The sequence below is a fragment of the Hyperoodon ampullatus genome, assembly GCF_949752795.1.
Source record: "Hyperoodon ampullatus genome assembly, chromosome: 3".
In the NCBI taxonomy this organism is placed as follows: domain Eukaryota; kingdom Metazoa; phylum Chordata; class Mammalia; order Artiodactyla; family Ziphiidae; genus Hyperoodon; species Hyperoodon ampullatus.
The window spans coordinates 94,481,543-94,538,481 of record NC_136916.1 but is presented as its reverse complement, the minus strand read 5'-3'; the positions used below and the strand labels follow the sequence as shown (position 1 = coordinate 94,538,481).

At 38.0% G+C, this 56,939-nt stretch overlaps 1 protein-coding gene across 1 annotated transcript; it reads right to left on the bottom strand.

Annotated features, from left to right (window-relative positions):
* Positions 1 to 3,159: 3,159 nt before the first annotated feature.
* ZNF106 (zinc finger protein 106) lies at positions 3,160 to 56,365 on the bottom strand (the record flags this gene model as incomplete). Its single annotated transcript, XM_079700611.1, has 22 exons — positions 54,615 to 56,365; positions 45,200 to 45,285; positions 41,295 to 41,356; positions 32,994 to 33,191; positions 27,530 to 29,710; positions 25,844 to 26,477; positions 24,614 to 24,683; positions 23,123 to 23,277; positions 22,979 to 23,039; positions 22,122 to 22,460; positions 19,365 to 20,145; positions 18,948 to 19,003; positions 17,936 to 18,081; positions 16,343 to 16,477; positions 11,470 to 11,586; positions 8,949 to 9,140; positions 8,073 to 8,135; positions 6,906 to 7,025; positions 6,313 to 6,384; positions 5,416 to 5,487; positions 3,656 to 3,802; positions 3,160 to 3,216 (listed from the first exon to the last, which is right to left on the bottom strand). The coding sequence occupies exons 1-22, from the start codon at positions 54,631 to 54,633 to the stop codon at positions 3,160 to 3,162; spliced, it is 5,763 nt and encodes a 1,920-aa protein (XP_079556737.1). The 5' UTR covers positions 54,634 to 56,365.
* Positions 56,366 to 56,939: the final 574 nt, after the last annotated feature.

Below are 56,939 nucleotides of genomic sequence, written 5' to 3'. Positions count from 1 at the left end.
AGGTCAGGAGCTAAACACTCAACTGCTAACTCTTCTGAGGCAGAAAAAAATTCTCCACAAAAGCAGGAGTGTAATAGCAATGACGTTCTCTCAAATTCAAGTAACATCAGGTCAAGATAACTTTGTATTGTGTTTAACTGCTTTCTACTGAGTAGAGCAGTATACCAAAATTTTGAACCTGATTAAAAACTTCAGGATAAAACTTGAAGTGACTGATATTTCATCAGAATAAACTGCCATTAAAACCCTAGCATATGCACACAACAGGATTTATGCTATGGTTTTCTTGTCTTCTAGCTGTTAGAAGTAAACACAAGTAATTAAAAACAACATTCTAAAAATGGCCTCCAATTCCTTATAAGAAATGAGTTGTGTTTTGTCAGGTTGTGTAACAATTTCCTTCCTCAACTAAGTACTAAATATCAGAGCCAACACAAATCCCTGAGCTATTGCTCTACTCTGAGGGGGAACAGAAGGCCAGAATCAGCCAAGACATTGTAGAAGACTTAAAACAACACTTTTGCATAACTTTCAAGACACTTAAAAGTAATAACATACAACCATAAGCAGCCAAGATGCTTATGGTGCCTTTATTTCTAAACAGATGGCTACAACAGTGCATTTAGGGCAATACACTAACCTGGTGTTAAACGAATTTTACGCATTCTTGAAACAAAAACATTATTGCCACGGCTTCAAAGAAAATTCTTGTGAAATGAGAAAAAGTATTACAAGTATAGGTGCCCACGCACATACACATGTACAAGGAACATCCACAACTGCACACATAAAGGCAGACAGACTGTGCACGATTCTATGAAAGTTAAGCTCAAATCAGTTTTTACTGATTCTATCAGTCTATTCATACCTACAACAGTTCCCCATGACTGCCCAACACCTCATATACCCCCTTCTAGCTGTACAGAGGCTCCACCACTCTCATCTTTTCAGACATGTCCTCAGGCAGGACAGAAGGGCACCTACGCAACAGAGTATGCAAGACTTCCTCAGCACACTGCCCAGCCAACGTGGAAATGTGGGTTCACTACAGCCCAAAGGAAAATGCCAGGTTTAGCAATAAATCCAAACGTACCTTCCTGGGAATCACCATTCCCAAACCCATAGAACAGCTTAGCTTCTCTGGTCACCTGTACAGGAAATGGGGTGACAGATGGGAATGCTTGCTCTCAGACAGAAACAGCACACATAAACTTTATGCAACAGCATCTTCTCTGTTCTCTCTCAAGTATCATGCAAATCTCAATAGTGTGGTCAACACAAGAGTTCTGCCATTCATAAGGCCAGAAGTAAATAGCTTGTGGAGCCATTCATTATCTAGATGTAGCTCCTAGATTAGTTCTTAATGTTTTTTTTTGGATCCAGTGAGAACCACTGGAGGCTTCCCTGGGGAAAAAAAAACACCTACTTAGTCTTACACACAATTCCAGGGGGTTTGGATACCCTCTTGAAACCTATCCATGAACCCCTGAGGAAGTCCCCCTGCCCCAGAGCCTGAGTGAAGACATGTGAGTAGAAGTGTGTGCGCTAAGATGGGTGGAGATAAACCTGGATGCTCTGCAGTCCTAGGAAAGAACAGGCATCACATCTGAAGCTTGGTATGTGGCGCTGGGCTCTTCTCCCTTTTCCTCTCTCTCTGTAGAATCTTTCAGTTTTGAGAACCTAGAAACAAAAGGCTGGAAAGCAACACCTCCATGGCTTCTCTTAAGAGTCCAGAGAAAATCCAAAAACAAAGCAGTCTCATGAAGGCTTTGTTCATTTGGCTGCTCTCAATGGACAGGTAGGGTCTTTCCCTTCATCCTATTCCACCCTTCCCAGCTAGTGGGGAGGTGAAGGCAAGACACTGGTCTTTAAGAAGCCTGCCTGAGGCCTTGAAAACTATATTCAGATGCTTTATCCTGACTCCCCCATTTGGGTACTGCGGGTGGGTGGAAAGTACCCTGTGAACCCAGAGGAAGTATATGATGGCTACTGTCAGTCTAGGCACAGCCAGAGAATACAAGAGTGGGGTTTGGCAATTAAGTAAATGAAAAGGTTTCAAACCCACAGCCCGCCTGGAGAGTCAGAAGCTGGAAAGAGAGATAAAGGTTATACCTCCAGTTCGAACAGCCTGCCAATACCTGCAGTGAGTGCCCAGGTCTAACAGTGAGATTTCCAAGTAGACATTAGGTCTATGCACTGCCTTGAACTGAGCACTCTATCAAAATCTGAAGAAGTTCAATAGGAAGTACTGTCTGAAAGGACTTGTCATTATGTGATTTGCTGCCTGAGTTCCTAAAATATAATCAGCAGAGCAGTTACTCTAACTGTTAAAAACCTATTGTGTGTCCCCTTAGCATTTAAAGCCAGCTCTGTCTATCTACGAAGAGCATACCGAAACACACTGTACATAATTGTTAAGAAAGGAAACTGGGCTTCCCTGGTGGCGCAGTGGTTGAGAGTCCGCCTGCCGATGCAGGGGACACGGGTTTATGCCCCAGTCTGGGAAGATCCCACATGCTGCGGAGCGGCTAGGCCCGTGAGCCATGGCCGCTGAGCCTGCGAATCCGGAGCCTGTGCTCCGCAACGGGAGAGGCCACAACAGTGAGAGGCCCGCATACCGCAAAAAAAGAAAAAGAAAGGAAACTATTTGCTTCCAATTTAAATATCCAGCTGTTACAATTAACTGATTGTAATAATTAAGGAGAAATTAAAACTGATCCTAAAAATCTAGCAGTGGACAAATTTGTACTTAAAAGCCTGCCTATAGGTTTAAACCATCATAAGAACAGAAACTAAAAATCACAGACTGAAATCAATAAAATATACATATGATTAGGGTCAAACCAGGTAGCCAATTAAGATCTGTATCTTTAATAAACATCTGGAGAACACCAGCAGCATAAATTACTATATGCCATGCTGTCCCAGAAGAGTATGGTTCCTTAAAAATCTGTTTAAATCTGACAAACCTCCAGCAAGAACTTAGAAGTGTAACCTATCATCCCATAGAGCTGCCCAGACTTATGTTAGTGGTAAGCCTGGCTAGTAACCACTCTCTCCTTCCCTGATTGACTAGGGAAGGGAAGACACTGGCCTGTGTAAGGGGCTGATGTGAAATTAGTTCAACTAAAGACTTCCCAACATGGGAGGCAAGAAACTTCATGAATCAATTTTGCTGTCATCCTCAGCATGTCGTTCAATGTGTCCTGCAGCATCCTAGGAATAAAGGGAAAAGGGCCCGTGAGAGAAAAGATGGTAGTAGGACAAGAGAAAGTCAAAGCCAGGGAGCTTCACAGGTACATTCTAAGATCCATACATGAAAGGCAGTTAGGACCCAGCACTCTAATTTACGTGGAACTGCGCACTTAAAGATGAGTTCTTAACAAGAGCACTGTAATAAACCTCTAGGTTCAGTTACTGGACTGGAAACATGTGAAAACATTCTCTTTAGGCTCTTTCTCAGAAACTACCTATTCTTCATTTGAAACCTCATTAAGCTATACACCAAATCCCTGGATAGTAATAAAAAGAAAAATCCCTACACTCTCCCTGTTTACTGCAATTCTGAACATTCTAATAAGGCAAAAAAGGTTTACTGAACCCTGCTCTGAGCAGTCAAATGACCCCAGGTTGACCTCAAATCCCACTGATGTACCTGTTTGGATCCTTTCCTAGCAGTAAAAAAAGCATCACAGTTCTTCCAGCGACATTTCAGAGTTTGAAAGTTCGGATTTGTATGGTCAGTCAGCAAATGTTGTTTTAAATGATCTATAACGCCAAATATCAGAGAGCAACCATGCCACTGGAGAGAAACAGAATGAAAGGGTAAGTTATAAAGAGCATAGGAAACATACAATGAGAATATTCCTCACTTGCATCCTGTAAGTAAGCCCCTATGCTTTAATTTATTCTTGGCTAGGAAATTCAACAAAGCCAGAGGCAACCAAATTAATCATCAATTTAATGAGAAACTTGAAAAGACTGGGAAGTCTTTTGACAGTGCAATATTTTGAGAAGGCAAAGCACTAAGGCAGTCATTACATCATTAGATAAGGAAGCTGTTAGCAAATACTGACAGACAAGTTACATAAAATTCAATTTAAACCATACTTATGCTTTATCTTGCCACCATAAAATGAGTTTCTTAGTCCATTTATTTAAGAAAGGCAAAGAGCTTTCCTGCAATACTTAAAGGGTTATTTTTAACAATTTTAAGAACTGTTGACTTGTAAACTTGAAAATATAAATGTCTGATAAAGAAAACTACATTTGTGGAAACACTTGTTGTAGAAAACTGCCAAGGAAGCCCGACTTTATTAACAATTTTTATTACTTGAATCAAGTCTTGTGATCACCTACTTTTTTTTTTTTACTGTATTATAAATGTGGCTATGTTTCAATTGTTAGTCAGAAAGCATAAAGACTCTTCGTCTTGGCTTTTTTTCCCTACAGGCTTGAAAGAAATCCTATGATTCTCATTCTAACATGTTCATTTCTAAAAAGTAATGGAAATTTGAGTTTTTCCTCTGTAAGCACTATTCCATCCCCCCGGCTTTAAAACCAGAAGGTATTTTCCTCATTTCTCTAAATAAGTTAAGTCTATTTGTATATTCTGGAGCCTGTTGTCCTAGATTTTGCTTGTCTTCACTGAGAAGACTAAAAATCAAAGATAGTGATGTGTAAAAAGCTGAAAAGTAATTAGGCCAGAGACAAACCCAAAATCAAATTTTAAAATGGAGAGCATCCAGTTCATTTCATCAATGCTGAAAAAGGAGGTCAGGGTTTAGGGAAAAAAAAATTCAGTGCCATCAACTTTTCTCTGGTCACAACTAACTATTAGAACTGATGAAACAAATTAAGGCTTATAAGAAACAGTGTGAAAGTTTTGAGGGTTAATCACGAGCTCCCATCCCAAAATAGAAACCACTCAATTTAGCCTAGTAAACTGAGGTTTAAAACTTCAAAAATGCAAATTTTTATCTGCCTATTCCTCAAAAACCAATGAGGAACAAACCAAACTATTAATACATGTAATGCCTGAGGAATGAGTAAAGTATTGTGGGCAGGTCATGAAAATAAGCACTTATACTTTTCTTTCACACACTTCTGTACTGTTGATGTTTTTGTAGGCATGTATCAATAGAGTAATAAAACAAAATAAAAAACACAAAAGAGATAAACTCTGAGTGGATACTTAAATATGCTTTATATCTAATCCTAAGATTAGACTTTTCATTACAGAAGTATGGAAGCATTTTATGTAGTTTTTTAAAAATAAGCTTATTTGTCCTATAGTGGAAGGCAAAAGCAGACGCTCAATATAAAAATGCTAAACCGATGATAATGAAAATCTATAAATTGGCCTGGGGTTGTGCAACATCTAAGTCTGGTGACAAGAACAGTTTCACTCCTTACCCAGCAGCGGTAATTCTGCATCAGATTCAGCCTCACGGCCTGAATACTGCCATCATAACAGCCAGTATAAATCTAGAGAAAAAGGTTTATCACATCAGACCAAAACAACACACAATAAAACGACTACAATCATCCTCAAAATAAGAGTCAAAAGTTACTGGTAGCAGCTACAACAACAAGAAAACATAAACCTAAACCCAAACCAGCCCCAGAGTACCATAATGGGAAAGTATTGTGCAGATCTTCTAGTCTGGACACTTTGAAGCTGTGCTCCTTAGAGAGCCACTCTTGGGATTGTGGCTGAGAGCAGAAGTGGCAGGGATCAGAGGCACCACTTATACTTTAACTGGTGTAGCTCTGGCTTCTACTGGGCATTGCATATTAGGCATCTGTATTTCATTGGAACAAAAGGTTCTACTGCTTAAAGTCTGAAAAACATCCATTCTGGTTCAACCTCAAAATTTAAAAATAAAATAAATCAAGGATTAGCAGGGTTACATGAGTTAGCTTCTACTTTTAGGTCTGCTATAACTATGCCACACTGGCCAAATCTCCTGACTCTATTCCAATGTACTGTCCAGATCATAATGTCTCTGAAAAAAGCACCACTCAATTTTATTTTTTTTTGGGAAACATCTTAAATTTACCTTCTATTTAATGGTGGTATTATATTTTTTATTGTAATTATTTTAGCTCTTAATAAAAAAAGGAATATTCAACAGCATTACTGGGTTTTCAATATTATAATACCAAGAGATAGAAAGACATTCAGTAATGAGGCATATCAAAAACAGATGTCCTTTTTGGAAGTGACAAGTAGTAACATTATTAATATTTTGTACAATTTTTAGTAAACACATTCAAAGACAAATATGTGGCATGGCAAATTATACTCACCATACTTTTGTGGATGGTCATACACATAATCATGTCTTTGTGTCCTCCATAAACTTGCAATCGATCATGCGACTTGGGTGGAGGGGGAAAAAAAAAAAAGAGAGAGAGAGAATTAAGGTTATTTATACCTTGTGTTTAACAGGCATAGTCCCTGAAGGCCTTTGAAAGGTTTAAAACTACACCTGAGGTACCAAGCTGAAGTACCAGTAGCATGTTAACAGAAACATAATCTAACAGCTCCTTCTCCTCAAGGGAAGAGCTGGTAACTAGAAAAAATAAAACCAATTTCTGTGTAGTGTCAAAGTCTCAAACCTGAAATTGCACACAAAGAGAATCAGACAGGTGTTACAGACTACAGCTGCTCTCCAGAAACCATTTAATTTTTAACACGTGTGAGCCTGACCAGGTATCTCAGAGTAGTGTTTCTGAAAGCGTCCTCCAAGGACCAGCTACTTCATAATTGTCTACAGCACTTGTGAAGAACGCAGATTCCTGAGTTCCACCCCAGCCTTTCCATATAGAAAAACCAACACCAAATCCAAACAGACAGTTTCCCCAAGTCATTCAAGCAAAATACTGGGTCTAAATTCTACCTGTAATTCATAGACACGAACAAATTTATCCAGGCAAGCAGTCACCATCACTTTTCCTAGGATATTCACCACAGTCACTGCATGATTGTGACCTTTATAGATCCTTACAAGCTCACCAGTCTGCATCAGAAGAGAGATAAGAGTCACCAGACTGACCTTCAAGATTCCTTCCGACTTTTGAGATTTATAATTCTGTAATTCTATAAGACATAATTCTGAGACTACTTGTACACACGTAGCTGTACTAATTTTAACAGATGAAATACTCCCACAAGCATTTGTTACTTATACAAAATGTATGCACTGTATCTTTTTTAAAATAAATTTATTTATTTATTTATTTTTGGCCGAGTTGGGTTTTTGTTGGTGCGTGCAGGCTTTCCCTAGTTGTGGCGAGTGGGGGCTACACTTCATTGAGGTGCGCAGGCTTCTCATTGCTGTGGCTTCTCTTGTTGAGGAGCACTGGCTCTAGGTGCGTGGGCTTCAGTAGTTGTGGCTCACGGGCTCTAGAGCGCAGGCTCAGTAGCTGTGGCGCACGGGCTTAGTTGCTCCACGACATGTGGGATCTTCCCGGGCCAGGGCTTGAACCCATGTCCCCTGCACTGGCAGGGGGATTCTTAACCATTGCGCCACCAGGGAAGCCCTGCACTATATCTTGGAGGAGAACCCCAAGTCACAGAAAGAGAAGGGCCACAGCTCTGTGTGTATATATTTTATAGCTTTTGAAGTATATTCACTTTTATCATTTCACTGGATCTGGACAACAAGTCCCTGAGGCTGGATAACCCCCAGGTTTACAGACTAAGAACTGAGCTTCAAAAGCAGCCTCTGTGACCTGAGCAGAGTCTCTTGGCTGTTTTTACTTGTGCTATTTTAAACTATGTATCATATCTACTTTCTTAGAGCCTCAGATGCTCAATTTATTTCATGTTTAAATGAGGCATTCAAACTAAACCTTACATAAATTTTGAGTCTATTCCCCACTAAGAATTTTGATGAGGTCAGAATTTCTACAGTACTTAATATTATCCAAGAGCTTATGTGCAGGGATTATTATTAAGTCTTTCAATAGAAAAAGGGCTTAATTTAAATTGCAAGAGGTCTGAGGAATCCTTCAAGCTTTAATCATCATTCTACTAAAGATTTCTTTACACCAACATGGCTTACGTGAATGTTGTGGGCATGGACTGACTGATCACTGGAGCCACTGAACACAAGGTCATTCACCACCTTAAAGAAAAAAAATTCAGTTAATGAGACTCGATATAACGTTCTGAGTTTCCTTTAACTTGTAATACGCATTAGCAAATTCTACTTCCCACCCTATTTTGAGATGAGCATGAACGAGGTATGAAATAAGTTTCTCAGACAAATTTTCTGAACTGAAACTTACGTGCTGCCACCAAGTACTCTGATGAATTGACAATGTACTACTGGGTTTGTTGCTTCCTCAGCATGATTACGAAGCAGGCTAGAAGGGCATTCGAGTATATCTACATTCTACAATAAGACACAATTTTATTTGTCTCTTGGTTAATATATTAAAAAACAGTATGTCCTGTGGTAATCCAGGCCTAAAGAAAAGGATTGTAGGGACTTCCCTGGTGGCGCAATGGTTAAAAATCCGCCTGCCAATGCAGGGGACACGGGTTCGAGCCCTGGTCCGGGAAGATCCCACATGCCGCGGAACAACTAAGCCCGTGCGCCACACTACTGAGCCTGCGTTCTAGAGCCCACGTGCCGCAACTACTGAAGCCCGCACACCTAGAGCCCGTACTCCGCAACAAGGGAAGCCACCGCAATGAGAAGCCCGCGCACCGCAAGGAAGAGTTAGCTCGCGCTCACTGCAACTAGAGAAAGCCCGTGCGCAGCAACGAAGACCCAACAGAGCCATAAATTAATGAATTAATTTTTTTTAAAAAAGAAAATAAAAAAGGATAGTAATCTGTATTCTAAATAAGGCATTAGACAACATGGGAAATTTCATTCAAACCCTTCTATTTGTACCAGACAATGAACTCCTATTTTTTGCACTATACTTGCCTTCATACAGAGAATGGTTTTGCTGTGACCCTCCAGAGTTCTAAGGAGCAGTCCATTCCGTGCATCGCGCACACTAATGGTACAGTCATAAGACCCCACAACCAGCAGCTTTCGGGCACCTTCCTGAGCTGTGGCAAGACAGCTGACAGCCCGAGGGCCATGGCATTCAAAGATTTCAAGTCGTTTGTTGTTCTGAAAAATACACCACCATTATATGAAGTAAAAGCAACCTAGTTGGAAAAACTCAACATCAACTAACCCAAATCACTACCTTGATACAAACCCTAAATTCTAACACCAGTAAGTTCTCATATCTACTCCCTATCCCTAACTCCCCAACCTCTGCCATTCCTATTCCAACACTCTGTATTCATGACTCCTTCCTTCCCAATTCTAGTGGGGACAGTCTTACATTATAAACTCATTTCTACCTTTGACCCACACTATCCTGATCATAATTAGAATTTGGTTCTCTTTTATGCCCTCTCTCACTTCCCTTAAGCTAATGATAATGAATGATAAACCTTTTTTTCATATTTGAATACACTTTCCATGCCACAGACCCAAGAACTCTCACTGTTTTTTTGTCATCCAAAATTTATGCACTCTGCCATGGTTGTTTCCAAAATTCTCTTTGAGAACTACCTTCTTAGACAATCAGAGTCTCTCATTCTCCACCTTTCTGTTATTCTGACCTTCTTCTGACTTCTGGTTCTATGTCTATCTCTCATGACATCATTAAGTTAAACTACAGAAGCCTTTGTATCGGTCAGAGTGGCATGGTCACATCCTGAATTCCCAAACATTCCTTTACCTTAGATTTTAGACTTGCTTCTGTCATTCCCAAACCAAACTTGTTCATAAAGTTTCCTACTTCCCCAAAACTCTAAAAAGGTAGTTTAAGGTGCGAGCATGAGATAAAACTCCCAGAAACTAGGCAAGAGCAGCAGCTGGGAGTCTACAGAGCTGAGCATCAATCTCAGTCATCTTGAGATGCTGGGGAGATAGATCAATGGAGTTCAGTGCCCAATGGTGGGAAGGCCCAGGTAAACAGCCCATGCTTTCTGTTGAGCCCCAGAAAGCACTGTGTTCCAGGAATATGGGCAAAACAGAAAAGGTCCAGCCCTAACAAGGCTTAAAAACTCATATCTCTGCAGAAACTCTCAAATCTCTGTCTCAAGGTCCATCTTTGCTGGGGCTTTTCAACCACTTAAAGACCATTTCAAAAAAGTAAAAATAAAGACCACTCCCATTTGAATTTGTCATCATCTTGCCCCAAAACTTCTACCTACCTCTGATTGCATTAATCTCACAAAATAGAAGAGAACTGGGTAATTATCAAGTTTTATCCTTTAAAATATTTTAAATCTATTCTGTCTTCATTTCTATTGCTCTAACCAAATCTAATCTAGGTTGTTAGCACTTTGCATTTAGAATGCAAAAACCTTTACTAATTACCCTTCTGCGATCTATTCATATCTAGTGAACCAAATAATCTGACACTTGATTATATATGTGCTAGTTTCTTCTAACTTGATTTTAAGCTTCTTAAAGGCAGAAACCATGACATATTTTATTGCATTCTTTGTAAGCAGTTCCAGCTAGCTGGTAGAAGGAGAGACAGTAGGTACTAACTAAACATATGATACTATAACAAGGCATAACACAGTAACATTCTAACACACTGTTAAAAGATGACCAGATGGCCTCGGGATAGAATGCTACAACTAACTAGTAACCAAACCTATCACTTCTACCTCCAGTTACATCTTTTATCCATTTTCTCTTCACCTTAGTCTAATCTTTCATGTCAGCTGCCATAACAAAGCCTCCTAAATGGTCTCCAAGCTTCTACTAGTACCAGTATTTTCCATCCTGTTCAACTCCAGAGTGACATTTTCTAAAATACAAATTAGATCATGTCTCTCTTACTTTAAAGCTTACAAGTCCAACTACATTAACAAAGCACACAGGGCCATTAAGAACTGGTCCGTATTCATTTCCTAAGCCTTATCCTGAGACCTAGCATGTAATAGTGCTCCATAAAGGTTTGCTCAACAAATGGATTTATATTTGGGTCAGGAAAGAATGAGGTCCACAGGCATGAAGGCAAACCTTGACTTAGTTCAAGTCAAGAACAAGCTACCCTCATGAAACCCTAAATCAGTTCCAAACTGCATCAATGTCATACTCAAAGGAATTTAAGCTCATTTCATGGTGTCATTCTTAAAATGAGACAGACTAGTTTAACCTATGACTCATTATTTGGCCCCAAATCATCAGGCCTGGTTTAATTTAGTAGAGTTACACTTTGGTCCTGGCACACTTGGGCCTGAGCAGACAGAATGCAGCATCTTGTTTCACTTATAACAGAAGATAAATTTTTGAGTAGCAGCTAATTCTGTTGCTTTCTCAAACACACACAAAAACAGGAAAACGTCTGCCTTCAACTTCTTCCCACACACACTCACACCATTTTCAAGTGGCATGGGAATTCAGCCTTCTCTCCCCAACCACTAACCTTTATGTTGAAGGTGACCACAGTGCCATTTGCCAGTCCTGCATAGAGAATTCGCCACCTACTGTGGAGGCAGAGAACCCGGTCTTCCAGCTGTAACTGCTCCACACACTCTCGAGTCTGATAAAAGCACACAACACTTGATCAGCAGAGATTAAAGGCAAATAAGATGTGAAAACAATCCTCCTGAGAACAGAGTGTGAAATGATTTTTTATGAGGAAGAAAATGTAGCATCCTCTATTTTGTAGAAGATTATATTAGACTGTTTTCTGCTTTGAAATATGTAGCCAAAGACCCTCAAGCTGTAGGTAATATAGTAAACAAATGTAACTTCTGTTACCTATGTTTCTAATTTGGAATGTAGAAATTCTTCAAAGGGCACTATGGATTGGGTTCTAGCCTCTTAAATTAAGTAGCCAAAGATAAAGTTAAAGCTGCACTTGACATTTAAAAAGGAAAATAAAGATTATAGTTGTATATCTGATAATTGCATTAATCAAATATGCACTTTCCTGCAATTGGTTCTCTATTTTAATAGCTCCCAAGTGCCTCCTTCAAACCAGTATCAGGTTAGCTGGTCTACAATTACCCAAGAAGCTTTGAAAACATATAGAACCTCAAGCTTCACCCCAGTCCCTGAGATTCTAATTCAGCCCCTGGAATATGTGTTTTTAAAAATTTCCTTCGTAATTCTGATACATATCCAGGTTATACAAACACAGTTTGAGCTGACCTTCAAAAAACCGTTTCCATGAATTTCCAGAACTGGGTTATACTGATAAAATCTAATTACCTAAAACCTAGAACAGGGCCAGTTACATAGTAAGTGCTCAAGATTGAATGCAGTTGAATGATACTAAGTGACTAAAGGCCCAAGTTTAGCTTTTCAAAGAGGTCTGGATACAGACATTAAAATCAAGACGGTTATAAGTAGGACCTACTTGTCCCATCCTACTTATAGGATGGGACAACCTATGGGTTGGATGATAAAAGCTGAAGACTATCAAAGCCTTTGATCTCTTCCAACCTTCTTTCATACCTGAAAGAGTCAGTCTTTTAAATTACTTTCCCTGCATAAAATTACAAATATAAATGCTGCATATGCAATTGTAAAATAAAGGAAAAGACAGTGAATATGCTCAAATGGTAAGATATATGTTGCCTCTGGCTAACCCATCCATGTGAGATCATTTTGTAATTTTACAGGAGAAACGGAATACGTTGCCGTAATAAAAAAGAACTACTGGTGCATGAAACAATAAAGATGAATTTCAGACATTATAGCGAGCTAAAGCTAATGTGAAAGAATACATCCAGTATGGTTTATTTATATGAAGTTCAAGCACAGACAAATATAATCTATAATGATAGAAATCAGAACAATGGTTTTCTTTGGCTGGGGGTGGTGAGTGGAAGGTGTATGAGGGAAGCTTTATGGGGATGAAAATGATCTGTGTTTCGATCTTGGTGGTGGTTAAACAAATGTGTATCTATATAAAAATTCATCAAGCTGTATACTTAAAATTTATGTACTTTACTATATAAAGTTACACCTCAAGTTCAAAAACTAAGAATTTTTTTCACTAATGTACAGTCCCACTATGCCAAATACTACTGCGGGTTAGAACCCTTAAAAACACTGAAAAATCTTTTAAAAGTTTTTGCTAATTTTATAAGTCAAAATGGTACTGAACTTCTGTTTTAACTTGCATTTATTGACAAGACTATTATTTTCAAATACTTGTATATTCTCTTTTTAAAGAATTTCTGTCTTTCAATTTAAGTGTAGGGATTTTACTATTTCTCTTCTCAAAGGTGTAAGCTCCTTACAACATATGATATTAACCCTATGTTTATCCTGTCCTGTTACAACTATTTTTCCCTCTGTTTACCTAAGACAATTTCTTGCCAAAATCTGTTTACAATTTTCAACACTTAAGTATTATTTCCATATAATAAAATTCACCATGTTAGATATACGTTTCGTTAAGTTTAGTAAAGTATGCAGTTATGCAACCATTACCACAATCAACTTTCAGAACGTTTCCAGCACTCTAAAGTGTTACCTCGTACCCTCTTTCAGTCAGTCCCCACTGCCATCCCAGGCAACTCTGATAGTTTTGCCTTTTCTAGAATTCCATATTAAGAGAACATTCAGTATGTAGTCTTTTACATATGACTTCTTTCCCCTAGCATGATGTTTTTGAGATCCATCCATGTTGCTACATGTATGAATAGTTTATTCCTTTTTGTTGCTAGTATTATTCCACTTTTTATATACATTTATCAGTTGATGGATGTATTGATTAATAACGCTGTTATGAGGTTCCTTCTTACATTCTGGATATTTGAAATTTGTGGCTTCTCTTTGTTTTGATCAATTTAGCTAAAAGTTTTTTTTTAATTTATCTTTTCAAAAAACTAGCTTCTGGTCTCACTGATTTTTCCCCATTGTGTGTCAGTTTTATAAATTGGTGGTTTCCATTCTGCTCTTTATTATTTCCTTTATATATCTATTTTGGGTTTAACTTTTTCTTCTTTTTCTATTTTCTTACAAACTCAGATAATTGATTTTAAACTTTCTTTTTTTTCTAATATAAGAATTTAGAATTAGAAATTTCCCCCTCAGCAATGCGTTAGCTATCCTACAAATGTTAAGCTGGATGCTCATTTTCATTTAGTTCAAGATATTTTCTAATTTCCTTTGTGACTTCTTCTTTGAATCATGGGCAACTTAGAAGTATGCTATTTCATTACCCCTTACTTGCGGACTTCCAAGATTTCTTTCTCTCTTTTTTTTTTTTTGGTGGATTTCTTTCTGTTATTGATTTCTAATTCCACTGTGGTTGGAGAACATACTCTAAATGATTTCAATCCTTTTAATTAAGATTCTCAATAAGACTAAGACTTATTTGATGATCCAGCAATGGTCTATACTGGTGAATGCTCCATATGCACTTGGAAAGAATGTGTATGCTGCTGTTTCGGGTGGCAGAGTCTATAAATGTTAATTTTTTTAAACTATAAATATTAATTAGATCTTGTTTGTTAATGGTATTGTCCAGTTCCTCTACATCCTTGATGATTTTCTGTCCAGTACTCTATCAAGTATTGAGAGAGGTGTTGAAGTCTTCAACTATAATTGTGGATTTGTCTATTTCTCCTCTGTAGTTCTACCAGTATTACTTTACATATTTTGGTGCTCTGTTATTATGTACATATATTTCTAATTGTTCTATCTTCCTGCTATATTGACATTTTTATCGTTATGGAATGCCGCCCTTGTCTCAGTAGTATTCCTTGTCTTAAAGTCTATTTGCCTGATAGTAACATAATCACTTTAGCTCTTTTTGTTATTATTTGCATAGTACATTTTTTCCCATTCTTTTAATTCAATCTGTGTCTGAATTTAAAAGGTGTGTCTTATAGACAGCAGATTTTGGTGTTTGTTCTTTAGCTAGTCAATCTCTGCCTTTTGATTTTAGTGTTAATTCACATTAAATATAATTATTAAATATGGCTAGATTTAGACTCCAATTTGCTTTCTATTTGTCTCATTTTTATTTCTCTGCTCCCCCATTTCTGACTTGTTTTGCATTAAACAAGTGTTTTTTAGTATGCCATTTTAATTCCTCTATTAAATTTTTTAGCTGTCTTTCTTTGTTTTATTCTTTTAGTGGTTGCTCTAGGGCAGCTGTTGTCAGTGTGTGGGCCCTACACCAGTAGCATCAGTATCACATGTTAGAAATGTAAATTCTTGGGCCCTATCCCAAGCCTACTGAATCAGAAGCTCTGGGAGTGGGGTCCAGTAATATGTGTTTTAACAAGCTCTCCAGGTCTATCTGATGCACACTGAAGCTGTGAGCCAGCCTTCTGGAGACTACCTCTTTAAATTGTAACAATCTAGTTCAAAGTAAAACTGATTTATCCCCAATAAAATATAAGAACCTTGCACCAGCACAATTCCATCTTCCCTTTCCTTTGTGTTCCTGTTACCACACATTCCATCTATATAAGTTAAAAACCTAATCTTTGGAATTATAAATTTTGTCTTAAATAATCAAATCTTTTAAAGAATATATGTGTGTGTGTGTATATATATATATATATTTATTTATTTATTTATTTTTGGCTGCATTGGGTCTTTGCTGCTGTGCACGGGCTTTCTCTAGTTGCGGTGAGAGGGGGCTACTCTTCTTTGCGGTGCGTGGGCTTCTCACTGTGGTGGCTTCTCTTGTTGCAGAGCATGGGCTCTAGGAGCATGGGCTTCAGTAGTTGTGGCACGTGGGCTCAGTAGTTGTGGCTCACGGGCTCTAGAGCACAGGCTCAGTAGTTGTGGTGCACAGGCTTAGTTGCTCTGCAGCATGTGGGATCTTCCCAGACCAGGGATCAAACCCGTGTCCCCTGCATTGGCAGGCGGATTCTTAACCACTGTGCCACCAGGGAAGTCCTATAGTATATATATTTAATGCAAATGATTTTCTCTCATTTCTTACAATACATTTAGAAAATTCTTTCTCAGAGGAGATATCTACTTCTATGTTTTCAGGTTTAAAAAATTTAAACATTTTGTTTTCTCTCTAGTATTAATTTTGGCATATGATGTGAAAATAAAAATCAAGAGTAATTGTTGAAAAGATCAAAGGAGGTATATTATTAATAGTAGTAAGTGAAAAGATACTGGTGGAGAGAGACAGAAAACATGGTTTAGATCTAAGCCTCATTTGTTCCAAAGGCTATACAGGGTACTGAAGTAAGTTCAGAAGCAAGAAAGTGAACAGAATGAAGCATCTGTCTCAGTGTCTCCACTCTACACAGTAAATACAGTCAAAGTGTTTCTATATTATCATGTTTGATTTTGCTGGACCCACTTACCTTAACATTATAGCAGCGAATGGTGTGATCACTGGAACCAGTGTAAAGGGCAGCATTCTTTCCAGAGGTCTGAGTAACCAGGAGGCAGTTCACTTTGGAGGTATGGCCCTCAAAGACACCAATATACTTCCGACTCTAAAGTCAAGCACAGTTCAGATCATTACTTGTGGATATAAATGGATTAGATAATGCATTTCCTCAAAAAAAAAAAAAAAGATGCTAAAACATACAGTTCATTGTTGTGGCCTCAGAGTCTAGAATAGTACCTGGTATCAAAAGGTGTTCAGTAAATACCTGTTCACTGAATGCCCAGCAAACAGTCACATGTACTGAGGTACCTGCAACTATATGTTAACTGAGCCATAAGTTCGTTTGGGTTTTTCCATAAGATGTTACAGAAAAACCTGAACAAACTTTCTGGCCAACTTAGGGCAATTTGCTATAAGACAGATCAGAATTTTAGTTAATATCTAGGGCAAGGCTCTCCAACATATGGACCAAAAAGCTAGCAAATCCAAACTATAACTAATTACCCAGTTAAGTTCCTGCATTTGATCAGTATGCAGAGAATGTGCCACAATATTCAAAGACATGTCAGGTGCCATCACAGGTCTAGTGTTCCAGGTGTGGTTTCATAATGGAACATCCTGTTGTCTCTGTGCACATACTGTTATATATTTAGAATGTACACATATACCTATACTTACCTTTCAGTTCAGAATTAGAACCAATTCCCCAAATCTTACAGTCATACCTCCTGGTACCATTGCTTCCTTCCTTCAGTCATCCCTGTTGCCCTCACATTATTAGGCTAAAGGAACCTATACACCTGTTGCCTACAGCAAACACATTTTCTCAGTCCATCATCTATCTAATCTTTTGATTTTCAAGGACTTCATCAATTTCAAATACTTTCACCATATTTGTTCAAACATAGTGTTCCTAAAGTTTCTTGGCTATCGTTGTGGATAAACAGAATTAGTTTGACGCATACCAGACTCAAAACTCAAAAGTCCATTCTATGAAAATTGAGAGTTATGAGCATCAGATTATCCTAAGTGTGGGGTAGTGGAAGACCGTTGCTCTTAATAACTGGGATAATTAATCAACTCTCAGGGAAAATGCCTCCTCTTATATTGACTACTTCCCCAGTACTCACTCTATCCCTTCTCTGTTATGTAGCAGCTATGTGACAAACCTCAGCATCAACTCCAGGGCTGGGACCTGACTGTCGCGAGCCTATTGTTATAATCCCATTTCCTTTTGCCAAGTGATTGTTCAGAGAGGAAAGCACAGGACACTTTTTTGCTGGTGGGAGGGAAAAGAAACCCCTGTGGCTACTGACATCTATCTGTGAGCAGGAGGAGAACTTGCTTTAGGAAAAGGTGATATCAGAGAAGGCAGAATGGACATAAAGAAAGAAACTAAGTCTCCAGTGACCCCACTGAGCCACTGGATCAACTGTATCTAAAGTTAGTCTAAAGCCCACTCCATCTCTGGACAGCAAATAAACTCCTAGTCTAAGAGAGAGCTACTTGGAGTTCCTAAAACCTGCAACCAAGCAAAAATATTCAAATTGATGTATCAACTTACCACGAGATTATAAACTCGGACAGTTTTATCTGCTGAACAGGTATACAGTAAATTCCCAAATATCTGAATTGCATTCACTGCAGCTTGGTGCCCCTCAAAGCTCCCTTCTGTGGGCTCATCATCATCTCCTGGCTCTGAAGATATTTCTAGAAAACAAGAATATGTTTCAGAGATGTGTCTGCTTGTGTCTCAAGATACTAAAAAATTTAAACCATTACGAAAAAGTGGTCTCTGGATTCTCCTTAAAGCCTAGTTCCCCCAGCAAAACACCACATTTTCATTAGTGATCTTCATTATGAAGATTTCATAATAAGAAAAGGCAGGGAAGACCTTTCACTTCGGAACAAGATACATATATAGTGAGCTTGGAGTGATACCCATAGGCACCAAGTATCTTTCCACATCCAGTTTCCTCTGTTGCCAGTTATTTTGTTGAGTAAGGCATTATTTTTTAAGTAGTTCCTTCTCAAAGCAAAACCCCCCAGAGCCAACAAAACCTTAATACAATTGTCCCTTGGGGACTGGTTTCAGGACTCCCCCACCCCCCCACACACCAAAATCCACAGATGCTCAAGCCCCTTATATAAAACGGCATAGTATTTGTATATAACCTATACACATCCTCCTGTTTACAGCTGACCCTTGAACAACGTGGTTTGAATTGTGCAGGTCCACTTACACATGAGTTTTTTTTTTTTTTCAATAAATGCATATTACACGATCTGCAGTTAGTTGAAGCCATAGAGACAGAACCGAAGATACAGAAGGCCCACTATACTAATTAGTTGAACACATAAGACAGCCAGGTAAGAGATGGGAGTAAGAAACTGAAATGCCAGGATTTGAGGATTTAGGGATACCATAACTGCTGGTCAAAGCAATCCTCTTGGTAACATGCCCAGTCCCCGTCCCCTGTTGTATAAGCATATTTAAGTAGATTTAAACCCTGGCTCTAATATTTACAAGACTTTTTTTCTGTGATTAATTTAAATAAAACTGAACAACCAAATACCTGAAGAGTTCTTTGATCCTTTTATGGAGGAGATCACAGTCTGAGTTTCTGCCACACTACAAAATAATAGCAAAAGTCTTCTTAGCATCTTGTGAACAGGCCAGGCAGTAAAACTTACATTTTCCTGCCTCAAAAGATTGTTCTATACAATGGACAAAATAGCAATGATATAAGAGATCGGTTTTTCCATCTGAAATTTCTATATGAAAGGAAATAAAAGTACAGTAAATATTTACAACACAAAAGAGAAAGCAGAAAATCTTCATTGCTAAGGTTTGATTCTTCCATACCCACTATCCCTACTGATTTTCTATAAATGTGACTCTTTAAAAAAATTCTGATTCAGAACAAAAAGTTCTATTTTTCAAGAACAGAATGGTGAAAGCTGTTCTGATTGGACCAACACGGTGTCCTTACCTTACAGGGATGCCATCTTTATAACGGGTGCCAATCTCACTGGTAGAGCTAACTTCATCACAACCAGAGCGAGAAGTTTCTAATGAGTTTAGCTCTGTGGAGTTCCGAATATCCTTTTTAGATGGGCTGTCTGGTTTCTCTTCTCCAGTTTCAGAAGAATCAATGGCTACCACTTCTAACTGAGGATTAGGAATTTCTAGGACTTCCAGAGACGAGTCACTATCTGGTTCATCTCTGACACTCTCTTGTTCTGGACCAGTTCTGCTATCTTCCCAGGTGGAGGTTGTCACCTTCCCCCCTTTAGTGGACTTTCCAGTTTTTACTTTCCTTACAGGTTTAGCAGTAAATATATCCTGTTCAGTGTCACTGTTCTCAGGAACATGGGCAGCCCGCAGAGTTTTCTTCTTCCTAAGTTTCTTCTTTTTCTTGTTCCCCCTAGCTTCAGCTGATGTCAGAGTGGACTCTGCCTGTTGTTCTGGATGGTCAGCTGGAGAGTTGGGCTCTTTCTCTAAAGGGGTTTCTGAAGCAAAGGACAATCTTGGAAAAGAACTGGTACAGGCTTCAGACCCGCTGTTGACTCTGTTTGACTCTTCACCTTCTTTATTTATGCTAGGAAGACCAGCTGATTGGGAAGAGGGATTGTTCCCTCTGTTTCTGGTATTTCCTTGCTCCATAGAAAACTTCAGTTCTTGGCTAGGCTCATGGAATCTCTCTGTTAGCTCTGATAAGGACAATGCTGCAGTGATAACTGGATAAACTGGACTACTGTCACTGATCTCTCCTGAATTGAGAAGGAAAAAAAGAATTATTCCATCGTTTTGGTGTCTGGTATTTTTGTCATAAACTACAGTTATCACTGATTGAACTTCTACCAAATAATGACATTTCGATATGTTAACAACTTTAACAGTCATGGTTTAGTTATCTCACCCCTCAGCTTCCCATAACCTACACATATTTCTATTACAGTATTTATATACTTTGCCTTGCATTAATCTCACAAATTCATGCATGTCTTATACCGTACAAAAGCTCCTTTTATGGGCAGGGATTGTTTCTATTGATCTTTTTTCTTTCTTGTTTGAAATGTCCACATATTTAACAATGTGTTTTATTCTTAGTAGACGCTTAAATATTTAGCTAAAGTGCTTTCACCTTTATTTCTTAGAAGTTTTCATTATGCATTTTACCTGTATATCATCCAATTTAGCTACATACTAGTGGTTAAAAAGTCAGCTGACTTAAAATGTCTATTTTCTTTGACTTAGTTATTTCATGTCTAGAAATTTAAACTGATGAAATAATCACAGACATACTCAAAGACATATACAATGTAGCGTTATACAGAATACAAAAAAAGGAAAAAATGTAAATATTCAAATATTATATAAATTATTGTATATTCATATTATGCAACTTCTGAAATATTATACAACTAGTAAAATAGTGTTTTAGATGAATTATTTTTATGACACAGGAAAATGATCATGATAATTAAGTGGGAAAAAAATCAAGTTATAACAGACTATGACTTGTCCTTTGTATAAAGTCTCATGTAAACACATAAACATTTATAATTTTAAGACTGAAATATATAAAATAACAAATGCACATTTTTATAGTTTCCCAATTTTTTACAATGAACATGAATTAGTTTTGCAATCAGAAAAGGAAATAAAATACAAGCTATTTTTGAAAAAAATACCACTAGTTTTTAAAAAATACTAAATAGTATCCATATAAAAATAACATAATTCAATATGAAAGATAATATACATTTGATGTAGATATCAATGATTAGTGTTGCAACAGATAGCAAAATGTAGGATAATTCTTCAGACTTTTTGTTTTTGCTCAAAAAAAAAAAATCACACAATATCAGTTTGCTTCTTTCATTTTAATATTTATTTATTTATTTATTTATTTGGGCTGTGTTGGGTCTTAGTTGCAGCAGGTGGGATCTTTAGTTGCAGCTCACAGGCTTCTTAGTTGCAGCATGCGGGCTTCTTAGTTGCGGCATGCGGACTTCTTAGTTGCAGCATGCAGACTTCTTAGTTGTGGCATGCATGGGGGATCTAGTTCCCCAACCAGGAATCGAACCCGGGTCCCTTACATTGGGAGAATGTAGTCTTACCCACTGGACCACCAGGGAAGTCCCTGTTTGCTTCTTACTTAATTTTCAATGTAGCACCACTGTGGTTATGCAAACTTCAGATGAGATTTTAAATAGCCTGGAAGTTATTCTCAAATGGTAACTAGGTAAGAATTATTTTATGAAGAGAGTAAAAACCCTGGCTATTTCTCAAAACCACCCAAGTTTCTATTAGATGATTCCAAACCCCAGAGCCCTCTCTGCCTTTCATCATGGCCACCTGCTCCTCAGGTCTATATTAACCCTAGTTTGTACTTGAAATGATAAAGATAGTTAAGTAATGAGAAATTCAGAGGATATATCTTATCTAGAAAATTGACTGAACAACTTCAATGCCATTTATCTCACAAAAACCAAATAATTCTGCATCAATCTTAATAAATGAAACCTGTTAAGTGCTAATCCAAAGTCACTTCAGTAATCTTACATTAGAGAAAATTAGAAAAAGGTTACCAATATTTAAATAATCTTCCTAAATAAGAAAACTTCAAGAAAAACTGTAATAACTTCAGTTTTAATGGGCAAGTATGATGTTACATCATTGATATAAAATTGCTGTAGACCCACTACAGGGTTGCCCTTAACCCAGAGAAAAGTTTACATACTATTAGCTTGCAGTAATTCCTTGGACACATTGCAAGCAGAGCCTTGTGACACAGCATTCACATTCTCATCTTGTTCAGGAGACATGGGTTCTTGTTTAATCTGAACTGATGAGTCTGGAGCGGGAACACTGCCATGGGTTTGGAAAGTAGATGTGATTCCTTGGAGAGGGGCTCCAGTGGATGATGGAGACACATGGGAAGATGAAGGCTCCAGGAAAACTGGGAAAAAAGGAGTAGGCGGCAGTGTGGCATCAGCAGATGTTTGAGATCTAATGTTCCTTTGTTCTCGTGTAAGGTTACAGGGAACCTGGTCTGGACGCTCAGAAGGTTCATATGTTTCTAGAATGGGAAACATACACAAATGAAAAAATGTTATCTGAAAAGCCACTCATTTCTGAGCCAATTTGTATTTTTAAAGATTACAAGAGAATTTTAAAAACCCTCATAATTCTTTAAAATAGATTACTATATAAGCTATATTATATATAATATATAATATTATATAATATATATTTATATATATATATAACCACCAAAGATAAAGATAGAACAGGCATTAATATTCCAATTTTTCAGATTTTAAGTGACTTATCCAAAGTCACATCGGTACTAACAGAAGAGCCAAAATTTGAACCCTAGTCTTGGGATTCCTAACCCAGGACTCTTTCTGTAACATTATCTCCACTGCTAAGCATTTTGGGGATATACAGTCTCACAGGTCTTTCTATAGAAGGATGAAACCAAGGAGACACGAGAAAAATCATATTAACTTTTTCATATCTACTTTAATTCCCCTCCACAGAAAACCAAAAAGTAACAAGTTACAGAGGGTCCAATCCATCAGATTCTCTGAATACCTTGTAATCCCTGTAGAATCTGTATTCTATGGGTCCTCAGGGCACTCATCTCCATAGTTATCTAAAAATAAAGTATTTTGTTAACCATTTTTAAATCCAACTTCAAGATGATCCATTTTCACTAGACATTCCATCTGCTACTACCTGCTGCTTGAGCATAAGTAGCCTCTGAACTTCAACATAAGCTGTCTGAAGAGCTGCACGGGCTTGCAGAAGGTTGTTATCCATGCACTGCAATGATTTGCTTAGTTCTTCTTCCCTTAAAGAAATATGCAGCAGCTGGTCAACCTGAGAACGTTCTGTCAAAAGAAACCATAAGGTTCAGTTTAATACTGGAGACTTCTCTTTAATAATACAGTTCCTCAGAAGATGGAACTGCATCAATTGTCTAGGACAGGCCTTTATTTTCTCCCTACTAGGTCACTGAAAGGAGACTCATCAAATTTTACAAATCATGTAGTCAAGCCTGCTGTTGTCAGAAACCAAGCCTCCTGGTTTCAAGCGTACCACCACATGGTACCAATTTACCAAATCACCATCTTCCACCATGACCCTTCCAAGCAAAATCTCTGCCCCAGGCAAATCAACTCTTGTAGGTTTCATTTCCCATGTTCCTTTATCTACTACCCTCTTCACCCAAGGCTTTGGCTTAGATTGGGCCCCAAACCTGAACTGCTTGCACCCTCTTCCCGATTCATATTTTTCTAGTCTGTTAATTTAAAGTAGTTCTCTTTATTACAAAAGGCATCCTGAAGAAAATATAGCTTTGAAACAGTACACTTAAGTTACTTTAAATAAAATGTTCTACTATGTGCACGTATTTGTCATCTTTATGTTTGCCTCTTTCCCATTCAACACTCCAAGACCTCTCCCCTAAACTCCAGACCCACATATACAACTACCAACTTGATACCTCTACCTAGGTGTCTCTAAAGTCCTTTAACTCAAGGGATCCAAAAGGGAACTCACCATCTTCCTCTACCCTCAACCTGAAACTCTCATGGAGTTTTCTAGCTCTACAAATAATGCCATCATCCACCCAACTGCCACAGCCAGAAAATGAGGTCACCCTTGACTCCCACCTTATCTATCACATCCAATCACCGAAAGTTCATCCAATCACTTCCTGCACTAGCCCTTATACCCTAACGGTGTTAGAGTCAGTGTAAGGCAAGAGTCATAGAAGCGTATCAGTCAGGGAGCCACACTAAAAACTTCTCTACTTAACTCACATGAGAAGAGCAACCAAGATGCCTCAAAAATGGAAAGTGAGAGAAATGGCTATAAATGACCAAGAGGGATAAAATTTTTACTAAATGTCCTATTCCTCTTCACCCCACTGAAAAGGCCCAGTGACACTTTCTAGCTATACACTGAATTCAATTTGTCCAAGATATATATTAACTTTAGCTTTCAGGTCTAGGTGGCATCATATATTTCTTTTACAGTTGAAACTGGATATAGTAGGAAATCAAACTTTTTCTATGCCCTTAAGCAAGATGACAAAAATATCAAATATAAATAAATAAATAAATGGGCATTCCATGTTTGATAAGCTACACTCTGTATCAAGTTGTAAAAAGGCTGAATTGCTGTAAGAACAATTTATTTCTGCCAGAATATTCTATACTATACCTTTCTTTCCTTTAATTTTCCTTCTTTTATTTTTTCTCTCAAGACTTGGGAGTTCAGGAGAAGATCCATCCTAAGGAGATAAAGAAAATTGAATAATATTAAATATGTAAAGGCCATTATCCAGGAGGGGAAAAAAAGAACCAGTTCTAAGATAGTCATACATTATTCTTCATTATTGCTACCATCTCTAACAGGGCAGTAGGAGTCTCATGAACATGGTATGAACTCATATTAGTTGAATGAATGTATCTGATTAAAAAAAAATACAATCCAAGGTCAAGTACCTCCCTAGCATCCTAGAGGGATGCTAATCCCACAGGGCTTATGCAAAGCATATCACCTTGGTAAAAGCTAATAATACATGTATCTGATTTCATAGTTTCTACTTTAGAATTCAGCAAGAAAATCTTTACAACAAAAAACTCAACAGCCCGAGACAAGCCCCAAGATATTAGCTTTGTCATAAGACAATCTCTCATCCAATAATATCCACTACAGCATCTAGCTCAAAGGAGCAGAGTTGGAATAACTACTTTGTTATATTGTCCCAATATTAAAGGAAACGGCCCATTTTCACACAGTGACAGATTCCAGACTATATTACCACCAGCAACTCTTTCTTTTCAGAAAGGGTTCCTGAAAGGGTTAGGCAATATTAACATCAGAGGTGCCAAAAGAGAAGTATCAGTGAAGTAATGGACTCTAAAAAGACCAGGCTGGGTAACTTAAGTACAAAAGATAGAGTAACAGAGACTAAGACTATGCTCATATAGATGTACTCTCATAGTATAAAACTACCTTAGTGTTAAGCTTAGTAGTCCTGGGTCCGACAAGCATACATGCCCTACAAATGCAACACTAGAGTACCTTTCTTCAGCAGTACAGAATGCATCATGAAAACAGATAAAGTTACAGCTGAAGATGTGGCTCATTCCTTGGTCAGGTGATACAAAGAATCATTGGCTTAGATACTAGTTTTAGAGATGACTTCATATTTTCCTAGTACTATACATTCATATTCAATTGCACCTAACTTACTAGAGTTACTCAGTTAAAGAAATCAGTAGGATAAGAATATGAAAGTAAGAGTAAGCTTCAGAAATCTTTTATTCCAGAGTAGGGAGAACCACAACCCCAGACACCCAAGAAAAATTAAACAGTTAAGTCTTTCTAATTAAGGCCAAGTCACCACATGAAATGTTCTACAAAAAGCACAGGAATCATACTCACTCCAGTGGCTCTTCGTTTCTTTCTAATATTCTGGACATCATTTTGTTCAGCACCAGAAGTACAGCTACTGTCTGTGGCTGCATCTGTCAAACTGGAGATTGCAAGGGCTAAGGATGCATTTGATGATAAAGAGTTTCCTTCTCCATTATTCTCCTGGGCATTGTGATTCTCTGAAAGTGGTGTAGAGCTCTCCTGGCTGTGCAGGTCTTTTGCCAAATGCATCAAAGGTATCGTATGGTCAGATGATAATTGAGCACTATGTCGCCTTCGAGTAGCAACATTTTCAGCTCTTTCACCTGTTCTTAGGGAGGCAGCTAGAGGTGTCATTTCCTGCTTAAGGCCCATGGTTGTTTTTTGACTCTGTGCAGACCTCAATGAGTTATTAGGTGAAAAAATCTGCTGGGGCTCATTTTCTTTGCCTGTACCTTCCTCACTGAAGAAGCTAAACACAGAAGGAGCCCTGTCCATGATCACACTGCTCTCTGAAAGGCTTCGCTTCCTTGCCAACCCAGGGGATGAAGAAATGGAAACACTTTCCCACTGGAATCCTTCTAGACTGGACAGATCAGGCTCCCCATCCAAATCCAAGACCTCTTGTTCATTTTGAACTAGAGGCACCATTTCGATGCCGAACCTTGAGAAAGAAAGAAAAAGAAAAATAATTAATCAGACATGGTTGGGAGAGGGGGCACCACTTAACGTGCCAGACTCTGTTAAGCACTGAGGTTACAAATATAAATAGATGGCTTCTGCCCTCAAGGAGCATTAAGGGTTCTAAACATAAAGTAAGTTAACACTATTGTAAGTATTATAATGTAACAAGTACCAAATTAGATATTTGTATACAGCTATATACAAAAGGAGGGAATAAAAACTGAGGGTTTTATTTAATATGGAGCTCTAAATCAACAATAATAAATACGTAATTTTTTATAGCAAACAAATAAAAAATAAACAAAAATGTTTATTAAGCATTAACAAGCAGCAGACACCATGCTAAGAACTTTACAATCTCAATGATACAAGCTACAGGAAAAGAAAAGGGGGCACAATAAGTATGTTATTTCGACAACGATAGAAATTTAAGCCTAGAGGGCTATGTAATTATAAAGCAGGATGATTTTCAAGTAGCAAACCTATGTTGAATGCTGCTTTACCATTCAGAAAAGTTTAGTGCCTCAACATAAGATGAATAGCCAAAGTATTACACAAGTGCTTAGGAGAAAGTATTTTGTGATCACAAATACAATGCCCAGAGCAAATACAGAAGGATAACCATCCACACATTCTAAGTAAAAGGTAATGAGAACAGTTATACCTAAAAGTTGTACCACTCATTATGACCTATAGATAGATACAGAGCTATAGATTGACTTTTTTTATGCTGTCACTTTATGGCCCCTATCACCAAAGTGCTAGATTTCTAAGTTTTTTCCTTGTCCCTACTTCATTTCTCAGAAGTAGGTGTGCTTCTTTTTAACCTGAATTCCCTGCTAGGAAACACTTTATTCCATTTGTTATAGAGTAGCCAAGTAGTCACTCTTGGATATTTAAACCAGACATCTACAACGTTTATTTTTTGCAAACATTTAATTAAATTTAACAAGGAGAATTCTCTTGACCAGAGTCAAAGGATAAGTTTAAAAGAAAAAAAAAGGGAAATGGATACTGAAAAGAGTCACACACCTGGGTAAGCCTTTGCCTAGCTCTTGCTTTTTCTTGGTTACTTGCTGAATGACCTGTTCCCAGTTGACATTTCTCCGAGATGCATTTAGAATCTGCCGAAGGGTTGGCTTGAGCCCAGACTCCTTCTCTGTCTCACTCTTTCGATGACCACTGATATTGCGGATGCGGCGAGCACTATTGAGGTTTGGCTCAGGAAGGTGTGCTCCAGTTTTGCTCTTCAAGCTAATGTGACGGGTTAGATCTCTCTGGAGTGAGGCAGGAAAGCCAAGCTTACTTAGTTCAGGCAGGAGAGGGCCTGAGGGCTGACCTATATCATTTTTTTGAAGCTCAGCATCCAAGCTAGTACTCTCAAAGCCTTCTGTTTCATAAGATACATGAGATTTAACAGGGTCATCAATCTGTGCATCTTCTAGAGAGGTTTTCAAATCTAGCAGTAAGTCAGAGTGTGGGCTGGCTACAGATGTCATTTGTAACTCAGATTCTTTCTGGTGAACTGTTGAGTTACATGGGGAAGTGGATGGTTTTCTAGATGTTTTCAGGTTTTGGTCATCCCCCCTTTTCTCATCAGCAGTATGAGTACTGCAGGATAAAACTTCTGTAGTTGCAGAACCTAGGGTTCCAATTTTTGTTCCATTCTTTTCTGCATCAGATATCTCTCCATCACTTTCATCTTCTAATGCATCTACTTGAAACTCAATCTTCAAAGATCCTTTTTCAGACTCTTCTACATTCCTACTTGCTTTTGCATAATTCCTGGTCCTTTTAGAAGCGCTAAGAAGTGGATTTTGCAATGACTCATTACACTCTAGCACATCTTTGGCTTTTTGTAACGTATCACTTAAATTTTCATCAGGTTCCCTTTGAGTTCCAAATGTACTTTTATGCCCTTTTAAAACACGAGGACCTGAATTTCGCAATTTGGATATGTAAGAACCCTGATTATCTTCCACAGTGGGTTTGTTCAAGGGGTTTGAGTGTTCTCCAGGAAAAAAAGATTTCGTTTTGGTGTTTTTTGAGTGATTCTTTGAATCTTGCTTTTGAGGAGCTGATTTAGTGATTGGATTTGGAAGGAGTGGGGATTTTAGCAATGGCATCTTATTTAAGGTATGCTCTTGTTCAGGTTTTTCTATAATGGGGCACTCTCTCACTACCTCATAGGAAGCAGTGCAGTCAGAAGTGGCTTTGTGATTAAGAGATCTAGTATGTGTTTCTTTTTGTGTTTTCAGTGTTGGAGAATTATTTCTTTCATCAATTTGAGGCTCTTGTATTCCTGTGGTTATCAAGCTAAAATCAAAGAGAGGCTTATCTATCGTTTCCAACTTGTTACCAGTGACTTCTTTCACTCCCGATTGTAAATCCAGAGTCTTCTGGGAAGGGTAAGGAGTCCAGCGACGGAGCTTTTCCCTTGCCACGCTGCCATTCTTCCCACCAATTTTGGAAGCTAAGGTATCTGTTTGTTTGGTGGTTTGGCTTTCCAGATGCTCAAAATTGAAGTCAAGTAAGCCTTCTGAAGAAAACTTATCACTTGTAAATCCTTCAGAAGGACCTCTGTATGTGGCAACTGCACCAACTTTGTCACTTTCTTGCCGCTGCCACTTATATCTCTCTTGATTGTATTTGTTTGACTTAGATTTCTTGTTCCATACCTTAGTCATGTCTTCCATTTGACAGTTAGAATTTCTGTTTCTGCTTGGTTGAAATTTGTCTCCGGGGCCACTGTAATTCCAACTATTTGTGCTACGTACACTGGATTTCCAGTTTCCGTTACTGCTGTTCATATGCCGACTGGAAAAGCCACCTGTTCCTTCAGAATGCCAACTGGAATTCCTTCCTGTACCATTATGATTCCAATCTACCATTCCACTATTTGAATGCCAACCACCTCCAGAATTACTATGGTTGTGAAACCAAGTTGAGGAGCCTCCTGCAACACCCTTATGCCACCCAGAACATCCTCTTGATCCACCACTACTCCTCGAAGAATGTGGGAAGCTGTTTTTCCTAGTATTATTATAGCCATCTTTCTCCCATTTCCGGTCCCGCTGAGGAGGTCCACGATGATGCCATGCTGGCTGACTGTAGCTCTCTCTGTCTTGGTAAGGAATTCGGTCTTCTCGTCTCCGTTGGGATCGCCTGTCATCAGAGTTTATTTCTTGGCTGCTATTGGAAGGTTCATCTTGCCTGGAAAAAAAAGTCTTTCATTAGTGATTTAAAAGAGTTCTCCTGGTCCCTCTAAAGGCATAACCCACCAAACTTCCCCTCTGCCTTCCTCCTCTGTTACCTAGAATATGTAACAGAGACTACTTCTATTTCAAATAGTAGATGCTTTCATATCTTTAAATGATATAAACTTATATTTCACAATTTATTGATTAGAAATTAATATCTTGTGTCGCCTATCACCCCCAAAATATTAAAAACTTGACACATTTATACTATCTTCCCTCTCCTGCTCCTGTTTTTCTCGGCATATTCTGGGATTTTGTCCCTATCATCCAATTATTATTTTTATATTATACAACTTTTTGAAAATAAGAACAAGTATATTTTGTAGCTATGGTTAGTTATCATAGTTAATACAATTTAAATTCACCTGCTCTTAATACCATGATTTCTTCAATAGTTGGTTCTTTCTGAAAACCCAGTTTCTTAACCTATTTTAAATGGTAAGATTTTACTTTGCATAATCACTTTCATTAATAAACACTTTATTAAGTACACATTCAGTGACTGTTAGTGGTAAAAGAAAACTTTTATGTATAGTTCCTCTTCCTGAAGGGCTTATAATCTAGCTAAGGAAATAAGCAGGGTCACAAACAGGAGTAAAATAGCACATAACAAGTAGTACCCACAGTAAGTGCTATAAGGAGTTCCATAAGCTAGAGGTTTTTATAAAGAAGCTACAGCTGTTTCAACTATTCATGTTAAACAAGGAGCTCACAGAAACATGAATAAATTTAAGCAAACATCACAGGAATAGACGTAAAACCATTTTTCTCTAAAAAGCGCCTGTAGTATGCCTAGCTCAGTGCTTAGCATGTGGTATGTGCTCAAAAAATTGAATAATACTAATTAAAATGTATTGAGTACCTACTTATCATAAGGCATTTAGTGCTAATCACTTTATGTAGATTATCTCATTTAATTTTCACAACTGCAGCAAGTAGCATTATTCCTACTTTTTAGATAAGGAAACTGAGGATTAGAGAGGTTAAGTAACTTGCCTAGAGCAAGATAGCTAGTTAGTGTTACGGCAGAGATCTGAACCTTGGTGTCTGACTCTTGGTGTCTGACTCTAGAGCTCTTTTTTTTAAAATTGAAGTGTAGTTGATTTACAATTCTGTGTTAATTTCTACTATACAGCAAAGTGATTCAGTTATACATATATATGTATATATATATACAAATATATATATATACATTCTCTTTCATATTCTTTTCCATTATGGTTTATCACAGGATACTGAATATAGTTCCCTGTGCTATACAGCAGGACCTTGTTGTTTATCCATTCTATATATAATAGTTTGCACCTGCTAATCCCAAACTCCCAATCCATCCCTCCCCCACTCTCCCCTCCCCATTAGCAACCACAATTCTGTTTAGAGCCCACATTCTTAACCACTAGACCTTGATAGAATAAAAATCTCAAAGTTTCGGCAGTTGGGCTCCCTCCTTAAATTTTAAACTCAGTATTGACTTTAATTGGCTTTAAAAGCTTCGAATGTCTATAAGGTTTTGGACACAAATTGGAATTTCCTCCTTTTTCACAAGACGGAATTAAAAGTTAATTTACCTAAAAGTTCAAACATCCACTTACATTATGAATTACAACTATTTCTAAACAGGAGATCCTAAGTCTCCAAGTGACAAGTGTTACTACAGATACTTGGAAGATTTTTATACCACCATTAACCAAATTGTGTTTTTGTTTCTAGGCAGTATGAAACTTATGACATCCAAGGAGATCACTGACTTGGCTCTACTAATTATGATCCAGAAATGAGGAGAATTGGGCAATTTAAGTCAGTCACAAAGTAAAATTCCTAGATCATCATGAATTGGCTAGGTCAGGGGGACAAAAGCATGCAGCTAAACCCACAGCCCAGAAAGAACAATCTAAACTAAAAACCTCATGAAGGAAAAAAGAAAAAAACCTCATGAAGAAATACATAGATGACTTTATAAATAGGTCACCAAAGAGGCATATAAAAATAATCAAAGAATAGTATCTACAACATGAATGTCTAATTTACTGAGAAGCTCTTTTACCTTCTGACTTAATGTTTAATTATTTATACAGATAAGCTAATAGTGGCACAAGAGTGTAAGAACAAAAATAGAAGTTAGTCTCCTAGAGGCCCCAACACCCTAAAACAAGAGTAAACTACAGCTATACTGAAAGTAGTGAGAATGTCATTTGAAGGATAAGCAACTAAACAATTTAAGAACCATGTTGCTACGGACATTTTAAAACTAAGAAAGTTTCCTTCAAGGACTTGTTCAAAAAACTTTTAGCATATAGAATAAAAACTACTTCTTTTTTATATTCAAACCTCTAACTGAAAACGAAATACAGACCAGGGATAAATAGTATTCAAGAAGGATCTTTAAAATTTTTATAATTTGAAACATTGTTTATCATGTTCTAGGATTTAAAAAATCACCCCACCTCATAACTGGTTCTATATCTCTTTTACTCATATCTGAAATTTTCTGCTTCAGTAATTAAACTCTTCAGACCACAAATCAGTAATGTTAAAATACAAAAGGCTAATACCTGAATTATAGATGTAGGTATGAAATTATGTAGTACAAGCTATAAAACTTCTATTGCTGAAATGATCCTGACACTGTCCAACTGAATATAAATTTATTCAATAAATATTTACTGAAGAAATTAATAATAAAGGGATAAATAAAATTTGGTAGAAGCACCATGTTAACCCACATTAGGCAAAACAATTTTTTCCTAAGGGATGAAATAAGAAATGCCATATAACATATTCAAATGAAGCTTATTCACTAATACCTTTCCACTAGAAAATCTGGATACCAAATAAGAATTTACTGGTATCCAAAAAAATTTGGAACTAATAAAAACAGTTCTAAACATAGTTATCAACATGGTAAAATTCAGATACATAGCAGCTATAGCTAGCTTTTAGGTAGGGTCAATACTGAGTTTTTGGGTTTTTTTTTAAAGGAGTTAATACAGTAGTTCAAGAAAGCATTCCATTGCCTTTTATAAATAAGACAGCAACTTCAAGGTAAACTTTATAATTAAGATAAATAAGTCTGTGGCACAACTTTGTAAATCAACTATATTTCAATAAAAAACAAAATTTAATTAAAAAAAGATAAGTCTGAATGCTATAGGCTGAAAAGAATGTAAATGGAAAATGTATTCTCTACTACATTCTGTTTCAAATAGGCTTTTTAAAATATCAAAATTATTACTTACCGACTTTGTTCTTTCCTTTGTTTTATTAACTGAACGAGTTCCTTGTCAAAATAATCTTCCTCTTCTTCTTCCTTTCCATCATCTTCTCTTTCCTGGGCATCAACATTATCTTTGTGCAATTGGCCAGAAATGTGCTTTGCATATGCAGAAAGACCCACTTCTGTGACCCCGCACACTCGGCACTCATGACTACTGTCCCTAGGGAAAGAGGGAGATGAGGGACATTCAATTCTCCCCACTGGCATGGCACACTCACAAGATCTGTTATAGTTTCCTCTGAAAGACACTGCACACTTTGGCACAGTGAAAAATTAGTTCTAATCAAGTTCAGTGCTCCTTTCATCACTTTTAATAAGTTTGTTCATAAGTTACTTTTGAAATGAATTAAAGATTCTTTTCCAGCAATCAAGAGGCAATACACTTTAGAATAATATAGTTTAGGAGGAGAAATCTTCTTGAATTGCTGTACTTAAAACCTTGCCAGAGGAAACGTGGTGAAAGGGGAGGCAGGGCAGGGGGCTCAGAGCAAACAGAAGTTGCTCCAGAGCACACCCATGGTGCCAGCTGCACTCAGAAAGCCTGGCGACAGCTCTTACATTTAATCTCTGGCTCAAAAGCTTTCTTCCAGTGAAAATTAAGGGGTGGAGAAAAGGGTAGGCAGTGTAGCCAATCACAACCTGGTAACTAAATCGGAACAGCTGGAGCTCTGCCTGGAATGTGAAGATTCCGGACCCCAGGGCAAATGATACTAGTAGTCTCAGCAAACTTTTTTGGTCGGATGATACATGTGATCTACATTCTGCTTCAGAAGGGCTTATTTTAAAGGGAATGGAAAGCATTTCAGTTGTAGGAAGTTAACAGCTGTGCTAGGCAAATGGTTTTTCTCAGGTTTCAGAAAAGAACACCATTTAGAGAGAAGTATAACCAGGTTCTCGGTTAAGAAAGATAATTGGGCAGACTTTTTCTTCTTTTACTTTACACACTTAATGGTATATCTCATACTTGGCCAGTTTAAGAAGCCAAAGTCTTGAATCAATGTCCAGAGCTGTAGTAGATGAATAATTTAACTGCTTTTTTAGCTTCCTGAGTCCCTTGATTGGCTCAGCGATCTATGCAGTCATTGATGAGAAACACCTGAACACCATGGGCACACGTGTAATAAATGGACAGTAATATCCACTCAATAATCCAAATTGGCTTAACTCTATCACTTGTCTTGGGTTAATACTAGTGATATTTTTGCACTTCCTATGCCATTCTATAAAAACACACATACAAAGACATGCTGTCTTTGATAAGACAGACAGACACAGAAATACATACACAGCACTGCTTCAACTTCCCCTCACATATATCCAACAAGACATGGGCAGAATTCACATCAGTTAGCCAGAAGAGGCCCTCAAAATTAAGCACCTCATTTACTAGAAGATGGTTTCTGTTACAGATCATCTGAATATTCATTAAAAACAAAAAACTTACTGAGCAACTACTGAATTCCAGGAAACAAGCTAAGTATATGGTTAATGGTGATAAATTATAAACAAACAATGCCCAGTAAGTAAACAAAACACAGTTTCTTACTTTGTACGAATCATGAAAAACACCTCAGAAAAACGGAGAAAATTCATAAGTTTCCATCTTTTTTTGACTTTGTACCTCAAATGCTCTGGAAGCAATATAGTCTTTGACATTAAGATTCATTTTAATGAGCTCTGACCAGATTCCCCAAATTACCCTGAATATCGATAGTTTCCTTCTAATCCTCCAGGAACTTAAATACATTATTTTCACTGAGAGTTTTCAACTGTATTTTACTACAATTATATAGTTAAAGAAAAATAATCCTCAACTTTCTTCTGTTTACCTGGGATATCCACACTCTTCTCTCAAGCAATTAAAATTAAGGTAGTTCATTCAAAGTGAATGTTAACTTGTAACAGAAAGCAAGCCTTTTCTCACAGCAACACAGAATGAAGTTTAAAATGTATATATAGGGCTTCCCTGGTGGCACAGTGGTTGAGAGTCTGCCTGCCAACGCAGGGGACACGGGTTCAAGCCCTGGTCTGGGAAGATCCCACATGCCGCGGAGCAACTAGGTCCGTGAGCCACAACTACTGAGACTGCGCGTCTGGAGCTTGTGCTCCGCAACAGGAGAGGCCGCGACAGTGAGAGGCCCGCGCACCGCGATGAACAGTGGCCCCCGCTTGCCGCAACCAGCGAAAGTCCACGCACAGAAATGAAGACCCAACACAGCCAAAAATAAATAAATAAATAAAAATTTTTTAAAATGTATATATAAATAGAAATCTATCCCCAGTGGGCAGCATCAGAAGAATATGAAGACTGTAACAAACTTGGCATACATAATTTACACTATAATAACAACTCAAATCAACTGAATTTTCTGGTTAGAAAATCTTTTGGGCTTTAAACTCTACAGCTGTGGAAAATGTTTTTAGTCCACTTTTCTACCTCAAAGTTTATAGAACGCTAAACCATATATTGCAGTACCAGGGACATCATTCTAAAAGGTATTCTTGAATAAAATCCCTGATTTTATCCTTAGTTCCAAAATGCAGAGAATTTTTTTCTTTTTTTTTTTTGGCTGTGCCGCTTGGCATGCGGGATCTCAGTTCCCCAACCAGGGACAGAACCTGTGGCCCCTGCAGTGGAAGCATGGAGTCCTAACCACTGGACAACCAGGGAATTCCCACGGAGAATTTTTCATATGTCCAAACCATCAAAATCTCTCTTTAAAAGACATAATTGGAAGACCACACTGACTTTTTAAAATATTAAGGAATGTAGTATAAAGTAGACAGTAACTAACTGTTAAAAATAAATATCCATAATTATAAATCCACATATTTTGCAATTTCCAAAGCACAAATATATGTTGGACAGGTATCAAACACTCAAACACAGATTTTTAAAACATTTTTGCTTTCATTGCAAGAAAGAGTATTAACCATAATTCCAAAGTTACTTGATAGAAAAATACCTCGCGATCCTACCCAGAAGGGTATAGCAATAAGTGCAACATAAAAGTTAACACTAAAAACACAGATTTATCAAAACACAGAAATCCCTAACATTTTTCTTATAAATGAAATCTAGTTTTTTTTTTTTTTTAAAGATAAGCTTTACAAGAAACTTCAAAAAGAGAAAAGAGAGAATCTACATTTATACTGGGAAAGAGCAGGATAGGTCAACCACATCTTGTGAAAATTCAAATGTGTCTGTGTCTGGAGTCAAGCATATTACAATATGCGTTCAGGCTCCCAAATAGGGTGTTTGGGAAACCACATGTTCTTTAAAGCTAATAGCAAATTAAATAATATTTGAATGATGCTATTTTCCAATTTTTTATCAATAACCAGTTAAAATACTACTTTGTATAAATATATAAAGTAATTGTTGGGAAAAAAGTACTGGTTTACTTCCTGACTAATAAAGGCAATAATTTTCCTCAGAGTGTTTTAACAGAGGGCCCAAATTAGCTTCATCCTGTTACCACACAATTTCCTCTCATGTGTGAAAGGCAAAGCCTTCAGATATTCTATCCATAAGCTCCTCTTTATTAAGCTTGCTCTAACTATACCACAACAGCTGGTTGATAAATTAAGGTTTGTGCCCTTTTAATAGCATCTATCTGTAGAAACTACTTACAGGCCATACATCTGAACAAGTACATCAGGAAAAAATAGGGAAATGTTCCAGATGTCTACAATCGCGAACTAAATAAGTTACTTCTCAATCAAGCTTGCATTCAAAACCTAAAAAAATGCTCTTTACATTTCTTAACCAGATCACAACCAAAAATTACAGTGATACTTAATATCAGAAAGCCAGTAATTAAACACGGAATCCAGAGGAAATAATCACAAACTGAGGATAGGAAGAAAAAACATAATGACTGATAACTATTTGTCCCTTTGGTACAAACTAGTGATGACTGTTTGTCATGGCAATAAATGTTCCAAGTCAGTAAATGATTTTTAAGATTGTGTTGTTTTTTATAGCTTTGCCAGCTGTTTTTCCTTGCTACCTGCTTGCCTTCTCCCTTATAATTTGTACTGGCCAGGAAACCATACCAAACCTTATAGCACTATATCTAAAATATGAGTAAATTAAGTACCAAAGTGCTCTCCTCTAAATAAAATGAGTTTGGGTGTTAACACTGACATTACTATTGTCATTTCAGAGGCTTCCAATGCTTATTCCTTAACTATCTGATTATGCTCCAAATAACTAAAAACAGTAGACAAAATCTCCATGGCACAATTAAGTTGATAAGTGGGAGGAAAGGAGAAACAAATTACAGAACAATACATATATATGGCATGTGGTTCAGTTATGGTAGTAAGACAAAACAAAATGTGTATATATATAAATATAAATCTATGTATACACACAGAAAAGAGGTTTGGATAGGATATACACTAAACTGTTGACTTTCCTCTAAGAGGGGAGTAGGAAGGGGGGGAGGGAGTGAAAGGACCTCTACGTTTTTTACTTTTTATGATTCTGCACTGACTATGAACATGAATCTTAAGTTATCAAAATTTGTTTTTTTACTGTTCTAATTAGCTAATTAGTGATCTTTGAATAAAATAAGGCATTAGTCTTAGAACAAAATGAGCTTCTCTCCTAACGACTAGATTTACTAACCTCATTTGCTTTGTTTGATTTTATAATACACTACAGGTCACTAAGAAGCCCAGAAAAAGGTGAATTCCAGAAAGAAGTATGTTGGAAATGGGATCAAATAATTAAGGTAATCCACATATAGGGAATCAAAGGTTGACTGTATTTCATGGGTTCCAATGATAATGAGTTAAAGATCATATATACTCAAAGTATTATAAGGGCTCTCCACATTAAATCTGAGTGAACGCCTCTTTTATACTGCTGCTAAGACCTAACCTTCACACAGTAAAAGACTGAGACCATGGAAAAATTCCACTAATATGCTAAACAGATGCTGAAAGTTTAATAACATATAAATTTGCCCACACAACCTAAAACTATATTACTTAAAACTCAAATAATTCCAAATGACTTAGGTTGGCATCTTGATCAAAGCTTGCACAGTAAGTCCCCTACATACGAACGAGTTCCGTTCCGAGAGCGCATTCATAAGTCCAATTTGTTCGTAAGTCCAACAAAGTTAGCCTAGATACCCAACTAATACAATCAGCTATATAGTACTGTACTGTAATAGGTTTATAATACTTTTCACAAATAATAATACATAAAAAACACAAAAAATAATGAAAACATTTTTAACCTTACAGTATAGTACCTTGAAAAGCACAGTAGTACAGTACACCAGCTGGCATACAGGGGCTGGCACCGAGTGAACAGGCAAGAAGAGTTACTGACTGGAGGAGGGAGAGGAGGTGGGAGATGGTAGAGCTGAAGGATCGTCAGCAATAGGAGATGGAGGGCAAGCTGCAACTTGCGTTCACTCAGATTTAATGTGGAGAGCCCTTATAATACCTTGAATATATATGACCTTTAACTCATTATCATTGGAAACTATGAAATACCGTCAACCTTTGATTCCCTATATGTGGATTACCTTAATTATTTGATCATCACACCTGACGTTGACGGCACAGCTTCTGGCTCCTTGCTGGATTGAATTCTATCTACCCTATTGAAAAAATGATCCAGTGATGTCTGAGTAGTAGCTCTTCTTTTCTTGTCATAGATAACACAGTAGCACTGGATTGCATTCTGAACGGCCGCTGCAGCCTTCATGTACCATTCTACGTTCAGGTCCTGTGCCTCAAAAACTAACAGTGCCTCCTCAAATAAAGAAAATCCCCTTGCCATTTCCTGTGTCATGAATCTCTTCAGTTCTTCAGTTACCTCTTCTTCCTCTTGTCTCTCTTTGTCCTTTCTCTGGGCCTCCAATTCCACCGGGTCTTCATTAGTCAGCTCCTCTTGTTGCACAGCAAAGAGTTCAATGAAGTTGTCCTCTTGCAGATCAAGCTCCAGCTTCTTGCTGAGGGTCACTAAGTTGCTGAAGACCTCTTTGGACTCATCCACCTTCTCAAATCCACGAAAATCGTGAACAAACTGCAGGCAAAGGTTCTTCCAAACCCCATTCATGGTGACAGTCGTAACCTCATGCCAAGCAAAGTCAATGTTTTTTATGGCCTTGTAGATGTTACAGTCCTTCCAAAATTGTCACAAGGTTGCTCCTGATTCATCACTCACCTTTACTGCCTGATGAAAAGTGTGACATAAATAATATTTCTTGTAAGTTGCTACAACTCCCTGGTCTGTAGGTTGGATGAGTGACATATATTCGGTGGCAGATGCACTACTTTGACTTCAGGATGGAAGTTGTCCATGAATGGGGGTGGCCTGGAGCACTGTCAAGCAGCAAAAGAATGTTGAATGGGACGTCCTTCTCCAAGCAATATGTCTCTACCTCTGGGATAAAGTGGTGGAAAAACCAGTCCTGGAAAATGGCCCGTGTAACCCAGGCTTTGGGGTTACTCTTCCACACGACAGGAAGAGAGCCCTTGGCTATGTTTTTAAGGGCTCTTGGGTTCTCTGAATGATAAACTAAGAGAGGCTTCAGCTTCATAACACCAGAAGCATTGCCACCAAATAACAGAGTTAGCCTATGCTTTGCTGCTTTTCCTCCTAACTGATATAACTTTGGTCTGGCATCTTCTTCCAGTACAGTCCTGTCTCAACCACATTAAAAACCTACTTGGGTAAATACACACCATCATCAATAATTTCTCGAAGCATTTCAGGAAATTCCCGGGCAGCTACTGTATCTGCACTCGCTGCCTCACCACTTACTTTTACATTGTAAAGGCTGGCTCTAGCCTTGAACCGATGAAACCAGCCATGGGTTAGCATTAAAAGACACGCCCTCTGATTCTTTCTTCTTCAAGTCTTCATAAAGGCTTTTAGCTTTCTCTTGAATCAACATTAGGCTGAGTGGGACTCAATGCTGATGCTGATCCTACATCCACACACTGAGAAGCTTCTCCATCTCCTCCATCACTTTTCCACACTTCTTTGCGGAGCACAGACTCTGGATGCGCAGGCTCAGCGGCCATGGCTCACGGGCCCAGCCGCTCCGTGGCATGTGGGATCCTCCCGGACCAGGGCACGAACCCGTGTCCCCTGCATCGGCAGGCGGACTCTCAACCACTGCGCCACCAGGGAAGCCCTCATCCTTCTTCTTTAGAATCATGCTGATGGTTGAACAATTCATGTTATAAGAACAAGCGACATCTACCATCTTTTCGCCTCGCTCCACTCTCAATTATTTTCACTTTGTTTCCGTCGTTATCGCTTGGCACTTCTTAGCAGTACCAGCTACCTCACTGCTGCTTTTAAGCTTGCTTCTGTACATCCTGGACTTGAAATAAAAATACTGTACTACTGTACTCTCTATAGTACTTTACAGTAAAGCACACAAAAGCACAACCACTTGCAGAGGATGCACGCACACGACAATGTACACTAGACACATGAACTAACTTATGTAATTGGACATGGGAACACACATTCCCATCTGTGAAAGTTCACAACTTGAAGGTTCATATGTAGGGGACTTACTATAACCATTATTCATGGACTAAGGTATAATTCATATTTCTGTTTCCCAAAGTTTCTCTGTTCCATACTGTCTCCAAACTTCCAATTCACACATGTCCAAAACATCAAAACAGGAAACTTAGTTGGAAAAAAAGACACAGGATATACATACATGCTACATTTAATGTCTTAAAGGTACTTATTTGTTAGATTTTCTTTCCTTAAACATCTCAAGCTTTAATTCACAAAATAGCATTCTTAGATACTCAAGGTTTATACATCTATTTTATTTACACTAATGAGATTCAGTGCTATTTAGGAGACTTTGGACTTTTCAGACTATTCCAGCAACAGTAAAGGTTTATGGCCTGCAATAATTTGAACACTGCTGAGGCAATAATATGAAATGTCCTAGTTGCAAGGCTGCTGTGTAGGAATAAGAAAGCTTACTAATGAGAGAACTAGCTCATCCCCACCAACCTTTGTTGTAATCTATTTGCTAGAGCTGCTGTGAATTCTACACACTTGAGATGCACAAAGATTTATCCCTTTTGAAGGCAAAAAAAAAAAATCTACTTGTACTTGTTATTAATTCCAAAAGATAGTTCTATGCCGTAAGACAACATTCATTTATGAAGGATTACTATAAAATAAGCTGACAAGCACCATCAGCCCTCAGATCCCCCCACATCCAGAAGTTTATGGAAGACAGCCGTCCCATACCTGCCCTTCAGGTTCTCAAGTTCCCTGTGATGCAACATGCTCCGCATGTGTTCGTCCATCTCCTTCAAAATTAAAGAAAGCAGGTTAAACTAAGGGGGATTGCTTTGGGGAAAAAAATTCCTCTGTCCTGTTCAATCAACGATTGGGGCTCAAGCTCCTTGTATCAAAGTTGTGTTTGTGGTTACCATTCTCAATTCAATATTGGAATCAGTTCCTTATTAAGTAACTCTTTAGCATGTTTTTTTGACATATTTCATTTTTAAATAAAGCAATAGTTAAGAAAGACCTATTTAAGTGGCTTTTCAAAAAGGTTTGAAAGTATATTGTATTTAGGAGGCAAAAGAGTAAATAATAAACAAATATGTTAAATTCTATCCCAATATAAGGAATTTACTTAAGTTTATTAAAAAAAAAAAACAACTGCCTGAAATCACATAACTTCTCAACTACTTGGCTACTTTTCACCATACTCTCTTTCCCCACTCAACTGAGAGTTTCTCAAGAGTTAGTTACAACTCTTACCCGTATCTTGGCCAGGGCCTGACATACAGTTACTAATATTTGTTGAATGAACAGATGGATACATCAATTCTACACAGAAGTTAAAGATATAACAGAATTTTCCTATGGTAGGTCAAAAAATGCCTTGAACACGGCAGTTCAATCATGACTTCACCTTCACTGCCCACTCCCTTCCCCACACCAATTGATTTGTTTGGTTCCAATGAAAAGTTTGAAAATATACTAGATTCTCCCCTCCCTCCCACCCTTGGTGGGAAGGAAATAAAATCTGTGGAAAGAGCTTCCACTTATAAGTGCAAGCGTGACACACATGCACACACCCTTCAAAAAACTCAAAGTTGCAAATGTCTGTCTCTCTGTCACACAAAGTATATATAGCCAGTATGCCATAATAGAGAATGGCTGTTTACCAATATGATAAAAGGGTTACTACAATTGTTGAGTATTACTATTAACTGTGCTCTGTGCTAAATGCCTCAAACATTTTCTCACTTGAACCACCAAACACTGCTAAGGGAGGATTATTAACATCATAAGGACACAAGGATGCAGAGAAGCTAATTTGTTTATTCACCAAAGATTTATCAAGTGCTTCTTAGGTGCCAAGTACAGAGCTAGGCATTGAAGGGATAAGTGTGAAAATATCTAGTCTTGCCCTCTCAGAGTCACAGATTATCAAGTGGTGAAACTAGGACTCAAACTCTGGCAGATCCGGCACCAAAGTCAACATTTCAAACACCATGTCACGTTGCAAACATCTAGTGCGTTGAGTTTTTTTTATTATATACAATTCATTTGTCAAAAGGAGTACAACAACCTCTTCTTTAAGTTATCTACACACAGTGTGATACACAGTGTTATGATTCAAAACACTTCCTTTAAATGGCAATTTTACTGAAGATGACCACCATTTCTTTCCTACCTCTACAAATGCTTCATCCGGAAGGGACAGTTTTACATGTGACCCCTTCTACCTACAACTGATTGGCCATTAACCAGAATGAACATTTATAGAGCAGAAAACTAAGTCGAGTTAGTGACAGGATACAGAATGAAAAAATCCATGAACAATATACAACACCTGCTCAAATCTCTATGCTTCCTGTTGTTCAGTTTTTGTTTCCTGTTGCTCAGTTTTTCCTTAGATTACATTTAACATATGCCACATCTCCTTTTCTTGAGCTAAATTTAAGTGGGTCTGTTTCTTGCAATGAAACTATTCCTAACCAAAAGAGTATTCACTGAAATAGGTTACTCTCTCTGATGTAAAAACCAATTCTGTATTCTATTTCAGTTATAAAAAATGTTATCATTCAAAACTAGTTTTAATGTGATTTTTTTTTTTTTTCCCACATGGCTTGTGGGATCTTAGTTCCCTGACTAGAGATCGAAGTCGTGCCCCCTGCAGGGGAAGCACAGAGTCCTAACCACTGGACGGCAAAGGAATTCCCTTAATGTGACTTTTGATTGCTTAAAATACTTCAATAATCTGTTTCTAAATTTACAATGTGAAATCCTCTTCCATCCTGCTGTAAGGAATGAATGCAAATAATGAGACAACTGAGTTTTCAAATAGCTGAGAAAGATCCACAGATACAGCTCCAAATGCATACCTGCAGAGTTACCAAGCTTCTATTTAGTCCCTTACATCAGTATTATGTTGTTAAAAGGAGGGGGAAGAAGGGAGAAAAATAGGATTTGGGGTTGAACAAATTTGGAAAACACTGAGTAACAGAAAAAAATTTTAATATTTTTTAATTCCAGGACTTCTCAGATTTTCATAAGTTAATAAGCCTTAGGATACTCAGGGGTATAATACACAGTCACCCTAGATTCTTTTCTCCTTCACAGTGTATTTGGAGAAACCAAGGTAATACTAGTTTGGCAAACTAGAGGAAAGCACATCAACATAAGTTGTTCATAGTCTACCTAAAAATAAGTATCTGAGTTTATCCCTTTCAGTTAACCCATCCCGTTAATTTCTTACCCCTATCTTAACACTTAAATCACGCCATTCCCTTGCTTAAAAACCTATAGTTGACTGTCCCTAAGGCAGGAGTATATAACACCAGCCCTTATTTAACTTTGTTGTGACCCATGGAAAAGTATGAAGAGACGAAACATGTTTTAATCCAGAGTAGAAGAAATGCCAAAAGGACTTAAAGTAGCAAAATTATGAGATATAACAAGATAGGCGTGCTACTCCACGAAAATCTGACACCACACCTCTGAGTACCCATCTCATACCTTCTCAATTTCCCATCCCCCTCTAATCTGAAAGTAGCCTTATTGAAAATTTGAGTAAACCCTGGTCTAAATTTTTAAAATTGGAAGAGCAGTTCTTTTACTTTTGTAGAAGGCAGCAAGTATACTACTAAACATGATTTTTAAATCTCAGCTGATTTTTCCATAACTAACAGAAATCCTAAATAGGAAAAAAAAAAATTCTTCACCCCAGCCTACTAGATGGATCACAATCAAACCCCTCAGTCTAGCACTCAACACTGTTTATTAACTATCTTCACTTAAATTACAATTTAAATTGTGGTCCCACTACTCCCAAGATGAAACTGTTCTAATCAGGTAAGCCTTCTTACCAACTCCTAGAACTGTTATACTCCATTCTACCGCTATACCTTTGTATGTATTTTTCTCCCACCTAAAATATCTCTTCTCCATTTCTTTTAAGCCATTTTACACCCAAACATCTTTCAAGGTTTACTCAGACTTCGCTGGTTAACCTCACTCATGATAATCTTCCCAGTTCTCTGAACTTCCAATGACAATCAAGAACATCTTAAAAACAGAGAAAAAATTCCTCAGTATTTAAGCTAGCAGCACTCTTGGAAAGCAAGAATAAATGGGGGAAAAAAAGAAAAGCAAAATGTGAGACAAACTGCAGTCAATTTCCATAAAGCAAAGGTAAATTCTTTTAGTTCTTAAAAATGTGTTTTTCTTTGAGCAACATCCCCACCTTGTGGACGTCTAAGGATATAGTTAGTACCATTGCTGCTGTGCTGCACTTTTCACAAGCATATGCAGAAAGAGAACTCCGCTACGTATCAGTGCTGTTACCTTAGTTAATCAGAAAGTTGTTATAATCTCAACCTGAATTTTAATGTCTTTTCTCTATAACTGGTTACTAACTGAATTTCTCTTTATCATACTGTTGAGTATCCTCAAATTCCAGGTAGAGATTTAATAATATAGTTACTGGTTTTGTGAGGCGGTAATGAGAAAAAAACCAGTGAAATAAGACTAAGGTTTAGGAAAGAAGCATAAGTAAGATGTTAATGGCTTTTACCCATCTATAAATTCCATGTGATGTCTCTGAAAAAATGATCAGTCATAAAAGCCTCAGATTCTCCCTCTTCTATTATTACCTTTTTTGAGCTGTACACAATGTGGCACAATATGCATTTTCGTTCTCGTGCCATAGTGACCAGATCTGAAGCACTCAACGTCATACCTGCAATGAGGAAGTAACATTTAGTAACCTTTTCTTCCCAGATGTCTTTTTAGATTCATCTTAACATAGCCCAAAATACAAATCCTGCAACTCCCTCACCTCCACCCTGCTCCCCCAGTCTTCCCATCTCGGTAAAGGAAAATTCCAAGTTTCCAGGTACCTAGGGCAAAAACTTTGGGAGTCATCCTTGATTCCTCTTTCTCACTCCATATCCACCCTCATCAGCAAATCCTGCCAGTCCCACCTTGGAGTACATCTGAAATCCAACCACCCCTCACTGCTTAGCATATCTACCATCTCACATGGCACCACTGACTCCCTATTTCCACTCTTGTCTGTCCTCTCATGGTCTATTCTCAAATTAGCAACCAAAGATTCTCAGAACAGGATTCTTTTAAAATTTAAGTCCAATCATTTAACTCCTCTGCTCAGAATCTTCCAATAGAATCCCATCTCACTCATAGAAAATCCAAAGTCCTTTGTCACGGGCTACAAAATCTGTTTCTCTCTCATTCTCTGACTCCACGCCCTATCACTCTCCCTGTATTGCTCCATTCAAGTTACACTGTCCTCCTTGCTATTCCTTGATCACACCAGGGATTCTCCCACCTTAGGGTTTCTATATTTCCTGTTCTCTCTGCCTGGAATATTCTTCCTTAGGATGTACCTATGGCACAGCAGAGAGTTGACCCCACATCTCTTATTTCTGGTTTAAGAGCCTTTTCTCTGTGTTATGCTGACATTTAAAATATTTAAATAAACCCTTCAGACAAAAAAAAATGTATTTATGGGTTTCATGGCTCACTCTCTCATGCTGCCTCATCAGGGAGGCCTTCCCTGACCCCCTATAAAATACTGTACTTCCTGCCCTCCATTTCTTCTATCCCCCTAATAACCTGCTTAATTTTTTACTTTTTAATAGTACTATGGTAGATTGTTTCCATAGATGGCCACAACATTATCTCCCACCCCACGTGCTCTTTTGCAGTGTGACGTTGTCACCACCACCCATCAAAAGGTATAGAGTCTATTTTCCCTCCCTGTGACCTGTTTTGACCAATAAAATGCAATGCAAGTGACAATGCAATTTCTGAGGCCAGGCCTTAAAAACTTTGCAGCTTCTGCCTTTGCACACTTGGAACACTCCCTCTTAGAACCCAGCCACATGGAGAGGCCAAAGGGAAAAAAACTGAGGCCCCAGCTGAGCACCCAAACAACAGCCAGCACCACCTGACAGCCATGTTGGGCACTCCAGGCCCAGCTGCCAATGAGGCATCCCAAGTGGGACCAGTTAAAGAACCACGCAAATGAGCCTTTTTCAACCCACAGAATTGTAAGAAACAAAATAGCTGTTTTAAGCCAGTAAATACTGGGACAGCTTGTTAAACAGCAAGAAATATCTGAAACAAGCATCCTTTACTACCTAACATAGTATACATTTGTTATTCTTTGTTTCCCCAATTAAAAATTAAGCTTCGGGCTTCCCTGGCGGCACAGTGGTTGAGAGTCTACCTGCCGATGCAGGGGACATGGGTTCGTGCCCCGGTCCGGGAAGATCCCACATGCCGCAGAGCAGCTGGGCCTGTGAGCCATGGCCGCTGAGCCTGCACGTCCGGAGACTGTGCTCCACAACTGGAGAGGCCACAACAGTAAGAGGCCCGCATACCGCAAAAAAAAAAAAAAATTAAGCTTCATAAAAACAGAGACTCGGTATATTTTGTTCACTAGTATAGGTCTAGCACTGAGAACAGTGTATGACACATTGTAGGCACTCCATAATTATTTGTTGAATTGTTCCAAATAGAACTATCTTAGGTTTTTAAATGTAAGACAGAGGTAACTGGATAAATACTGAGGTTTGGGTTAAGACCAGAAGGGTCTCTATTCTACAATCCTCTAGCACTACCATACTTTCCTCCTGCATCCCTGCAAGGATGCCCTACCTGAGAATTTAATTCCACTCCCCAGGCAAAATTATTTTTCCTCCACACACACACCAGACTCTAATAGATTTATCTGCTTCCTTGCCTGGGCTTGTTCCTTATGGGACTTAAAACTGTGATGTAATGAAGTTATAAGCTGCCCTAATTTAATCTTTAACCCTTAGACAACACGGTGGAAAAACCAATGAGAAAGAAGCCTAAGGTTCTCTACCTCTCTTGTCACTCAGTTTCCTTGCTATTGCAACCCACTCCATACCACTACTAAATGTCTGAAATAATTCTATTCAATAACAAATTACAAAGCACCAAAACAAGACTGTGGGTAAAATTTTGACCATTTGAGAAAGCTGAATGTTAACTAGTTAATAAAACAAAGAAATATACCTTTATGGATAGGTACAGTATTATTTATGCTTCTAGTATTACTAATCCTAAATCTCAAAATTAACACAAACCACTCTGGTGCTAAGTGTCAAAGCACAATTATTCTTTTAATTCCCTTATCTCTTAACATTAACTTTAATTACTATTTGCAAGCAGTATTTTGTTATTTCATTCAGCAAGCATCGTTCTAAGAGTTGCAAAATCAGTGATAAAGATGATATATCCAGAAATGTTTTTAATACTGCTTCAAATTATTACCCATTAAAGCAAAACACGAACAAAAAACGTGGAAGCAATGAAGTCAATGAAAAAGTGACACTTCCTGGCACAAGCAACAGCAGTTGCTGTGGGGTTTTTATATATTTACTCAATCGAAAACTAAGCACTAAAATACCAACTGTGTTTCTATTTAATAAAGCCATCAACTCGTAGTAAATGGATAAAGAAAGTCATTATAATAAAAATACTCTCTATCAACCTTTTTTTTGTGTGTGTGTGGTACGTGGGCCTCTCACTGTTGTGGCCTCTCCCGTTGTGGTGCACAGGCTCCGGACGCGCAGGCTTGGAGGTCATGGCTCACGGGCCCAGCCGCTGCGCGGCATGTGGCATCTTCCCAGACCGGGGCAGGAACCCGTGTCCCCTGCATCGGCAGGCGGACTCTCAACCACTGCGCCACCAGGGAAGCCCTCTATCAACCTTTTAACCAAAGGCTCCCTCTTTTTATTTATTTTTTCTTTTCACGAGCTCCATGTTTCTAATCTGTATATATTAAGTTTCATTTCTGTAAAAATTTTCACTTTCATAAAAAAATCAAAAAGTGTAAACTGCTAGCAAAGTATTTAATCAAGAAAGACCTAGTATTTAAAAATACTGAGTTGAGGGCTTCCCTGGTGGCGCAGTGGTTGGGAGTCCGCCTGCCGATGCAGGGGAAACGGGTTCGTGCCCCGGTCTGGGAGGATCCCACATGCCGCGGAGCGGCTGGGCCCGTGAGCCATGGCCGCTGGGCCTGTGCATCCGGAGCCTATGCTCCGCAACGGGAGAGGCCACAACAGTGAGAGGCCCACATACCGCAAAAATAAATAAATAAATAAATAATAAAAATACTGAGTTGATATGATTACAGTTAAAGACGAACTTTAATTTGTACATCCTTAAACTGGGTAAAAATATAATTTCCATTAAGCTTTCTGAAATACTGAAATTAGCTCACAGCCTTCTTTAAAGGTCTTAACAACGATTAGAAGTCAAGGAAATAGAAACCATCCAACTTTGCAACCTCAAAATGCTTGAGAGGTTACATTATACAAGTCAAGTAAGTCAGTTCAACTACTGCTGTCCTCACTTTAACCACCTTACATTTTCCCCCATATCACTTAAATATACCCATTATGAAATCTTTCAAATTTTCCCCAAATAACTGTGAGAAATATCTGTGATATTTCTTAGTCATAAGTCTAAAAAATCCTACAATAAGTACCTTTTCTCAATATCTTAATTACTATCCTATTAATACAATTATCATTCTCCTAGGCAAAACCATATTACTGATTCTTTTCTTTCAGATTCTCATATTTAGTCACCAGGTCCTGACAGATTTCAATTTTTAAATTGTTATTTATGTTCGCTGTACAGTAGAAATTAATGTAACATTGCAAATCAACTGTAATTCAATAAAATAAAAAAATTTTTTTAAAAGAGGAAAAAAATTGTTATTTACTCTTCAGTGTGATAAACCTGCATGACCTTATATGTATTCTTCTCCCTTCACCCAACTGCTATACTCACTAATGTTTCCTGCCTTGACTCCTGCTCCCAATAAATGAACAAGTTCTAAATCCAAGCAGTACATCAGAATCACCCACACAGCTTACTAATAAAAAGAAATACAGTTGTGTGGGCAGAATAGAACTATGGCATTAGTCTCCAGACACCCCATTCTGTACTTCATCATGCTCTGAAGGCTGTTTGATGGTAGGTATGTCTGGTCTCACTGACCTTACCATGAGGAAGGGATCTGTCTTTTCATATACCTATAACACTGGTTACAATAAGCACATAGTACTTAAGATATCTGAACTCTGACATAATTAAAACCCATTGAGACTCTATAATGATAATATACTGTAAAACACTGAAGAAAACAAGCGTAATTATTGGTTTGTTGGGGCGGGGGAAGTGGTACTCAGATTAGTATCCCTTTTCTGAATTCCACAGGTAACTTGTCCACCTTAATCCTGACAAAAAACTAATGGATTTCTGGTGAGCAAGACAGGGCAACAGAGAGACAATGTTCAGTGATACAACAAGTTTTTGTCACTACCCCTAGGTTGCCCAGGTTATGGAACAAAGATATGACTGGCACTTCTGAAAAGTCCTCACTTTGCTGAGTGGGACTCCCCAGAAAGTTTCAAGGCTCCTAGCTAAGGAAGGAGTTTTAGTAAGCTGACAACAAAGGTCAAGAAGTATTTTGGGGCATATGAACCTGTACCCACAACTTTCAAAGGCTTATTCTGGGTACCTGTCCTATTTACTAGTTCTAAATTCTGGCTGGCTCTTGTTTCCCAAGGAAAGTGATTGGTGGTTTCCTGCATCCATCCACTATCTCTGATGGAGCATAAGTTCATAAGCATTTTAACTCACTAGCATTCCTACTTTTTATATTATCTGCCCTAACATAACGCTCACCAGGATCATATATGTATGTGTATACACACACGTGCGTGCACACACACACCACTCTTTTTTTTTTTTCCTGCGGTACGCGGGCCTCTCACTGTTGTGGCCTCTCCCGTTGCGGAGCACAGGCTCCGGACGCGCAGGCTCAGCGGCCATGGCTCACGGGCCCAGCCGCTCCGCGGCATGTGGGATCTTCCCGGACCGGGGCACAAACCCGTGTCCCCTGCATCGGCAGGCGGACTCTCAACCACTGCGCCACCCGGGAAGCCCCACACACCACTCTTTATTCTTTATTAGTAAGCACAGGGCTAAAACGAAGACAGGAAGTTAAGGCTGTGACTCAGGAAAAGGGATCAAAAGTCAAGCATCCAGGGCTTCCCGGGTGGCGCAGTGGTTGAGAGTCCGCCTGCCGATGCAGGGGACATGGGTTTGTGCCCCGGTCCGGGAAGATCCCACATGCCGCGGAGCGGCTGGGCCCGTGACCCATGGCCGCTGAGCCTGCGCGTCCGGAGCCTGTGCTCCGCAACGGAAGAGGCCACAACAGTGAGAGGCCCGCGTACTGCAAAAAAAACAAAAACAAAAACAAAACAAACAACAAACAAAAAAGTTGGCATTCCTGTATTCAACATATCATTTATATATATTTCCAAGCAACCCCAAAGATCCACATAGTAATGTAAAATTCTATGACATGAATTAAAATCAATGCAAGCTGAGTGAGCCTTACTAACTGCTCACTGTTCTTCTCAAAAAGCTTTGCTGTTCTCCGTGCATCTTATTGCTAACAGTCCATTCAATAATCTTCATCCACTTTATACAAGTATGACTATAATAACAATCATTTTCACTATTTCTTCTTTTTATAGAATCTTTTAAGTTCATGGGTGACCATACCACAGTATTACAGTAAAGCATTTATTTTAGCAGTTTTAATTTATGTTAACAGCTTTCTAAATGCCTCTGTCCTGTATTTAAAAAATCATTAAGTCTCTGAAAAGGTCACCATATATTTTATTAGATTTTAAGAAGGAATTTATGTGCCACTAAAGTAGTGGTATTTGCAAATTTTGGAATTTGCAAAAATCTCATATCCTTGTAAATGTCAAAAGCTCACATGCAGACTGTACATGTAGCAATGATGTATCCCAAATCCCAGCAATACAGTAAAAAATATGCTTAGACAAAATTAGCTGTTGTTCAAAAGTACAGTATTCCAAGAGCTTGAAAAACTTCCCAGGGCTCAAACTCACCTTGAAATTATCAGCCTAAAAAGTATACCTGTATAATATCCTCCTAAGTGGTCTCAGCACCCCCTCTCAAACTACTCTCAGGTAATCCTGTACTTTTCTAATTCCTTATACTACAGCAGAAGTAATCTTTTTAAAATGCAAACCTGATCATAATATTCCCTCGATTTTTCTCCCTATGTTGTATTTTGGAAAATTTCAAACACAGAAGTATTTAAAGAGTTTTATAGTGAATATTTCACACCCAGTTTACCATATACGCATATACCCACCACCTAGATTCTATGGTTACCATTTTACTCTACAGTACTTGCTTTATCAGATACCTATCCATCTATCTTTGGTCAGTCATGATGTATTATGATTTGTTAATATTTTGCCTAGAATTTTTTGGGTCTATGTTCATAAGACACACTGTTCTGTAATTTTTTTTATATATATATATTTTTTAATTTGGCTGCGTTGGGTCTTCATTGCTACGTGTGGGCTTTCTCTAGTTGCAGCAAGCGGGGGTTACTCTTTGTTGCGGTGCACGGGCTTCTCATTGTGGTGGCTTCTCTTGTTGAAGAGCACGGGCTCTAGGCATACGGGCTTCAGTAATTGTGGCTCGCGGGCTCTAGAGTGCAGGCTCAGTAATTGTGGCGAAAGGGCTTAGCTGCTCTGAGGCACGTGGGATCTTCCCAGACCAGGGCTCAAACCCGTGTCCCCTGCATTGGCAGGTGGATTCTTTTTTTTCTTTTTTTTAAAAAATTATTTATTTATTTATTTTTGGCTGTGTTGGGTCTTCGTTCCTGTGCAAGGGCTTTTTCTAGTTGCGGCGAGCGGGGGCCACTCTTCATCGCGGTGCACGGGCCTCTCACTATCGTGGCCTCTCCTGTTGCGGAGCACAGGCTCCAGACGGGCAGGCTCAGTAGTTGTGGCTCATGGGCCCAGTTGCTCCACGGCATGTGGGATCTTCCCAGACCAGGGCTCGAACCCGTGTCCCCTGCATTAGCAGGCAGATTCTCAACCACTGCGCCACCAGGGAAGCCCGGCAGGTGGATTCTTAACCACTGAGCCACCAGGGAAGTCCCAGTAATTTTCTTTTCAATCTGTAATACCTTTATCAGGTTTTGGCCTCGTGAAATGAGTGCTTCCCTTTTGTCTATTTTCTGAAAGTTTATATAAGACTGATGTTATTTCTTCTTTAAATACTTGATAAAATTCATCAGTGAAACCCTTCTTTTTTTCATTAATTCTATTTCTTTAATATAAGCTTATTCAGATTTTAGCACATTGACATTTTTAGTACATTGACATTTAAGAAACTGTCCATTTATAGTGTCAAATTTGTTGGCATAAAGTTGTTTATAATATCCCCTTATTATCCTACAGGATCTGTAGTGATCCCTTTCATTTCTGATACTACTAATCTGTGTTATCTCTGTTTTTCATTATCAGTCAATCAAGTGGTTCATCAATATTGTTGATTTTTTTCAATGAACCAACCCTGGCTTTGTAATTTTGTCTATTGGTTGTCTTTTTCTATTTCACTGATTTCTTCTATTGTCTTTATTATCTCTTCCCTTCTATCTACTTTGGGTTTATCTTGCTCTTCATCTACTAGCTTAAGGTAGAACTTTATTTAGCTCATTCATTATCTTTAAACCTTACTTTTCTAAAGGTGTTTAAGTTATAAGTTTCCCTCTAAGAACTGCATTAGCTGTGTCCTACAAATATTTTAGCGCTTTTAAATAAACTATAATAGTTTTAGATTTACAGAAAAGTTGCAAAAAACAATAGGAGAGTATCCATATAGCCCACCCCTTTTCCTGTATTATTTACATCTCATATTAGTATAATTTGTCACAATTAATAAATCAATATTGATATATTATTAATTTAAGTCCATACTTTGTTTCCTCTTTTTTCACCTAGTATTCTTTTTCTCTTCCAGAATTTCAACAAGGATACCACATATGTTTAATCATCATGTCTCCTTAGGTTCCTCTTGGCTATAACAGTTATCCCACAGATTTAGATGTTGTATTTTCATCATCCAGTTCAAAATATTTACTGATTTCTCTTACAATTTCTTCCTTGACTCATCGATTTACCAGTTTCACTGAATTTCCAAATATTTGCAGAGTTCTGTTTGACATCTTGATTTCTACTTTAATCCCACTATGGTGAAAGAAAATAGTCTGTAGTATTTCAACCCTTTTAAATTTATTAAGACTTTATTTATAGACAAGCATCTGGCCTATACGTACCTTTGGGGAACAAAGTGTATTCTGTAGTTGTTGGGTGGAAATCATCATCTATACTGATTTTTTTTGCCTGCTTAGATGTCTATCAATTGTTGAGAAAATTGTTAAAATCACTGTGATTGTTGTCTCTTTCTTCCTTTAATTGTATCCATTTTTGCTTCATGTATTTTGAAGCTCTGATATTAGGCACATACATATTTATGACTGTCTTCCTGATGAACTGACCCTCTTATTATTATGAAATAACTGCCTTAATTCTGGCAATATACTTTATCTTGAAATCTACTTTATGTAATATGAACATAGACACTCCAGCCTTCTTATGCTGTTTGAAAGGTATATCTTTTGGCATTTACTTTTAGTCAATCTGTCTTTATGCACTGAATCAACATTTATTCCGCTAAAGTAAATGAAATTACTGATATGGGTGGATTAATTCTACCATTTTATTATTTTTAATCTCCTATATTTTGTTTGGCTGTACATGTTTCTGTCTTCTTTTGCATTATTCACTTCAATTTTTCTGCTAGCTTTTTAGCAATACTTCTTTGCATCATTTTTTTCCACAGTGGTTGCTCTAGGATAGAGAATATACATCCTTATCATTTTCATACTGTACTAGGTGTTAGTAACATGCCACTTCACATAATATGTAGAAACCCGGCAACAATACAGGTTCATTTACCCCCACTTCCCATTCTATGATCTATGGTATATGTTTTATATCTACAATACATGATGAACTCCACAAGATGATTTTTTTAAAACAATCATAGATAGTATTAGGAAATTAAAAGAAAAAACCAGTTTCTATTTATCCAGATATTTACCATTTCTGATGCTCTTCATTCCCTTAACAAAGATTCAAGTTTCCATCTGGTTTCATTTCCCTTCATCCTGAAGAAATTCCTTTAGCATTTCTTGTAATGCAGATCTGCTAGAAACAAATTCTCTTGGTTTTATGTGACAATATTTTTATTTTGCTTTCATTAATGAAGGCTATTCTACTGAATCTGGAATTCTGGGTTCTCAGATTTTTCTTTCAGCATTTTAAATATTCTCTATTCACTCTGACCTCCATGATTACTCCCCTGTATATAACATGTTGGGTTTTTTTGGGCCACTTTCTAGATTTTTCCTTTTATTTTTGGCTTTTAGCAGTTTGACTATGAAAAAATCCAGTCGCGGTTTTCTTCATTTATAAACTAGAGGTTTTCTTGTCTTTACTTTTCTTGGTTTTGCTGAACTTATTGAATATGTCAATCTATGCCTTTCACTAAATTTGGGAAATTTTCAGCTGTTATATTTTCAAGTATTTTTTTTTCTTCCCCATTTTTTCCCCTCCTATTCTGGGATTCCAATTATGGGTGATGGATTTTTTGATATTGTTCTCAGGCCCTTTTTTCCTCCTACTCTTTTTCTGTTCCTCGCATTGAATTTCTATTGACCTTCAATTTCATGGATTCCTTCCTCAGTCATCTCCATTCTGCTGCTTAGCCCACCTAGTTTAATTTATTTCCAAAATTATGTTTTTCAGTCCTAGAATCTCTATTTGATCTTTTCTTAATCTCTTACTCATTCTTTATGAGCACATTTCCTTTGCATCATTTTCCTTTCCTTTACTAATAAATAGTTATAAAAGTTTAAAATCCTTTCCTGCTAATCCCAACATTTGGGTACTTTAGGGTCCGTCTCTGTAGATTGTCTTTTAACTTGAGAACACGTTACATTTTCCTGATTCTCTGTACATGAGTAATTTTGGAATATATCCTGACTATTGTAAATATTTAATTGTTAAGTTAAATAACAAACATAACTGTTATTTGTGGAGACTCTGGATTCCTTTATATTCCTTTGAAGAGTGTTGATTTTAATTTTATTTATTTTTGTTCTAGTAAGTATCTAAATTGGTTGACTCAAACTGAAAACTCTGTTCCTCAGGTAGGTGAGATCTTGATTCGGTTCTTTTATCTTTTTTTTTTTTTTTTTTTTTTTTTTTAGATGTTGGAGGTAGGAGTTTATTAATTAATTAATTTATTTTTGCTGTGTTGGGTCTTCGTTTCTGTGCGAGGGCTTTCTCTAGTTGCGGCAAGCGGGGGCCACTCTTCATCGCGGTGCGCGGGCCTCTCACTATCGCGGCCTCTCCTGTTGCGGAGCACAGGCTCCAGACGCGCAGGCTCAGTATTTGTGGCTCACGGGCCTAGTTGCTCCGCGGCATGTGGGATCCTCCCAGACCAGGGCTCGAACCCGTGTCCCCTGCATTAGCAGGCAGATTCTCAACCACTGCGCCACCAGGGAAGCCCCGGTTCTTTTATCTTGAGCTGGGCTTCTTGGAGTCTGCTCCACGCACGCATAGTTCTCAACAGTGTGCCAAGACTTGGGTAGAGTTTAGTCACAGAATTTGATGTTTCTATTCTCCAGGATTCTCCTCTTACTTTACAACACCTGTGACTGTCTTGAGCCTTATTTTTGGTTCTTTAGATCACAAAGACTAGCAGTTTACTATCAGAATTTTAACCATCCTACCTGGCACAAACTGGGGCCATGAAAATGAGAAACCACTCCTTGTAGTTCTGTTCCCCAAGTGTCAATTACCTTCCAGAATCTGTTTGCTTTTAGTAACTCTGCAGTGATTTTAGTTGTTTTATGTATTTCTGTCCAGATTTAATAGTTGTTATCTGCAGGAGGAGCTTAGTCATGACCAGAACTGGCTTCCCATGCTTGCACTTTTAAGTGCCCTCACTGTGTTTGAATAACTCCAGGCAATGGTCAAGTAGGTGGGGCTGATCAAAGAAGACATACTCCTCAATCCTGTGATGGAGTAAGAGGCCCTAGGCTTAGTGATGAAGTGTGCTGGAGTTTGAGTGACTCTTGAATGGCAGTTGTCTTTCATGAGGTGGCTCAGCATTCCAGTCTACTTCAATTTCACCTCCATCTAAACATGTGATTTATGAGTCCCTCAACCATACAAAGAAAATGCCTTTCTCACACACACTTATGTTTTCATGCCTCAGTCCCTCACTTTTAAAGGCCCTTCAATGGCATCCAATTATTTAAGACATAAACCAAAATATTTAACAAGTCTTACAAGGCCCACTGATATGATCCTTGCTTATGTGTACTACATAGGTTTGAGCCACTTTCCCCCTTGATCT